At 42.1% G+C, this 57,414-nt stretch overlaps 1 protein-coding gene and 9 non-coding genes across 12 annotated transcripts; 3 read left to right on the forward strand and 7 right to left on the reverse strand.

The window, feature by feature from the left end:
- Positions 1-2,840: 2,840 nt before the first annotated feature.
- On the reverse strand, positions 2,841-2,934 carry trnai-uau (transfer RNA isoleucine (anticodon UAU)). The gene is made up of 2 exons: positions 2,897-2,934; positions 2,841-2,876 (listed from the first exon to the last, which is right to left on the reverse strand). It is a non-coding gene; the product is annotated as a tRNA-Ile (tRNA).
- A 486-nt stretch (positions 2,935-3,420) lies between these two features.
- On the reverse strand, positions 3,421-3,514 carry trnai-uau (transfer RNA isoleucine (anticodon UAU)). The gene is made up of 2 exons: positions 3,477-3,514; positions 3,421-3,456 (listed from the first exon to the last, which is right to left on the reverse strand). It is a non-coding gene; the product is annotated as a tRNA-Ile (tRNA).
- A 625-nt stretch (positions 3,515-4,139) lies between these two features.
- rhbdf1b (rhomboid 5 homolog 1b (Drosophila)) lies at positions 4,140-22,332 on the reverse strand. Of its 3 annotated transcripts, none has more exons than XM_069664138.1 (18): positions 22,219-22,332; positions 21,928-22,061; positions 13,941-14,049; positions 12,634-12,840; positions 11,636-11,758; positions 11,260-11,402; positions 10,891-11,145; positions 10,675-10,786; positions 10,507-10,581; positions 9,289-9,450; positions 8,953-9,053; positions 8,739-8,802; positions 8,555-8,649; positions 8,292-8,367; positions 6,766-6,866; positions 6,527-6,680; positions 6,185-6,408; positions 4,140-5,086 (listed from the first exon to the last, which is right to left on the reverse strand). In XM_069664138.1, exons 1-18 carry the CDS (start codon positions 22,330-22,332, stop codon positions 4,891-4,893), a joined length of 2,445 nt encoding a protein of 814 aa, XP_069520239.1. In that variant the 3' UTR covers positions 4,140-4,890. The 3 variants fall into 3 exon arrangements, with proteins under 3 accessions (XP_069520239.1, XP_069520241.1, XP_069520240.1); XM_069664140.1 differs by having other exon boundaries at positions 13,821-14,049; XM_069664139.1 differs by lacking the exons at positions 21,928-22,061; positions 22,219-22,332 and adding an exon at positions 18,280-18,448.
- On the forward strand, positions 6,986-7,079 carry trnai-uau (transfer RNA isoleucine (anticodon UAU)). The gene is made up of 2 exons: positions 6,986-7,023; positions 7,044-7,079. It is a non-coding gene; the product is annotated as a tRNA-Ile (tRNA).
- Positions 7,605-7,698, forward strand: trnai-uau (transfer RNA isoleucine (anticodon UAU)). Its single transcript has 2 exons — positions 7,605-7,642; positions 7,663-7,698. It is a non-coding gene; the product is annotated as a tRNA-Ile (tRNA).
- trnai-uau (transfer RNA isoleucine (anticodon UAU)) lies at positions 8,064-8,157 on the forward strand. Its single transcript has 2 exons — positions 8,064-8,101; positions 8,122-8,157. It is a non-coding gene; the product is annotated as a tRNA-Ile (tRNA).
- A 417-nt stretch (positions 22,333-22,749) lies between the features above and the next one.
- On the reverse strand, positions 22,750-22,843 carry trnai-uau (transfer RNA isoleucine (anticodon UAU)). The gene is made up of 2 exons: positions 22,806-22,843; positions 22,750-22,785 (listed from the first exon to the last, which is right to left on the reverse strand). It is a non-coding gene; the product is annotated as a tRNA-Ile (tRNA).
- A 527-nt stretch (positions 22,844-23,370) lies between these two features.
- Positions 23,371-23,464, reverse strand: trnai-uau (transfer RNA isoleucine (anticodon UAU)). The gene is made up of 2 exons: positions 23,427-23,464; positions 23,371-23,406 (listed from the first exon to the last, which is right to left on the reverse strand). It is a non-coding gene; the product is annotated as a tRNA-Ile (tRNA).
- An 839-nt stretch (positions 23,465-24,303) lies between these two features.
- trnai-uau (transfer RNA isoleucine (anticodon UAU)) lies at positions 24,304-24,397 on the reverse strand. Its single transcript has 2 exons — positions 24,360-24,397; positions 24,304-24,339 (listed from the first exon to the last, which is right to left on the reverse strand). It is a non-coding gene; the product is annotated as a tRNA-Ile (tRNA).
- A 631-nt stretch (positions 24,398-25,028) lies between these two features.
- trnai-uau (transfer RNA isoleucine (anticodon UAU)) lies at positions 25,029-25,122 on the reverse strand. Its single transcript has 2 exons — positions 25,085-25,122; positions 25,029-25,064 (listed from the first exon to the last, which is right to left on the reverse strand). It is a non-coding gene; the product is annotated as a tRNA-Ile (tRNA).
- Between the last annotated feature and the right edge of the window lie 32,292 nt (positions 25,123-57,414).

Here is a 57,414-nt window from a genome sequence, read left to right on the forward strand (position 1 = left end):
GCTAATAAGGTTTTCAGGGAGGAATATCAGTGATGTGTTTACAATGTGTTAGCTATGCAGGTTTAAGCTAGTATCAGGCAAATCAATGATAATCGCATTTTGTTTAATGCTACTTTGGGATGTATTTAATGCTGTATTGATTGAAAAGAGTTTTATATTACGAATAAACAGCCTCATTTTGCATTTTACAGAAACTTAAGGAACAAAAGCTCTTTCTGCCAGTCGTCATGGTTCTGTGAAAAGCAACGCACAAACACAACAGCAATCTGTACCATCCTAGTTCAAAAATGTCGTTTACTTATTTGCTATCGTGTAGAGCGTGAGGAGAACAAAGATACACTCATGTCTTAATACTTAACATGCAGCAATAGCAAGCAGCTGTTTAGCTTAGCTTAGCTTAGCTTAGCATGAACAGGAAGGAGGGATAATAGTTGTCCTGTCTACGTCCAAAGGGAACAAAATCCACCTAGCAGCATCTTTCAAGCAGATACCACTCTCATATCGTAACATGCAGCTGTAGCAAGCAGCTATTTAGCTTAGCTTAGCATGAACAGGAAGCAGGGATAACTGTCTTCATAGCTCTGTCCAAAGGTAACAAAATCCACCTGGCTGCAGCTCTAAAGCAGATACCGCTCTCATATCTTAATGCTAAACATATAGCCAGCAGCCATTTAGCTTTGTTTAGCTTAGCATGAACAGGAAACAGGGATAACAGTTGTCATAGTTCTGTCCAAAGGTAACAGCAGCTCTAAATGAACAAATTATGTCAAAAGTGTTTTATTTATACGCAAACAGAAACATGAAACATGCTAAGCTAAGCTATTTTGTTCTGCCTGGCCTCATACAGACAAGAGAGTGGTTTTGATCCTCATATCCAACTCTTCCAATGTTCCAGTGCGAAAGGTCAGCGCTGTAGCCACATCTAGACTTCATGAAAAAGGCAACAGTTGGACAGGAATCCCATCTGCCCTCAGATAACCTGATGACCAAAATGTCAAACAATTGCTTGACAGTCGATAGCAGTGGCTAGCCATAGCAAAGGTCTCCATCACCGTCTCTCTATTTCGGTGTTTGTGTGGGCGAATGTGTGTGTTGCATTATCGGACAGTTAGTTTTTTCCTTGATGGCTGCACCACAATTATTTAAAATGTGTATTTCTTTGAATGCAAGATGGAAACTTGACCTCCCTTTGTAGGAGAAATTATGACACAGTTAAAATGAACTTAAAGCAGCAATAAGCGCAACAGAATAAGTTGTATTTTGTATGCAGGTCAGTGTTTGTGCTCTCAGAGCTCCTCTCTAACATAAGCACACTTATTTAGACTCAATTACAGACAAGACTTAATGAATGCCACAGTGATCATTTGTGTGTGTGTGTGTGTGTGTGTGTGTGCGTGTGTGTGTGTGTGCCCACTCTCAAAGGTAACAAACCCAGGGTGACAACACACCGGGAGGATCAGGGAGCATCAATAAGAGTTCTGCACGCTAATAAACCTTCTGCTTGAATTAATGAAATTCAAATCCCAAAGAACAACACATCAGTGTCGCAGTAATTCAAGCTTCACACCCTCAGCAGCAGTCAAGTTTTACTCTTGTTACACGTTTCAAAATGTAAGTTAATGGGCTCTGGCTGCCATCTAGCGGGCGTCTACAAAACACAGCCAACCTCCTTTCTTTTCTCTTTGTACTGAATCATGAGAAAATATACAATAAAGGGGAACATTTTCAAATCAGGCTCTGGTGTTTAACAAAACAATAAAATGACCATTTAAGACTCCTTTGAGAACGTCACTTAAGAGTTATGTAAGAAAAACAGGTGTCATGTGAACCTTTTTCTTCAAGAACCTGTGGATGCCCTAAAATATGTCTGTATTAAAAATCTGTATTATTTCAGGGTATGTAAGCTGAACAAGGTGAGGTTTTGATAAGACACAATTTGCGTGTTCAACTTTGACACTTTTATCCATTGTTGCTGCAGCAGTATGAAGTTTGAATAGTATCAATTCAGAGACAGAAATGATTTCAGGCACTGTTCTCAAACAATGTGATATTGTTCTCACTAACAAGCTGTTGATTAAAATCACAAGTAACTGTTCAGCCTTGGCCTGTTTGCATTACATAGACACAAAACCGTGTTGCTGCTTTTTAAAGTGATAATCTTGAAGATTTTCATTTAAATGAATGTCTGTTAAGTCTCTATCTATCGCTGAATGAGGTAACACAATGGTGATTGAGCCTATGGCCCACTGATCAATGGATCAGTGATGGACTGGGTGTCTGGTGCAACTTTCGCAGAAAAAATCACAAGCATCGCCCAGTTAGTGATGCGTTTTCCCTCACCCAGCAGTGGTTGGTCTGAAGGAGAGGGTAGGCGGAGCTAAGCCATCGTTTAGTGGCAACTTGGTGAAACTTAGCTAGCTTGAGATTTAGTAATTAGTAGTATTAATGTTAATGTAAAAATTCAGATGGCGGTTACAGCTGGCTCGCGCATCCCCGAAGTGGTTGCCATAGGTTGCACATAATGATATGCATATCGTCACTCCGTCCATTAACGGGATTGGCTCCTTAGGTTTGTGACGTCTCAAACCTGCCAATCTGAAAACATGTTGTTCAGCCTGTCCTTGGTACACTGCAGTTTAAAAGCAGACAGCTTTTCAAGAAAGAAAGGCCCTTCAGCATGAAGGCCAAAGATGTATCTATTGTTTGAGGAGTTTAGACTTTTGAATGAGCACTGTGACTGTTGGGCTTCACTAGTTTATGTCAATGTCAGTGTCAATGTGATTACATTGAGCTGTCACACTGGAAATGTCTTTTACTCGGCTGCAAGGTTAAAACTCAGCTGCTCCAGGTGAGGCTCGAACTCACAACCTCGGCATGTCTCTGCAGGTTACTGTCTTATAAGTACCGCGCGCTGACCGATTGCGCCACTGGAGCTTTTGCTAAAGTCATGTCTCTCTCTCTTTGTAAATATTTTTTGACAGAATACTTCTTTGTAATCATGCAACTTTATCGAAAAGCTAATAAATAAAGTCAGATAAACACACTGTGTTTACTTGATTCCAAATAACTGAACTCTTTGCATAAGAGATCGGTCAAGAGCTGCTCTTTTTGTAACATGTCTTGAGATAATTTTGGTTATGGTTTGGCGCTATATAAATAATAATTGATTTGCATCTAAAGTTTAAATTTAGTGTTAGTGGAAGACTGTAGAATTGACCTGTGATGTCAAAGTTGCAGATGCCATGAGCCCTTTTTTCCAACCCTTTCAAGCTATGAGGGGTTATTGACCAGGCTTTTGGGTGTATATCTTTATTATATCTATACCTATACTGTAAGTCTTGCGAGCACTGTGAGCTTTCTCAGACAACAGTGTATATTTCGTGGAAATGTTTTAATGCAACAACCAATCTAAAGGTCGGTTGCTCCAGGTGAGGCTCGAACTCACAACCTCGGCATGTCTCTGCAGGTTACTGTCTTATAAGTACCGCGCGCTGACCGATTGCGCCACTGGAGCCTGTGTAAAGCAGATTTGAGGGTTGACATTAACAGCTTACATTTACGCTTCCCTAAGCTTCATGACTGGAGCTCCCGATGACACTCACCACTGTATTTTGTTTAAGTCATGTAAGTAAGTTCACCACTCTAAATAAGAACCTATGCTGGACACAACCACTGGACCCCTGATGCTCCATGTCCTGCAGGTGTATCCTGATCTTGAAAAATCCCACCAAGACAAAACAATTATTTACAACTCACTCTCAAGATTTAAATTTTCATTTCCTAGGGCCAATTCAAGACGATGGTCTCAAACCGCTTCACTTCAGTATGCAATTATTTTCACTGAGTATTGTCCTTCTTTGGATTTGTTTGAACTGTGGATTTCACTGTATATCAGCATTATTCAAATGATTATAATGGCTTAAATAAAGATTTTAATGAAGGGATATGCTGGTTTTGTCGAAGTGACGTTAGTACACAGCAGGCTCCAGTGGTGCAGTCAGTCAGCGTGTGGTACCTATAAGACAGTAACCTGCAGAGTGATGCTAAGACTATTAGATCAAGGCTCACCTGGAGCAGCTGAGTATTAGATATCTGTCTGCATCATTTTCATCAGGTAACAAACAGACAGAAATATTCAATGTCACTTGTTGTGTTTATTGTCAGGTAGCTAAAACGCCACCAAATTGAATAAAAAAACACAGATTCACCTCAGTAACAGCCAATCACAATGGACCATATGAACATACAAGTGCACTGTGTAACACACGGTGAATATAAAAACAATCCATTTGTGATTTAAGTGCATTAGAAGGCTGTGTGGGAAACTACAGTTTCCAGTGATACAAAACAAAATGAAGTAAAAACTTTTCTACATGATTTTCTCTGATTGTGAAAAACAGTTTCTGCAGAGCAACCGGACCACAAATGTCAGAAACGTCCGACACAAACTGATACATGGCACGAAAAGACACGTGTATGTGGTGTGTCAATAAGGCACATTTAAGTCTAATTCTTGGTGACAAAACAGTTCGGACATCAGTAAAAAAGTAGAAAACAAAAATTCGCTGCAGCTGTTTCAGGCTGCTCCGTTCCTGTTGGCCACTGAGGGGTGCTGTTACGTCCATTTTACCACAGAAGAGAGGTGAATCATGTGGAAGGATTAGCCCAGCTATAGATCAGTCACATATATCAGTCAACTTTACATCATTAATTCTGTTCACATGTGTGTGAATCTTTTCCATCAAATGTCTGTATTTCTTTTCCAAACAGAAACACATAGAACGACGTGAAATCCTGAAATACTGCTCGATACGTCAGGACGAATGTTTGTTCTCAGACAAGATGCACCGCTGTAACACTTTTGCCTTTGAATATTCCAAAGGCTGCCGTTCAGAGGAGGTGCGCGTTCAGGTCGTACTTCTCGCAGAACTTGTCCGTGATGGGGATGCAGGTGAGGTACTCGCACCAGTCGCACTTCACAGGGTAGACGTAAAAGAGGACGGCCAGGGCGGAGAGCAGACCCAGGAAGACCAGAAGGAAGACGCAGATCTGGACCCGTTTCCGGTACATGTCAGAGCGCCCGAAGCTGAGGAGGAGAAACCAGCGTTACTCATTTCATGGTGGAGTTTGAAGGGCAAGACTTGGGGGTCTTAGGATCAATGTGGAAAGTTTCATTATGGAAATGTGTTTCACCAAACTACCTAGCTAAAACTCACAACCTCGGCATGACTCCGCAGGTTACTGTCTTATAAGTACCGCGCGCTGACCGATTGCGCCACTGGAGCCTACACTGCTAATATTAATGCTATTATACTCGTTACCTTCCCTTAGATTCATAATAACTAGCTCAGCTGCTTTTTACTTGGTTTTATTTGTTTTATCCTTGTACACATTGTGGCTTCCTCCTGAAGAGGTGCAGTCTTGAGCCAGGCTAAATGCTAAGCTAAGATAACTGTCGCTAACATCAATTTTGACATGAGTGGCACAATGTGTGTAATGTAACCTCTGTCCTTTTAAAGTACATTTTAAACTGTTCAGTTAAGTTTTGTTCATGATACTGCCCCCTTCTGGTTTTTTATTAGCATTAGCTTTAAGTGTGTTCGCGGACAGTCTGCTTCTGCTTCTCCTGCTGCACAATTATCTCACTACATTGTTTCCTTGTGCGCTATTTGTCTGTAAGTACTGTGTTTTGACTTCTGTGATGTTGGAGGTAGACATGATTCAGTTTTTTTTTTTTTAGAAGATTTAAAAGTAGTCAACTGGTAGCTAGCAGAGCTGTAAGCTAGCAGTATGACTCAGCATTTTCAGTTATGTAGATTTGTGGCCTTACGTTCTGCCTTATTGTGTGTAGTTGTTATTTTCTAATTAAGTATACAATTTGTGCTTTGTAGCAGCTTTACAAATTGTAAAATTAATATCATGAAAGTTACATCTTGTTCTTAATGAAGGACTTAAAACTGTTAGCTTACTGCCTAGCTTTAAATATCAGCAACTCAAAGCAAGGACAGTTAACTCCAGCAACAATTCCTATAACTCCAGCTATATTACTTCACTCTTTAGCTAAAGAGAGTGACTGGCTATTTTTACTGTAAAACTATACACGGACATAGAAAGCACAAATACATCCTCTCTGTGAGCAGATCACAGAGCACACAAGAAACACAAATATCCCTTCCTTGCCTACCTGATGTATGGCAGGAAGGCGAAGGAAAGGAAGAATCCTGATATGAATCCGCAGACGTGGGCAAAGTTGTCGATCCAAGGAAGCAAACCGAAGGAGAAGAAGAAGACTGAGATGGCCAGGAGCTTTGCAAAGGCCCGCCATGGTCGCTCCAGGATCTGCCAGCTCTGAAACAGCTCCACGAACAGGCAGGCCAGGATGCCGAACTGACTGCCTGCAGGACCCACCTGAGACAGAGGAAAGAAAAAGAGGAGACGGTTTCTTAAAGACAAAAGTTTGGGGTTTTTATCACACACAACAGAAACAGTTTCTTGAGTATAGTTGGCTGTGAGGGTGACACTGTACCTCGGCTCTGTAGGGCAGAAATATGGCTGAGGCCAGGTTGCCTGTGACGCCGCTCAGCATGTAGATGATGGAGATTCTCAGCCAGCCAGCCAGCTTCTCTATGTCTCTCAGCACTGTCATCTGGAAAAACACAGACACCAGGCAGTGCAGGATCCTACAGACACAGACAATAACATTATTATTAATGTTGACCAGAATCCACCTGATATCTTAAAATATACAGCTTTAATTTAACCCACCCCGCATGGAGAAAGAGAGACAGCCAGAGTCGAGAGAACTGGTCCGGGATCTCCGGGTTAAGGAAAGGCAGCAAACCGCACACGTCGTCCATGCAGGCCACCTGGAAGAGAGATACAGAACAGTCAGAACCAGCCTGCAGATCCACTGCTGCCATCTGGTGGAGGAAAACAAGAGTGTTGGAGTAGGTCCAAAGTCCTGTCAATTCATAGCTGAACACAGGCTCCAGTGGCGCAATCGGTCAGCGCGCGGTACTTATAAGACAGTAGCCTGCAGAGTGATGCCGAGGTTGTGAGTTCGAGCCTCACCTGGAGCAGCAGAGTTTTAGCATGGGTGCTGAATTAAAATGACTCTCTGAAAAAGCTCACAATGGTTGCAAGGCTTATAGAAAAGATAGGCCCAAGCCACATCTCCACCTGTGTGGGCCATTGACATAAACTGGTAAGTCCAGATAATCACACTGCTTCTTGAAAAAGGTTCTGAAACTTCTCAAACAACAACAAAGGCTGCAGCCTCTGCTTTGATGCTTTCTGCTTTTTAGTGCAGAGAAAAACAACAACATGTTGATGTTTCATCTAAAAGCAATGTTAAAGTTATTCCAGATCAAGTTATACAACTTCCAGTCTTCCACTAAAACTTGCTGATATAAGCTTTTAATGCAAGTTCAGTTATCTGGAATCAAGAAATCCCAGTGTGTTCATCCGACGTTATTTATTAGCTTTTGAAAAGGTTGCATTGTCAAAATGAAACATTCTGTACAGCATGACCAAATGAGAGACTTATATTAGAAATAGAGAGTAGAAATAAATCCAAAGTCCTGTCTATTCTCAGCTGTTAACAGGCTCCAGTGGCGCAATCGGTCAGCGCGCGGTACTTATAAGACAGTAACCTGCGGAGTGATGCCGAGGTTGTGAGTTCGAGCCTCACCTGGAGCAGCACCTGAAGTAAGATGATTCACTAAAAACCAAGATATGGGCCCAAGCCACATTTCAACCCTCCAACAATACAACCATCCAATATAAAGATAAACGGGACGCTTTATCATCACACAATGCACAACAGATATGCAGGTAGACAGCCCTGAGCCCTCACACACTTAGTGGGAACATGGAGAATGGGAGCCATTCACATAAACTGGTAAATCCAGATAATCACACTGCTTGTTGAAAAAAGTGAATTCCTAGTGTTTATCTGACATGATTCATTAACTTTTGAAGATGTTTAATTATCAAAATAGAACATTCTGTAAAACCTCATCTACTAAGAGAGACTCATTTTATGAATTCCTATCAGATGTCAGGCTCCAGTGGTGCAATCGGTCAGCGCGCGGTACTTATAAGACCGTAACCTGCGGAGTGATGCCGAGGTTGTGAGTTCGAGCCTCACCTGGAACAGCAGAGCTTTAACTTCAGTTGCCCATATGCATCACCGATCAGGTAAGAATGCAACTGTAGTATAAGGTTTGTGAATGTTAGATTGGTCTCAGGAAAAGTAAAGTGTTAGTGTGCGAGCACTCTGTTTGTCCTACCTGTGAGCAGAGAGTCGCCTCCTCGTGGAAGTAGCCGTGCATGAAGTCACAGTACTCTCTAGAAGTGATTTCACACCTAGAACATGAAACACATCATTACCTTGCAGAAAAAGTGATTGAAGTTTTGCTGACTGTTTAAAAGGCCCGTCAGTTTCACTTGTGATGTTAAACATTTTGTATATACCAGCTCGGCTTTTGTCGTTTCGTGGTAAAAGTCAAACATGTCTCCTGACTCCTGTTGCGTTCAGGGTCATTGATCTTACCGTCCTTTGGTTCCGATGCAGCAGGGCCGGCCTGTGATGGTGCAGTCGATGTGGGGGAGGTTGGTGTGATTCCCAGAGTTGTACCTTGTGCAAACCTGCAGATCAGAAGCAGAGGAAAAGGTTTTGTCTTTGGTTATCGTTAATAATATATCAGCTTAAAAGCTTAACGTGTGCGTTTACTTACTGGCCACTTGGTAATGTCATTGGGCCACTCGTGAGGAGAAACTGAGGCTGGCTCCAGACAGATTCTACAAAAATGAAAGGAAACACTTAAAATGTATGTATGTAAAATTTTAATTAATGAGAGCGACTGAGCTGCAACAATAACATGATAACTATGAAACATTTACACTGAGTCATCACGATTAAAACACAAGCATAATGATCATCTATGTTACCTGGGGTCCTGATGGCAGACTGCCCCGTGTTGGCGGAGCGTACCATTCAGATAGGGAGCACTGGGGTGCTGAGGCCACTTCACCCACACAGCCAGAGTACTCTGCAGGAAAACACAGACAGATGGAGGGAAAGAAAGCATGTTATTCTGTATTCATTGTGCTTGTGCTGTTACTACAACATAATGTTGCTGCTTAAAGATGCTCCATGTACAATTTTTATCCCATTTATTGCTGTTAAATGAAATAGAAGTCAGAGAAGAAGTTATCTCCAATATAATATGGTCGAACGGGCCAGGTCCAAATGAGCATTTGAAGTCTTGAGCTAGTTTCACTCACCGAACACTCCTCCTGTACAGTCTGCAGGCAGCCCGAGCGATCGTTCCTCACACAACAGCCGGACTCTCTCTCTCTCGCTCTCTTCTCCTGGATCAGTTTGTGGATCTCTTGATCTTGACGCATGCACGGGGAGAACTTGGCTCCCAGGTGGATCAGTGCCTCCTGCAGGACAGCGGGGATGATGTCAGAGCATGGTGAGGGTGTGGATCTAGAGTAAGTGGTTCTCAAGCAATCACCGAAACAGCCCTCAAATCACCTGTCATGTTCCAAATACGTTCAATTTAGTAGTTTTTTAACTGGTTAGCAATTAAAACCACTGCCATTAGATATTTTCATTAACAAATTGCAGCTCTTTTAACTTATTCTGCTTTTTGCTAACTATTCCAACCATTTATCCATCATTTTAGCTGTTGCAAATCTTGCCTTTATCCATCCATTTATTTCAACCTTTTATCCATTTAGCTATGTCAACAAAAATGTATTAGCACTGTAGGCTAATTATGCTAGCTTTTAAGCTCATGTTAGCTATTTCATCCATTTAAAACCAATACATTTTCTAACATTTACTATTACTTACGCTTAGCAACTTATCAATAAATCCATTACTTATTGCTAAGTATCTATTTTTTAACCGTCTACTTAAAGCTCATGTGAGGAACTTTTGGTTTGTGTTGATTTTGGCGCCCCCTGTGGATAAAGCTGTACCTCTTATCTCTTACATGCCTATATGGTGTTTTTTCACAAAAAAATCTCCCCCTGCTTCCTTTAACAGTCATGTGTGTCACTCATTTTAAATGTTTGCCTTGGAAAATGTAAACAAAGTCAGCGTGCAGTTAATCGCTTCATCTGACACCCACCCCCCGGCAGCGGTTTCAGCATTAAAAATAACTATATAGAAATAATCAATCTTGTCGCTGATGGTCTGGTTTGCTTCTGTAGGTCTTATTGTGTAACCAGAATTAATTTCAGTCTGTTTCATAAGCAGCGAAAAACACCTCACAGGAGCTTTAAGTGATATTTCCATTACTTTTAGCTAACTGCTAAGACCTCTCTGCTTCACATTAACAGTGTGAGTTAATTTTTTCAGGTAACTTCCCAGGTAAATTACCACTGATTGAGGTTTACAAATCTATTGAATAGAATTGAAGGCATTGAATTGGAGCTATTCCCATTTCGACCATTGCCCTTAGCTGATAGAAGACAGAAGATAATACTTACTGAGCTTGGACCCACCCAGAAGTTTTGTTGTTGCACAAACTTGACGTTTTCATAAACTCCCTTGTTCCTCAACACCTAAAAAAAAATACAAAGTAGGATTATTAATATTAATCAGTTCCCCAACAACGTGCAATTGTTATCATAATAAATGTTGTAAAATACACTCACAGAGTCGACAGTTTCATGTTGTGAGAAACCCACAGGTGCAATGCCGTAGATGGTGACTGCCAGAATGGTGATGAGCAAATGGACGAATGTGATCCAGTAAGTAAAAAAAGGCCTGCAGAGAACAGAAGGAGATGTTCATGATCAATTTGTTGGAAGAAAACTCTATTTAATTTGAAATCAGAGGAAAGTCGTGCTCCAATTAAAATCAAATCTAACCTGTGATCGTCCATGTCCTCGATCTGCCTTTTGACAAAGCTGTCGATGCGCTTGCGGTACGATCTGTTTGTGAGACGACCGACCATGCCGAGCCCGTAAGGCCTCTTCTCTTTGGCAAACAGTCTCTTTACAGGAACCACAATCCTCTGACCCCGCTGCTGATGGTTGTTGGCGCTCACCACTTCCTGTTTCAGACGCACCCTCGGTTGGACAAGGGAGCCATCTTTTGCCTTTCGCCATCCTCGCTCTAAGGGCCTGGATGGAGGAGGTCATTGTGGAACGTGTCAGTCATGGCATGATATCATAGCCCTGCAGTATGTCAGAAGTTCATACATGCATGTAAATATCAATCAAAAAATATGAACACACAGCATGAGGTGACTCCTCTCCAGTTCGTTCTTGTCGAGCGCACTTCCTGTGAGCTCCCTCTCGTCCGGCTGTTTGAGGTCAGCCTCCGAGGGTGTCTCGAAAACTTCATCAGCGTAGCTGGACAACTCATCCTGCAGGCCGTCCTATAGAGATAAAAACTAAGTAGGTAGGAATTCAAAGCCGAACCACTTGGTTTGTAATAGGGCACAAAAGGTCCTGACATGGCAAGAGCCAATATATACCTAGAACTACAGCCTTTTGATTGCATGCCTTTGCCTACCAGTCAGCCATTAGTGGTCTATCTCAGAATGACAGGGTAACTATGACCAGGACAGGGAATATGTTTGCAGTGTATGGAAGTGCATCCCCTGCTCACTCTGGTGAAGAAGGAAGTGTCGAGATCATCGGGGAAGTCCGCAGTGTCGTCTTCAAAGAAACTAGGAGGCATGAAACTCCGTCTGCGACATCGCCCGGGGGTGCTCTCGCCTAACGTCCGACCCTGACACACAGGATCACACAAACAACATCTTTATTTTCAACATTAACTGTAATGCCAAAAAGGGTAGACGCTGCAGAATCTGCCAGGATGGAGAAATCCTGGGCCTGACAGTTTATCTGGGGGAATCCCCAACTGTGCTTTTACTTTCTCAATAATCTGAGTGTTACGCAGCAGCACAGGCCTCTGTGTGGATTAGCTGTACTCGTACGGTATATCCAATCCAGCAGATAGCCGAGCGCTGTGTGTGTTATCAAGGACCATCTGCCAGTGAAACGCCCCCAGTAACCCCCGCTCATCAACACACTAGCAGATACTCTCACTGAGCAACCATTCATCCCTTTACATATGTGAAAGCAGCAAATGGGCTACATTGGCAGAGGCATCAGCGCTCTACTGTAAGACATTTCCCATTGGTTTAATCTGCAGTAAAACCAGCTGATCTCATGTTTTATATAACATACACACACATAGCTGCACCTACATGAATGCAGGTACACACATACAACACATCTTGTCATATATGTGGAGGACAGGGATACATCAGAGTTTAACAGATGTCGTTTTTCTAGGAATACCTCCACAAAAACATACGTGACAGAGCTTATAAAAGAGCAAAGCATTAATTCATCCTGAGCTCAATCACCATTTATCTGCAATAAAGACTGATAATGATCTACAGCTGTAGTCTGAACTGTTGCATTCACATTGTGCAGAACACATAAGTATTCAAAGCTCTCGGCGGCTGGCAGGAGCTTTAAAGTTTAAAAAAGCAGACAAAGAGTTCAAAGCACAGATTATGCTAAACACTGAATATTTGGTGACTAAAGTTTTTTCAAACAAAAAAACGACTGCGTAAAGTTTAAACAATCAAACACCTTCATTAGCGCTGCTGCAGCCTTGAGACTCATGACTGCGACAGACTCCCGTTTGCGTCGTCTTGGCAACCGGTTGAGGCCGGAGCGGGAGCTGGAAAAGGAGCAGAGGGAGGCGGTGCCGGGCGTGAGGGGAGTTTGCGGGACGCTCAAGCCATCTGCTTCTTCCGCCATGCGGAAGGCACGACCACGTGCCAGCGGGTCTACGATCTGCGCACACACACGTGAACAAACACACACACACACACAGACACACACACACACACTGAGCAGGTATGCGCTGGTTTATCAAAATTTTTTTCATACTCAATTGTCAAGCTACAAACAACAGTAAACACACAGCGGCAGAATAAGCACACATCTAAGCTAGGGTTAAATTGATTTTTTAAAGACAAAGGTGCCTAATCAATAACTCTTATTGGCAGAGAATTGATTTGAAGAATATTAGAGTTAGCAATAAACTTTTTTTTGTTATTTAAGGGGATAGTTTGGATATTTGGACACTAAGTTGTCAGTAGTCTGTTTTTTATGGTGGTGATAAAAACATTAAAGTCAAAAGATAAGATGTGAGCCAAACACAGCACATAAGGGCACTTGCTAGAATGATATGAGCTAAAAGCATAATTTATGGAGAAAAAATAGCTTTTATTAACTTATTTCTTAGGATGTATATACACATTTGTAAACTAACATTTCAGAATTCCATTTAGATTTTTTTTGTTTTCGTTTTTATTACATGCTATTTCATAGTTTTCAGACCGCAAACAAAAAACACTACAAAGCTAACCAAGTAAGCTAGCTTGCGGGCTATCTTAAGTTAAATAACAATGTCTTATGGGTTAAATTAATGATAGTTATTTATTGAGTTATTGCTGTTAGATAATTATTTTCTACACCACCACCAGATTAATGCTAATAGTGCTATGGTAGTTCTTATGCCTGTGTACACTTTTGACATTCAAAGCCAACTTCACAAGAAAATTGTTTTGCTTAGTAGTTCAATAATACATCAATTCAACCCTAGGAAAGATGACAAAGCACTTTGGCAAAGCAAGCACTGAAAATGTAATGTAAAACACAGAAAATCAGGTGAAAGAGTGAGGGAGAAAATGTGATGAAGGAAGAGGTGATTATAAAGGTTATTCCATTTAATCCTCCATCCATCTATGGTGCCCCAGGCGCTGGCCTACCCTCTGCATGCCATAGTGGTGGTGACTGGGGTGGTGGGGTGGGAGGTAAAGGGGAGGAGGGGTCTCAGTGCTGGCCAGGGAGAGGTTGTCTTGGCTGTGGAGCTCCATCTCCCTCATCACCTGCGGCTTTAGACCCCCATAAAGATGGCTGCAGTGCTGCAGGCTCTTCCTCCTCCATCGCTGCGTGCTGTCGCTGTCTTTGCTCACCCCAAACCAGTCGGCCGTACCCCTGAGGAGAGGACGGACTCTGGTTAGTACAAAAAAACTGAATATGTTTGTCTGGTTAAGAAGCGCTACATGACAAATTCTGAATGACCAGCATCATAGACTGTATAAAAAGACAGTGAAGTGAAGCCAAAACATCTCTGTAGCCCCCTGCTGACTGGCTGCAGTATAGGTCATCAATCCCGCCTCCTCCATGTTATCAAATAGGACATGAGTCAAACTATAAAATCAAAATACACGCCAAATACATTTTTCTCAAACATGGTTTCTGTCATTATAATTAGTTCTTATCATGCTGATTTATGTCCAAGTGTTCATATTTAATTGTAATTAGTTATTTGATGCTGTAAAAAGGATGATTGACGGCTCTGTTGACAAATACGGCTCCTGCAGCCGATCTGTTCCGGATTAGCATCTGTGAACGTCTGCTTCAGACCAACACAAAGAAGCTGTTCTGCTGTTGAATACGCGGACGTTCCGAAATCTTTGCTGGGTTTTTTTCGGTCATTCAAGTCTCCACCCGCCGATCTCTACTGTGCAGCTCTGGCTCCAGAAACGTTACCAATGCAAGATGGCAGCGCTTATCACAGCGGCTATTTTGTTTTCAATTTCGTACAATGAGAGCAGATGGAGACGCATGTTTGGTACATGACTAAGAGTCTACCGCCATGCTAATGCTAGCATGCTAAAATAATCTCAATGCCAATGCTAACACTCTGATACTGAGCTAGTATACCATTTGCCATGTTCATCATCTTAGATTAGTGTTTTTAGCATGCTAACATTTGCTAATTAGCACTTAAAAATAGAGCTGAGGCTGATGGGAAAGCTACTCCTGCTTTAAATGTCTGACTTTGCCGAGAGCCCTTTTGTACAATTTAGGTAGCTATTAAAGAATATAAAACACAATATAAGTAGAATCATCTAGACAAACTTTCTTATCAACTACCAAAGAAAATAAAACAACAATCATCACAGACTTCTTTTCCAAGTTTTAGCCTTCATAAAATCACATTGAGTATCTTTTGGATGATTGAGCTGTACCTCCCTCCTGATTAGCAGAACAATGCACTGATTAGTTGATTGATTGCAGCTGCTTGTTTAGGATTAGTTGACGATTTAATTGGTTCATTTGTTGATTGCTTTCTTGTCTCGACTGATGCAGAAACCTAAAAATGTAAAAAGACATCTGGTTTCACAGTCTTTAAATACGGAACATTTCGCTAATGTACCGTCAACAAAATCCAAAATACCATTATAAAAAACAATTTAATATACACAACAAGACAGGAAGTTAAGACAGAAAAGGACTGCGTAGGGCAGGCAGGGTATATGAAACTCATGCAATATCTTCAGCTATTAGGTTTACTTCAATACACAAATCAGCTTAAACTTTATTCTGGATTAAGGTTAAGTGATGGATGATGAAAACACGATCACATGTTGGCTGGCTTCAGCTGTAGTACACAGCGACTCTTATATAACAACATATCAGACTTAGCCATCCTCATAAACTCAGCTCACTCTTTCTACTCCATCTTTTTCTTTCTCTGTTAATGTGTACATGTTTGATTACATGGACACGACTAATCCAGGCTGAACCTAAAACACTGTCTAGATCCTTACACAACCTCCTGGCCTCGGCTCTGTGAGCAATAAAGAAGCAGATGTTGCCTGACAGTCCTGCAGCTGACATGACTGTGTTTGTTTCTCATTTAAACTCAATAAATGTGCATTCAATGTGCGCACCCAGGTCTCTGTTTTTTTCCATGTCTGCGTGTCAGGCAGCGTGTTCATGAGGGGGAGACCAAACTGGGGGAACTGTTTGGAGAGCAGAACACTCAGTAATAAACACTCGAGCCTTATCATCAAGGACGCCAGCTGGGGAAGCCTTTTAAGGCTGCACAGGGGCAAGGAGGGGGGCGGCGCGGCGCTGATTGTTGTCCCTCCTGACAGGAATGTCTGAGAAAGGAGACGTGTTTGGGAAAGCAGGAGGTGTATTTAGAGAAACTAGAGAGGAGGAGGACAGGAGGTCAGAATATGTAAATAATTGAATGATAACTCATTAACAGAACATTCCAGAAAACATGATTCAAACGCTCGCCCTTGTTGTGAAACAAAGCCGGCTTTAAGATTGTTTGTGTGTGTTTGTTTATAAGCGTGCTCCAACAAGAACACATTTCATGTTGCCCACACGAAACCATAAATTAAATATTTCACGTCTTATTGACGACAGTGCAAATCCATTGCCAATCAAAGATTAAAGCCACGTTAAGCCGCATGAATGAGCTCGTATCCTCAAGGTAAGGCTGGTGCACTTGAAGCCGTAATCTGATGTTCTGTAATTACAGGCTTTGGCTGCATTTATTTCATCAGGGGGGAAAGGTGGAGGGACAAATCTTAGAACAATCACTGAATGAGCAGAAACAGAACAAACAGATGATTATGAATATTAATGAAAGGTACTGAATTTTCTGACTAACAACAGGGTTTTAATAACCAAAAATCGTTGTTTATTAACGGGAAAATTATTATACACTGCCATGTGTCCATGGCTGAAATGATCATCTTTTATTCTTTCATCATTTGACTTGTTTAATTTGTATATTAGGGCTGCACAGTGGTGCAGTGGTTAGTGCTGTTGCCCCACAGCTAGAAGGTCACTGGTTAGAATCCCAGGTCAGACAAAGTGGGCTTTTCTGTGTGGAGTTTGCATGTTCTCCCCGTGCATGCGTGGATTCCCTCCTGGCTTCCTCCCACAATCCAAAAACATGCTTGTTAAGCTAATTGGGGAATCTAAAATCGCCCGTAGGGACTCTTGACAGCTGGGATTGACTCCAGCGCCCACTGCAATCTGAACAGGATAAGCGGTATAAATAATGGATGGATGGATGGAATATATTTATATAATAATATTATACTAATCCGTGTACTCAAAGTTACAGTTTTAGATAGATATCCATTCAGATATACAAGAAAACGCAAATACATTCATATCCGTTACAGTAATTAAATTATAATGACATGTGGTTATGCTGTATTCACTTTTGATACTTTTCATATATTTTGCTGCGATTAGAGTTAATTTCATAATTTTATTTTGATAAAATCATACAAGCATTTAAAGACATAATCTCGAAGATTTTCTTTTAAATAAATCGGGTAAGTCACTATCTATCGCCGAATGAGATAACACAACAGTGATTGAGCCAATGGCCCACTGATGAAAGTCTTGTTTTCCATCATCCAGCAGTGGTTGGTCTGCCAGAGAGGGTAGGCGGAGCTAAGCGGCTGCTTCTCCGGTCCCTGCAAGTGTTGCGAGTAAACAGTAATCTACTATGGCTGAACAAACAAAGAAAAGATGGATGACTACAAATATAACTTCAAAAAGAAGTGAAAATCCAAAGAAAAAGAAACAAACTCGACGCTCAGATGAAGGCAAACAGTCTAAAAAGGAAAGCGACCGTCAGCGAGGAAAATCAAGAGTTACAATGAGAGCCAACAGTGGACGTCACACATGTGCCGCCAAAAAAGAACGAAACTGAGATTTTTGGGATTATATTTTTAAAAGAGCAGCTACACATTTTGGGAATTACGCTTGTCAACAAGCAAAGACCTAAATGATATACATTGATGCTACTCTCAAAAAGATGGTTAGCTTAGCTAAGCACAAAAACTGAAAACAGCGAGCTTCAGACAAAGGTAACAAATGCTGGTTACCAAGCGTTTACACTGTTTGCAATGATTAATCCAATGAGTTGTAACATGTTAATGAGGCACTGGAAGGCAGATTTCTTCACCATTGGAAAGAGGCAGGAAAGCTGTTCCTTTTAAGCTAAGCTAAGCTAAGTTAAGCAACAGACACGAGGGTAGTATTAGTTATCTTATCTAAGTCTATTCCAAAAATCTCAAACTATTCCTTTAAATGTCTAAAAACTGCCCCCCCTCTGCTAATGTGGGCAACATTAGGACATGTTTTACATAAGTATGTTAGCAATCATAAAAACATCTGCAAAACCACAAACATAAGACTTAAAGCTTTTAAAATAAGAGCTGCAAGTCTGAGCTAAATCTTTATCTTTATCTATTTTATTTCTAAAAATCCCAAATCCTCGACAATAAACATCAACAAAGGATTTGCTCAACATTTCCACCCGCTGGCCAAAGTGCTCCAAGCTGACTCACATCAACATCAAGCATCATCTGCCAGTAATTCACGCCACAGCACACTGACCTGTCCAGTGAGCTCCACGAGGGGCTCAGGGTCTGGGTCATACCTGAGGGGGGCAGGGACTGTGTGGCCGAATCTCCTCCATCATCCCCATCACTACCACACTGTCCCCGCTTACCCCCGGAGCAGGATTAAACCCCCATCGGCTGAATTGATCCTCGGCAGTCACACATACAACGTTCCATGAGGGGATTTCCCTGATATCCAGGCCAGTGTTACCTTGTACAACTCGCTGTTATGCAAAGAGAGGATGATCACCACATGTCCGGACTTTGTGTAACATCCCCGCGGTGCTCAGCGAGCAGGGAAAGCTGGCGTTTATCTCCACGGTCGGAAGGGAATCTGATCCAAGGAGGGCTTCCAGTCTTCCACCAGCTGGACTCGGTCATACAGAGCACTGATGAGCGGGAAGATCTTAAATTTTCTGACCTTCTGTCACCAGAACAAGTATGACTGTGTGTGTTTGAGGGGGAGTGTGTGTCAGCTGCTGGCCAGCCTCCCAGGATCCCTCCTCGAGCGTAAAAGGATGTGACCTACTGGGCGAGGAAGACAGCAGCTCTGGTCCTTGTCAAACTAAATATCCCCCCCTATCCAGAGCCCCAGAGATCTCCATCAATGAGGTCCTCCTCCCCTCTCTCTTTCTCTCTCTTCCTGGTCTTACACTGAGTACTTGTAAACACCAGCTCTCCCCCTAACACACCAGCACTCGACAGGAAACAGGAGATTAGAAGGAGGCAGAGAAGAAAGATGGTACACCGTACACATTAGGAGGGAGGAGAGAGGGGAGGGAAGGCCGCCGGGACATGCCTGAACATGACCCACACACATACACACTCATACAGAGGTGGAGCACTGCCACAAAGGTTCAGCTCAAACCCCACCTTGCTTTGCAGCGATTTACTCCTGTCAGAGCTTAAAAGAAGTCCAATAGAGCGTGCGAAGTTCAGCTCAAACACCTATCATTACAAGCATCTCTGTGACAGAGATAAATTCTTCTTCTTGATCTTTCAAAATAAAAGACTCCTTAACGTGAGAAATGACTCACAGAGGATTTTTGTGTCCTTAAAAGCCAAAAGTCTAGAGGGAAATCACATCCTGACATACGCTTTGTTTGAAAAGTAAACATTTATACTGTATTTATGCTCTCTTTTCAGGAGGAGCGACCTCAGCTAACCTCTAAAAAGTCCCACACACACAAACTCCGTCTCCATCCTATTTATGTTCTAATAAACATCAAACGCATTAATTCTGTTTTCTGTCTCGCACACACACACGGCTAGTAAACCTCGGCTTGACAAAGTTAAGACATTAAGACGCTCCTTTGAACGCGGCGTCTCTGGGTTTTAGTCGCGACACCGTGTTCAAACATTTACATTCAGTTTGGCGCTTTGAGAGGAGCCGCTTTGATGTGGCCCACATGCTGTGTGAGGCACATAGATAGTCAGTGTGAGTAATTGTATTATTTTGTCTGCCTCAAACCATGTGGCACCTGGACGGATACACTGAGCGTGTGTGGGAAAGCAAATGTGCAGCGTTCATGTGTCATAGACATTCTTTAAAGCCCCACATCTGCGGCACAAAGAGACTACGGTTGGTTTTTGTGTAAAACAAATTGAATACACACAAAGAGGTTAAAAAACTCTATCTTTTTTGAACCTGCCTTATGTACTATTAGATAGCCCCTTCCTCTGATCTGTTGCCTCTGCTCTCTTGAGGAAATGGGTCAGTCTTCCATTCAGGATTTTGTCTCGGTGCTAAATGTTGGCATGACAAATTCAGCCTTACCTCTACACCCAAAATGATATTTACTGCTTTAAAAAAAATACTGCAGTGAAGCTTTACTTTAATTGTGCTGAAAAGACACTTAGGGTGGTATTCATTAAAGGATTGTGCGGCTTTTGCACCCGCAAAACCTGTGCGAATGACACCAAAATTCTGCCCAAAGTGCGCTGCAGAGCAAACAACTTCTCTGTGCTGTTTGCACGTATTTAAATGACTTATTATGCAAATGAGCCTCGTGGCAAAAAGCGTCTAATTCACAAACACCAGCGCTAACGGCACCGCGCAGTTAGCGTGAAAATGTTACCGTCTGCAGAGAGCTGGTGGGAACTGCGGCGCATGATCTGCAATTCTCACTGATCATGACGACAATTCCACTTTTTCAATTTTCTGCCTTTTTTCAGTCTGTAAATAATTTTTTGTCTAGGGATAGACCGATTATCTGATGCATATGCTTAAAGGCATTTAAACAAAGTTAAGTGTTGGAGTTTGTATTATTAAAAATTTTGACGCCAATATTTTCACTTTTACTGCAAATGAATATCGGCTTCAAATATCGGTTATCTGCCTCCTTGACTACTAATAATCGGTATCGGTATCGGCCCTGAAAAAAACATATCGGTCTATCTCTAATTCTGTCATTATTATAATAATTCCACGTGTGTTGACGGTCTGGAGCCACGAGCTGCTGTTGCGAGCTCGCTCAAAGAATGAAGCTGCGTTACAGACAGTGAAACTAGTAAACACCTGTCGAGTCTGGGCTTTACATAAACTGTTAAAAGATCTGCCCCCTCCTCTCTCTGCCCATTATCAATCTGTGGAGTTGAGCTTCGTCAGTGCGGAGCTCGATTAATGTATGAGAGCAGAGAGCATACTGCACAGATGTGTCCTTCGTGTCCTTTTATACCTGCATTGATGTTCCTGGCCTCTTGGGAGCAGCAGAAACAAGCTTTTAACACAATGTACTATTTTAACTTGTTAAAATAATTACAGTCAGCTTCATGTTTGTCACGTCGCAGCATTGGCTGATGCTTTTTAAAGTTGGATAGTCCAGTGAAGAAAGGCAGATAATGAGGGGAGGAGAGAGTGAGGTGGACATGCATCAGAGTTCCCCATTTACACAGCAAAGTACTGCACACGGGAGCATTTAAGTCAGATGTTCACTCTCTGCTCTGCTGTGTTTTGGTCCCCAGGTTTTAGCCCATGAATGTGCACCTAACCTTTTGATCCATTGCTTTAACGGAAAAACAAAACATATAGCTGCTACAATACAAAGGGTAATGGAGTAGAAGGTAAAAGAAACTGTGACAGCTCCAGGTTAGGCCAAAAGCCTATTCAGCTTCTCTTTAAATTTAAATTTAAATTTAAAATAGATAATTCAGCACCTTCAAACTGCTGTTATCACTCCCCTCCCTCCCTCCCTCCTCCACCTCTGCTGTACCTGATGATCTGTTTGGGAATGGACGAACGCCGTCGGGTCAGTATTTTGGGGATGCAGGAGCGCCTCCGGACAGTCGACACCCTCCTCGGGCCCCTCTGACCCTTTGGGGGAACAGTGTTGACCCGCTCAAAGCGCACTCTTTTCTCACTTAACACCCAAAGCAGCATGCAGAGAAGAGGACAGGGAGGCAGCGAGGGAAGAGTGGGTTGTCAATAAGGCAGAAGGAAAGAAAAGGGAGGAGAAAGGAGAGTAAGATTAATTAGTGTTAAATCAGAAAAGCTGCAGATCAATTAGTTTTGTAGATTTATTAGTGAGAATGAATTATTAAAATTAGAGAATATGCAGAAGAGGATTAGCAGCTGGAGAAAATCAGCAGAGAGGAAGGGATAGAACGACTTATAAAGGTGTGCTCGCGTGCGTGCGTGTCTAACCTCTTGATGGATTGGGTAAAGGAGGGTAATCTCTCCAAGGGGGGTCTGAGGTAGTTGTTGGAAGTTTCCAAGGCAGCGATGCGGGTCTGGGGGTTTTCACCTGGCATGCTCACACTGCGCAGGCGCTTCAGCGGCTGCAACACACGCATAAAACACACATAAATATGGACCACAGGTTAAGAGAACAAACCAATCATTTTCACATACATGTTAAAGTTTACATTTATAGTAGTACTTTGATTGTGAGAACAGGTGCACTATTCTGTTTGTAGTTGATTCTTGGGTTGTTACCTGGGTGAGTGTGGGCGTCTCGTCCGGTGTCAGCTGGATGGTCGGAATGTCCAGTTTGAGCCATGGCGGCTTCTTCCTCTGCAGGCTGCTGTTCCTGCTGCCCGGCTCATCCATGCTCGCTAGCTCCCCCTACGCCTGCCAGCTGCACGACACAAGCAAAGGAAATGGACTTACTTTACTAGCCCTCGGGTGCAGACTCACACAGATACAGAGAGGTACAAGCCATGCTATGTCAGAATAATAGAGCTTATGTAGTGATTGACAGACGAAGTTAAATGTCTGCTGCTCCAGGTGAGGCTCAAACTCACAACCTTGGCATGTCTCTGACCGCGCTGACCAATTGCGCCACTGGAGCCTCTGAAAAACAAATAACTATATAAAGATTTAAAAGGGCAGAAACATGCGTTCTGTCTGTTAGCTATAAACAATGTCAAGCGCTGTCTTCTCTAATTTATGTAGAATTACTATCTCTTTGCCGCCTCCAATATCAGCATGATTTTTCCCAGAATGACAGCCAAGGTTAAACTCAGCTGCTCCAGGTGAGGCTCGAACTCACAACCTCAGCATCACTCTGCAGGTCACTGTCTTATAAGTACCTCGCGCTGACCGATTGCGCCACTGGAGCCTGTGTATTGCAGATAATTTAGTGGTGTTTTGGAAGTAAAGCAAGAGTTTCCTCTCACAACTAACTTAAACTACTCTAATTGCAGATGCTAGCAGATGTGCATTTGAATATACAGTATTAAATAAAGACCTTATTGTAAACCTGACCAGTAAAATTAATAGTTGATGCTTTGACATGCCAACAGGAAGATGTCACGTCAGCATGGCGTCAGCTTATATATTGAATGAAAACAACCAGATGTTGTGTCTGCTCAAAAATCACTTTGATTTGATACAAAGAATAAATGACTAAAGGAGCAGCAGAGACACACTGCGGCCTGTAGTTGTGCTTCAACAAGCTCTCATTCATGTCAGATACGATCATGAACCAACTCTACTGCACCACTTCCCCTGCTGTTAGGATGTTCCAGGGTTTGACAGCCAGATTAACACAGACCAGGCTTAGGATAACTATCTTTTCGCCTGTGCCGCTCACACTGACTCAATCTATTTGGGATTTTTCAAGCGATTGACAGGTTAAAACTCAGCTGCTCCAGGTGAGGCTCGAACTCACAACCTCGGCATCACTCTGCAGGTTACTGTCTTATAAGTACCGCGCGCTGACCGATTGCGCCACTGGAGCTTGTGCAAGGGAGCTAATATAGAAGTGTTCTTAAAGGGCTCCATGCTCAATGGGAATCAATGCCCAAACACTTCAGCTTTCCTCTTTTACTTTCTCTTTTAGCTTTGAAAAACAAATGCATGGCATATTTATCACATCGAAAGTGTCACACAGACATTGATGTAAACTCTAGTTTATATTAGATCACATCTCTGTGAAGGTCATCCAGGTCACGGTGATTCTGGACTTGGTTGAAGTTCAAAGACGTATCACCTCTCAAAGGCTTCTTCAGTTCAATCTTTTGCTTTGGGTCCGCTAGTCTCAGCAAATCAATACATAATTGTTCTGATTGATGACCTTTATCCTGTTATGAAACACTTCTACTGTGACAGTAGCGGTCTATCCAGGGTGACAATGCTCTTATCCATAGGGTACGAGGGCCACTGAATGGTTTGACAGGATTAAACAGTAATGTGAATCACTCATCTGATCACTATAGGAGACTTTGAAACAACATTAAAGACAGTGTTCTCTACAACCATCATCTAAACACCAAATGAGGGATGATCTCTTTGAACACGTTCCAACCCTCCTTTACAGTTCCTCCTCACACTCGTGCCAAATGGATCTTCGGTTAGAGCTGAAAGGTCCCTGCAACTGTGTGATGCATGCATCACTTTTACGCACGTCACACAGCTGTTTGAATTAAATGCTTGTAAACTCCAGACCACCACCACAGAGGCAGTGTATTTGTTTTTTTCTGACTGAAGAAGAACTCTGCTTCAGGTGTTTATCTCACAGGTGCATTACCTCAAATGACGTGCTGCTAAAATGATTGACAGACCAAGCTAAAACTCTGCTGCTCCAGGTGAGGCTCGAACTCACAACCTCGGCATGTCTCTGCAGGTTACTGTCTTATAAGTACCGCGCGCTGACCGATTGCGCCACTGGAGCCTGTAGGTATCTTAGAAATGACAGTAGTTTGTGCTTAACTCTACTCTGTTCTATTCCCCAAATATGTTTCTTTTAGTCCATGATGTTCTGTCTAATCAATATTTCCAAAAGCTCATGAAGAATGTCCTATAAACACACTGGGATTTCTTGAATCCCAATAACTAAAGTCTTTGCATCAGGAAGTTGACCTGGAATAACTTTGCTTCTTCATAACGCACCAAGACTTGTATGTTGTTTGTCTCTGTTTTGAAAAGCAGATAGCAGCTTTATGAGGGCCAAGGCCTTAGACCCCCAAATATTAACAAAGCAAGCACTTGGAAGTTTATCTGAAGAGTTCTTTGTATTCTCAGTCACACATCTTATTAGGATTTACATTTATGGCTCTTGTGACTTTTTGTAGTCTGATAAAAATGTGTGAACACTGTCATGTCTTGACACTAGTACAGACCAGAGGGCCCTGTGGCTTTCTTTCTTTTAATTTAATGGCAGTTTGCTGTGTTCAGTGCATCACATGATGTCCCTTTAATGTGTTCCAGTGATAACACTTCTGGCTTATACCATCGAGACGTCAGGCTTTCAATCTCAGTGTGCTTTTCAGAGTCATCTTTATTCACTCATGCTAAAACTCTGCTGCTCCAGGTGAGGCTCGAACTCACAACCTCGGCATCACTCTGCTGGTTACTGTCTTATAAGTACCGCGCGCTGACCGATTGCGCCACTGGAGCCTCTGCTGAGTGGACAATACATTAGTGATTTGAAAGGGCAGCAGTGCAGCGATACTTCAACACCACAAGATGGTGCTGGAAGTCTCATAGGTTAGACTTCCTTCATGTACTCAGACAGGAATTCTCAATGAACAGAGCAGACGGACCAGGAGGAAATTATTCCGTTGCGTTCTGCAGGCCATTTAACAGCAACTAGCCCGACAGAGAGACCATGATAGATCGAACAAACACGAACAGAGGGAAGCCGCAGATTTTCCACTCATCCTGTCCGGGGAAAGGAAGGAATTTGGAGAGTGAGAGTGAGAGTTTCCTGCTTCAATTTTCAGAGGAAGTTTTAGGGGATTAAATGAGACATCCCTCCATCACTATGAACTCCAGTGAGCAGACCAGTAGCCACCGTGGCTGTAAGCGGTGATACTCTTTAATATGAGTCAACATAAACAACCATCTTTTCCTCTTGACTTTTGCATTTTAAAGCTGCAGGTGAGGCCTGGACTCAGAGACTCAGCACGTTTGACTGCTGCCTCACTGTACCAATACTGTTTTATAATGCACTGAATAACTCCTCAATAAACTGTATAAAGTGCTGAGACTGGAATTCCACCATAACAATATATGTATATTTGAATATAAATCCTCCTTGACAGCCAACACAAAGTCCAACTGACTGTTCTCTCCAGCTAGCACAGCACAAAGTCATAATGCAGCTAACAATGAAAACGTTAGCATATTCAACACTCTCACACTCATGGGTCATCCATTAGTTTTCATAAACAATGGCTCATTCATGTTAGACAGACTACAGACAAAGAAGCAGACACTTTTTGAGAGCTTAAATGACGACTGTAGCTAGCATATTTATCAGCTTTGGCTAGGTAGCTAATTAAGCTAATGTTAGTTTCATGATATTCTTCCAAATGTTTCCTCCCACAGACTTATTTGAATCAAGAACCCTGTAAAAGAGTCTTCAACAGATACATGATGGCTGTATGTAGGATAGCATGCTAACATATTGAGGCTAAAGCTGAGTGTCCTATTGAAGACATGGAAATAAAGAGGAGCATTGTTTTTGTATTGCATTAAAGGGCCTAGCTTAGCTGCTTAGCTTCCTTTTTTTGTCCATAGTTTGAAGCATGTACGTCCTTTTTAACCATAAAGATAAGGTCTGTTATCATATTTTGTGTACTACAGTCCCTCTTAATAAGAGCCGACATTTACGATGATGCCAATATCGTAAACTGATGGTAAATTATACTGTTGAAGGCATTTTAAATGGTGAATGAACTGCAATTATATACCTCTTTTTTAGTCTTCCAACCACTTAAAGCGCTCTTACATTACATATCACATTCACCCTTTAAAGTCGAGCTGAAACGGCATTTCGAGAGTATCTAGCTTCCGTATTGTGACGCATTTCGAGTGAAACAGGACGTGCAGGCGGGACATATCATTAGAGGGATTTGATTTGATCGTTGAGAAGTGGGCGTAGACAGACGTTCTCCACAGCGCAGTAGCTAGCTAACTGACCGAGCGTTCTTGGTGCTTTGTGGCTAAATGTTGCGGATTGATTGGTTGAAATTGTTTGGTGTTAACTTACGTAAGCACGCGTGAAATTAATTTTTACCGGAAGAAAAAATTATCGGATTTTGATATAAGAATACGAAGAAATTGTATTTTTTTGGCCTATATTGTCAAATAGATGCACAATATTACCTGGGATGTGATCTAAAAGGATTAAAATGGCATTTTTCATTTCACCTCGACTTTAAGACATTCACATACTAATGACCAATCTCCAATCAGGACAGAGCAAATGCTTCACGCACCAATGGCTATGCCATCAGGAGCAATTTAGGGCTCAGTGTCTTGCCCAAGGACACTTTGACTTGTTGACTGCAACAATCAGGAAATTAACTACCAACCTCAAGATTAAAAGACGACCGACTAGAGCCACAGCTGTCCATTATTTCAGGTGTTATGGGCCAAGGCAAATAGGATAAAAGCATATCTCTTAAGGCCCTTGTTGAGGTGAATAAACCAAGTTTTATAGCCTGTCTGCTTCTTCCTATCATCCATCCACACACTCAGTCCTTTCCAAATGTATTTCCTCCGACCACTTCAGAAATGTCTCTCTCTGTGCAGCAACTCATTTGCGAAAAACGTCAGTATGTCGGATTGCAGCTTGAGCCAAGAGGAAGTCGTTGAGCAGGAGTGGGGGGGGGGATTATTACTGGATAATGGGACATCTGCATGAGGCTTTGGCGAGATGTAACGAGCGACCACCAGAGAGGAGCTCCTGTAGATCTCAGCTGTGAATCATTCTGTGATTCACGGCTGTGAGCGAAATTACAGGCTCCCGTCTCTCGCCACAAAGCCATCAGCCGAACAATGACCTCGTCAATCAAACGCCGTGCTGGAGCCGATATCCAAACTTCTTGCCAAAGCTGAGTCTAACGAGCTGAAAGAAAGTCTTCCAGACGGTGATGCATCACAGTAGCACTACTGCCTTTCAGGAAAATCCCCCTTTGTATTCTTTTACTCATCATATACAATCAGTTTGGATGCCTCATTTATAGTACATAATGGCCTTTTCCGTTTATAAAGCCTACATTTCCCAGGATGCTGTGCAGCAGAGCCTACAGAACAAGGGTGAACATGTATCTCAGTAAAAAGGTGGGTGATGGACAAATAATAATTAGTCAGCGATAGATGGTAGAAGTAGAGCATGAGCTGAGCACGTGTCTCCCAGCACCTCAACAAGCTGTCAAACACATCACAGCTTGTTCATCACATACTGATCCACTGAGGTTAGCGGGGGTGTGGATGTTTGCACTTCTCTGTTACACAGTGGATTTGACTGTGATTCTTTGATGTCAGAGGAAAATGGGGAATTTAGAGTTCATATCGGATTACTTCTACTTCTTTCAACTTCCTACACCTCATCATTTTCTGTTTAAAAAGCGTAATTCCCGAATACAGGAAGTAGCTTTAGAGAAAGCTATGGATTATAGCTGATATATTCAATAGTAATAAGTTAATGTAAATTCTTATTTTAATACTAAACTTTAAGTTCCGACTTAAGACAAGGAAAAAGGTTAGGTAGGTAGAGGCTAATCTACAACACATAGGCTGGCCTTATATTCAACAGTTTGAGCCATGAGATAGGACAATTGTTTGTCCATCGCCAAAATTGGTCCAGACTGAAATTAATCAGATGAACACATAAATGATTTGTACAGACATTCATGCTCCCCAGAGGAAGATGCCTACTGCCTTTGATGACCCCTTGACTTTCCTCTCATTGGCATTATTATTGTGTTTGTCAAAATCTCTGTTGCACGGATTGCCATAACATTTGTTTAAGGTATTTATGTTCCCCAGAGGATGAACCCAAATAACTTGGGTTAGTGCCACATCCATCCACACCGCTTATCCTGTTCAAGGTCGGGGGTAGGGGCTAGGGATGGAACCAATCCCTGCTGCCATTGGGCAAGGGTGGGGTACACCCTGGACTGATCCCCAGTCAATCACAGGGCTGACACACAGAGACAGACACCAATGAACCTAACAAGCATGTCTTTGGACTGCAGGAGGAAGCCAGAGTACCCGGAGGGAACCCACGCATGCACTGGGAGAACATCCAAACTCCACACCCAAGGGCTACACCGGGATTCTTTAGCTAAGAAGCGACAGCGCTAACCACTGCTCCACCGTGCAGCCCTTTAGCTGCTACGTAGCTTTTGGATGGATTTAGTAACAACACAGATATCCATGGTTCTCGGAGGATGAACTCTTTCCATATTTCTAAAAGTATTGTTGTTCCCATCAGCCTCAGCTGTACTTTGAGTGCCGTTTTAGTGCCGCATATCAAATGGTAGCATGTTAACACGTAGACAGCCGCTGACATGACTGTAGGTTGTTAAAGATGAGGACGTACACCATCAGGCAACCGTCTTCAGCAACTTACAGTCATGTTAGTGGCTGTCTTTGGTTGCATTCAGGTATTTCATAGATGCAATAATGACATTAAAATGATTAAATATATACCAGGTAGCAAATCTGAGACCTTGCAAAGACAAGTCACACTAAATCACTGTCCTCAATTTGCATTTCTGGGATTCACATATGTTAATAAACTGTCTTTTTTTTAAATATACAAACACATACCGGCCAAATGAAAAGCTACACAGAGTTGACTTTAATTCCTTTTGCCTGTCAGCGGGCCGTGTCAGTGTTTTGGTCTCTCGGTGGTCACACGTGGAAGCCTGTGTGCTCTCTTACGGTCACAGAGGATAAACACACCCCTGCAAATAGAAACCTTCAGCAGAACTATCCAGAACCACATCCTTTGCTTATTCTGCGGTGGTTAAACTCAGTGTGTGTGTGTGTGTGTGTCGACAGGAGCACAGGCACTCAGATGTACTTACTTAGTAAAGCATGAATATCCACATGCAAAACCTGAACACACATGCCTGGAGGTTTTTTTTCCTAACAGCAAAAGAAAAGATGCCGTGCGGTCCAAAATCAATCTCCTCCTCTTTCATCTTGTTTCCAACATCCGCCGTTTGTTCCATTTGTTATTCCATGATCATGATCTCTCTTGTTTTTTCTCTAGTTGGGTTTTCATGAGAGGCAGATTAGGGGCTGTAATCCCTGCGCTGTACACCAGATGACATCGCCCTGCTGTCAGTACACAGAGGCTCCTGCTGACCACTGATTGGACTGTGATATTGCGATGACGTCATCTGCACCCAGAAGGAATGGCCGTCTAAGGTAGAAAGGTATTCATTCTCTAAGCCTAAGACGTGGACGTAACTGTCATTACAAAATCGTCTTATTGGGAGTCAACTACAAGGGTTTAACATCCAACCACGTCTTCTTTTTTTATTCCATGTGGGCTGTGATTCATCAGGCAAAGATGAAAAAATTGTCATGAGCATGTAAAGCTCCCAATCGGTTCAAAAGGTTCTTTGTAACATCGAAGGAAATTGCCATTTTGATGGGAATTTCTCCGAAGCGGAGAAAGCGCTCTCTCTCAATCACACCAACAACAATATCAAGTGAGAGCTGTTGTGTCATGCTTCCCAGAAAACGTGGCTCTTCTGGGTCTATAGTGACATTTCCTGACATGCCGAGACAAATTATAACAAAGGCGTCCAATTGGCACTGAGGCGAGACTTGTCCTGACACTGCTCCCTCGTTCTGGTCTTTGAGGCTGGGGAGCCCAGTCATTTGAAACCCAATATGACTGCATGTCAATAAGCTTCACTGGATCTTTATGTAAAGCAGGGAAACATCTAATCTCTAGCCTGGCTTCCTTTTTTCTCTTAACCTCTTCCCCTCCCCTGTTCTTCCTTTCTTCTTTCTCTTTCGGTTTTCTTTCTTGTTTATACACTTTCTTTTAAGCTTTTGCCAGAATTATGATTGACACATCTGAGCTTTTGCAGCGCAGCATCAATATTTTGGATGCAACCTGTTACATAGCTTTAGTATTCTGCGATGTATAAATAACTCTAATAAACCATTTAAGCAAAAAAGTCCTCTAAAGGCTTGGTGAACTGCTGTAGCTGTTGAGCTAAGCTAGCCTGGCTGATGAGCTTCGCCAGAGGTATTGTGACTAACTACTAACTACTAACTACTTTCTTAGGGTTTTGGACTTTACTCCGAAAGTCTGGTTCGTTTGGACAGGTGAGAATTCTGGAGCTGACCAAACCACCAGACCATGGTCCGCCAGAAAAAACGGGTATCAGTCTATTTCCAAATAGAAAACAAAAACCTACAAAACATTCAAGTCTGCTTTACCTCTTGTTTTGTTCTCTCTCTGTGTTTACTTCAGGGAGTTTCCCCACATGGAGATTCTGACCAATCAGACAGCAGTTTCCACGCACTTCAAAACTTTTGGTCTGCTGGATAAAAGCTGCCGTGTGAACACAAACCAAACTCGAGGCACAATGCAACATTGTAACAACTTAGGTGGGTTGAGGTGACTTCAGGTGTGAAAGCAGCCTTAGTGTCTTTTCTGTTGTCCCTTTTTTGCTCCGCTTGTTAAGCTTGTTAGCTTAGCTTGGTAGCTAAAAAGTTTAGACATTAATTTAAATGATGCATTTAACCCTAACCATATCCTTGGGTGATGGAAAACACATCACTAACTAGGCACGAATGTCGCCACAGACACCTCATCTGTAATAATACTACAACTGTAAATGCAAAGGCTTTCATCAGTGGGCCATAAGCTCAATCACCATTGTGTTACCTCATTACGATAGATAGTGACTTAACAGACATTTATTTAAATAAAAATCTTTGAGATTATTTCTTTAATAAAAGCCAATTTTGCCAAATAGACAATAGGCTAAAGCAGCTCCCTCTATTTTGTACTGTCCAGCTCTCCATCAGGGTCAGATCTGTTAAGGAAGATTTCTATTGGTCTGTGGGGGGATATTAGGGGTCAAAGTTCACCAAAGTTAATATTGCAGAATTACTGTGTCACAGGAAACAAATAGACAGTGCTGAGATTTTTAGGGAGTTTACTGAATTCCCAGTGAAACCTTTTAAATACTGCTGCGGCCTGGCCTTAATCCCAAAATGACGTACTTGTACGATGGGAAAGCCTGATGACAAAATTCTTGTGATGGCCTTGCCTGGGTTCATTGGAGCTTTAACAGACTGCTCTGTCTAATGCTACTTAGTATAAACCACGTCCTCATCTGCATTGTGTTGGTGTTGTGCTGGTGAAAAGCTGATCTTGGCTCTATATAAACCAGACTATCCTTGGCTACTTTGGCTGAATTTCTGTTCCATTCAGATACTTTTATTTGGCAGGTCAATGGTATATTGGGGTGAGTCATTCTCTTGACTCTCCAAGTGAAAGTGCCGTAAAAGTGACAATTACCAGTGTACTTCCTGGGTAATTGGTTTGAGACTCAGCAGCAGATTAAAGCTCAGACAGTCCGGGTGGATTTGAACTTTATTAAGCTTACATTGCTCTGCTCTAATAGGCACTACAGCCTACTCAACTGCACCTCTGGGTCCATTTTAACTGTAAGGTTATTTGGGTTTTTCAAGACAGTGCATTTGTGAGTTGTAGTCATGGGAACTGACCACATGCAACCTCAAGAAAATTGCCTGTTTCAGGTGAAGGCCGAGGTCCTGTATTTGACATTGGTAAGTACTACTCAATACTAGGGAGTTATATCTAGAGGAATATACTTATGAAAAATAGTTTCAGACAGTACTCTGGTCATTTTCTCTGCGTTGTTAATAACATCTTTCTGCGCAATGCATGGCGGTATGCACCAATGTCAAATGAAGCGAATAACATTGATTATCTCGTTACAATGGCACCTGTCAGTGGGTGGGAAATGTTACGCTGCAAGTGAATTGTCATCAAAGCAGAAAAAATGGGCAGGTGTGAGGATGTGAGCGACTTCGACAAGGGCTCAATTGTGATGGCTAGACAACTGGGTCAAAGCATCTCCAAAACTGCAGCTCTTGTGGGGTGTTCCCGGTCTGCAGTACCAAAAGTGGTCCAAGGAAGGAAAACCAGTGAACCGCCGACAGGGTCATGGGATGCCAAGGCTCACTGACGCACTTGGGGAGCGATCGCTTGCCGTCCGGTCCAATCCAAAAGAAGAGATACTGTAGCTCAAATTGCTAAAAAGGTCATGCTGGTTCTGAGAGAAAGGTAAATGGTAAATGGTAAATGGACTGTACTTCTATAGCGCTTTTCTAGTCTTTGCGACCACTCAAAGGTGTCAGAACACACAAAGCATCGCAGTTTGTTGTGTATGAGGCTGCATAGCCGCAGACCGGTCATGGTGCCCATGCTGACCCCTGTCCACCGCCGAAAGCGCCTACAATGGGCATGTGAGTGTCAGAACTGGACCACTGAGCAATGGAAGAAGGTGGGCCTGGTCTGATGAATCATGTTTTCTTTTACATAATGTGGATGGCCGGGTGTGTGTGCGTCGGTTACTTGGAGACATGGCACCAGGATGCACTATGGGAAGAAGGCAAGCAGTGTGATGCTTTGGGCAATGTTCTGCTGGGAAACCTTGGGTCCTGCCATTCATGTGGATGTTACCACCTACCTAAACATCGTTGCAGACCAAGTACACCCCTTCATGGAAACGGTATTCCCTTATGGCAGTGGCCTCTTTCAGCAGGATAATGCGCCCTGCCACACTGCAAACATGCTTCAGGAATGGTTTGAGGAACACGATTACGAGTTCAAGGTGTTGACTTGGCATCCAAATTCCCCAGATTTTAATCCAATTGAGCATCTGTGGGATATGCTGGACAAACAGGTCTGATCCATGGAGGCCCCACCTCGCAACTTACAGGCAGGTGGTCTTTATGTTTTTATTGCTGATTGGTGTATAGTGCTAGGTTAGTGACCATCTGTTGTACACTTCTTTTCATTATGCATTGTGGGATACTTTCAGATTCAGACAGCACTATAAAATGGCAAAGTTACTAAATAGTGTGCTACTGTCCGCAACTTAATATTTTCACACTTCAGATTTATGTGTATAAAATAAATACAAATAAAATGTTTTCAGTAGTGAGCTAAAGAGTTGCTGCTAGGCAGATTTTCTTGGACAGAGCAAGAGCAAGCTAGCAGCCCTAATCTGATCTTTTTTTCATACATAAATCCTCTAGAAGCTGTACATCTGCATTTTCCCTCCATCCTGCTCTGATGTAACAAAGCATGAATAGGTCACATAGATTAAGAGTGAGTTATGCTGTGTGCTTTTACCCCCCCATGAGCATGTATGCTCTGGGCTCTCATCCTTGCCAGATGTTACAGTCATAGCACAGTAGGTCATTTCCTTTCTGTTTGCACAGTCCTCCTGCAGTGTGAGCGTGTGTTTATACGTGTGTGTAATCTGCTGCTAAATACACAAACACAGTGATAAATGATCAAACATCTGCCACAACAGGAGTTATGAAAATCATCTCAGACAGCGAAACAATAAATGATGGATGGCATCAACAATGAAAAAAAGAGGAACATTGATCTTTTAATATAAATTCTGCTTGACTTTTTGACTTTTGCGGCTTTTGTGAGTCCAAATCATCATCGTTATATAACATCATCGACTGTTTCCTGAAATCATTCAATCATCAACAGAAAAAAACTAATTCAATCAGACATCTGAAGTTTTAATTCTCTGTACCTGGACCCGTACCAGGAGTTTGGGATAAAAGATTGAAGCTTATTTTAACTACAAACAACAAGAGATGTTGAAACATAACCACTGACTGTACACGACACAACTCTGGTTCCTTATTCAAACATTATTCCATCATTTAAAAGGGTTTGATTATTGTTATAAACCCTCTGCACTGGCGATCATGACGGCGCATGGTCGCACTGGTATACAGGACGCAGCCCACCTTTTAGATTTAATAATAATAACACTAACTTAATTTATATAGCACCTTTAAAAACAAGAGTTTACCACGTGCTTTGACAGCCAAGCAAAGCAAAGCAGAAAACAAGCAAATCACACAAAACCAGCAAGAAGGTTCCTGGTTCGGACGTAGGATGCATGTGCGGGTTCTCTCTAAGGCCCTGTTCACATTTGGTATTACGCATCTGTCCTGGGTGATCCGATCACAAGTGGTCAGCTTTAAGCACAACAGGCCACACCTAGCATTAACGAGCCCCTCGAATGCGTCCTCAGTGACCACCTGTGATCGGAACTCACTTTCCCGCTCTGTATGCAAATAAACGCGGAGGCTCAGTCTCCTTCATTAGGCTTATCATATAATGTAAAACATCATATGAAAGAAAGTGTAATGCAGACTCGCAGCACAGAGAGGGGGAGAGCTGCTGCGCACGAGCACAGAGGGAGGGAGCGGGTGATCGCGGACAAGAGTGACGACGTGATATAAAACTTAGTTCGATCATGAAGCCTGAGACTTCACAGCGGACAAATATTAAATCAGACAGGAGTGAGAGGCGAGGTCTCCCCGTGATGTCGCCGTGGATACGGGGAGAGTGGGCGGTGCTTAATGTGGCCCAGGACACATGTACGTTCACACTGCCAGACGTACTGTATGTGGATAAATGCGTCCCAGACCACCTCCGTATGTGGCATGAGTGATCGGATCTGAATGTGTCTTCAATCCGTCCTGGGAGCGTTCAGATCTGGAGTTAAGGCTGTCCACTTGTGATCCGATCAGGAAAACCACATGTTGATACCAGGTCTGAACGGTCCCTAAGTACTCTGGCTTCCTCCCTAAGTCCAAAGACATGCTCGTTAGGTTCACTGGTGACTCTGAATTGCCCGTAGGTGTGAATGTGAGCGTGAAAGGTTGTCTGTCTGTCTATGTGTCAGCCCTGTGATTGACTGTAGATCAGTCCAGGTTGTACCAGGCCTCTCGTCCAATGACAGCTGGGATCGGCTCCAGGCCCTCCGTGACCCTGAACAGGTATAGATATGCACATGTTGGCTTATGATTCTACTTATTCCAAAAGCAAATGATGCTATGTTCAACTGCTGTTATTGTTACTGATATAATGTTGCAATACTTCATTTGTCTTGTTACACAGTTTACACGAGAGTGAGAGTGAGTGAGAATTTATTAGTCATTCAGCCACTGGGCTATAACACCGCGACTCACATGAGTGCAAAAGGGTCCAGACGCAAGTATCATCCGCCCTCACACAAAACCACACAGGAAAGGCTACTTAAATCTATTGTTTATTTAGTCTTTCATATATAAATAAGTGTTTAATGTGACACCTTGGTATCATCAAGGTGATTTGTAGCTTCACACAGGTCAAACTCTCTCTCCCTGCTTGTGTTTCTTAAAATAAGGGCCATATTTCTCCAGGACCCCTCTTCCCTCCTGTCACAAAAGGGCCTTTGAAGCCTTGTATCCCCTTTCCCCACTCCCTGGTGATGCTTGGTTTTCTCATTCCCTTTCCTGAAGAGGATGAACCCTTGAAAAGTCGTCTTCCCCGGCTTCTTTTCAATCCCTCTAACATCTGCCATTGTGAGGAACTCTAAATCAACGTTAGTAGAAAACCAGTGCCCTCAGCTCTGTCCTGTAAAGTAATCTCCTGTGCCTTTCAAGCGTTTCAATTCAAATGCAATCTGGTCTTTTCATCGGTGGTATCATGAATGAAATGATTAAATGTTGCTTCTAAGCTGTAAGCTAAATGCCGTCTGCTTAGGTGCTGCTTAGCCACATTTGGTCAGCATGCAGTAAGATCAAATCTCACCATTAGGGCACTTATCAATTATGCAGTTATCAGTAATGATCCTGCAATATTATGCAATGATCCGATGTTCCCTGCTTTCTTACTAAAGCACTAGAATTAAGAAATTAGCTCTTAAATGATTATGGTTATTAAGGTATTATCTACGGTTTATTTATCCATGTCAGTGAGTCCATCCCAAGACCCTGAGAGGGCTCACTTTGGTTCTTATTTAGCCTTAACTGTACCGTTAAGGTTGTTTATGGAGGCACGCAGCGGTGTAACATATGGGGTCCATCTGCATCTCTTGCCAGTGAACAATGAATGATGAAAAGATCATGAAATATTCACACTATGAGGAGTAAATCACATGTAAAATCTAACTATAATAAACGATGTATAAATATTTGCAAAGGGCTGCTGCTGCATAATTCAGTGTACAAATGTGGTTCACAGCAGCTTAAACATCATTCAAACAGGCAGCAGTGAAATGTAAGCGAGGAGTGCTGTCGTAGGACAGCAGTTTAAGTATCTGAAATAAAGCTTTTATTATTCATTTCCTGTATTGTATCTTGGGGTCACTTTTAGAAAAAAAAGTGGTTTGAAGTAATTAGAAATAACAGTGGAGATGTTCGAATTAATTTTAATGCAACCCACCTCGCTAGTTGCAGCGCTGCCTCTGCCTCACTTTTGCCACAAGCTAACGTAACAAGTTGCAGTTTACAAATCCAAAAGCAGCCAAAACTTATCCCAATATGTGGTGTTGAATCTAAAGGATTCCACATGTAATTGTATTAATTATGATTTGTTTGTTGTTCAACACTCCTCTGTATTTTTTCATTATTACATGAGCAAAAGGAAAACAACAATAGTCTAGTTTACTGAGGGCTAAAGGGTTCTGAAGGTAAAACTTTGTGTGGTGGAATAAAAACATTAATTATTAAAAGAACATTTCTGTAGCATTCCTTTATTTGCAGCAGCAGTGTTGGTTTTTTAACTGTAATAACTTTTATATACTCATCATCACTTCTCATTTAATCATCTTACTGAAGCAGACAGCCGAATATCGCTCTGTCATATGACGTGTAAAACGCCTCTTTGTCTGTGAGCGCGCTCGGAGCCTGAAGCAGAAAGTTCAGAACCACCGTCATGATACCTGTTATATACGTTGAACTTGTTTGTATTCATTCGTTCATCATCATTAGCTTGTTATGGGGCTGGGTTTAAAAAATCGATTTTTCCAATTCGAATCGATTCTCATTTGAATGACCCAATATTGATTAATAAATCCCGAGATCGATCTTTAAAAATATGTGTAAAAACGTGCCTGAACTCTCAAGTTTCTTAGCGCTCCTGAACGCAGCACAACTTAGCGCATCCCCCACGAAACACGGCAGTGAGGGAGACATGCCCGGACTTGTTTACTTTACTATGGAGAGATCAGTGATTGCCGACGGACTCTTTTTATCCTGTGTGCGTCCATGAATATGTAAGTTAGTTTTGCACTGATGTTTATGTTACTCTCTGTTAGCGTCAGCTTTGGTTATTAAAAATGTGTGTTACTTTTTGCCCTGGGATTCTGCTCTTTAAAATGTGGGAGAACTCGGATGTTAAGCTCATTGGCTGGAGAACGATGTTTTTACCTCTGCTTGAATGTCCTTTGACCTTTATAAATAAGGGAACAGCATAAAAAAAAGCTGCTTAAGTATACAGAGATAAACAGCAGCAGAGACAATCAGAGCAGATCAGAGGTCAGGCTGGCATGCTTTGTCTGCCTCTATCCTCAATCAACTCTTCACTCTACTACTCAGCTGTTTCAGCAGGAGAGGTTTAATTGGCAGGTTGAAACTGGGGCAAAAGCTAAAATCTACGGCTAAACTTCCTTCGCTCCTGGTTTTGCATAGTGTTAAAGTCTCAAATCTTTGTCATAGTTCGAAATGTCTTCCATGAATGTCATTAAAAGGTGATAAAAGGATTGGCATTAGGCTATCAATGTGACCTGTGGCCTGTGAGAAAGCAGCTCTTCAATCCCCTATCATTTAAACCCCGCCCAAAACTTACTTTTTGACAATCTTTAATCATTAAATATTGACAAATGTTATGTTAAAAAAGTATTCTAAAGTTCTGTACGCACTCATTACGGCTGTAATTGTTGTACAAGTGTGTTAACATGGCAATAAATCTGTGGCATCAGGCTGTGTGCCTGCAGATGGGAGGAAAAATCCAACAACAGATGGAGAGATGAAAAAATTAAAGACAGGCCTCAATGTCATGTTGGGAGAAGATGAAAGGAGCAGAAAAAACATCCTGCACCAAGTGAAAGAGCAGAGAAACAAAAGGACACCCATTGCAGCAAAGCAGAAAACAAACAACACGACTCTGAGAGGAGCGAAAAGAGATATGTGAATTAGACACATATTGTCAATTGTCTTTCTTGTATGCATGTCAACACAACGCGTGACACTCATTTGCGTAGTGACACTGTGTGGGCTTGCTGCGTGGTTAGAAATGCAACACTGCATGCGCATTAGCGAGTCATACATAGATGTTTGTGCTTGCTAATTCTAACCTCAATGCATGTGGTGAGTGTGTATGTCTGTCTGTCTGCCTCGACGAACATCCGCATTAGTTTACATTGAGCAGCCTCTGAATCACTGAGTGAAGTTTTGGTGGAGCAGAAAAAACAATAAGTGTATCACTACCCTGATGAGTGATGACACTGACGCTGTAAAGCCTGATTGAACTGACCTTTTTGTCCCATGAGGGCCTCAGATACAAGCTGTAAACAAGAAGTAACCTCCAGTTTAGAAAAAATGAAGCTAATGCGAAAGTGCCAAAAAACTGTAGTTCCTTGAATGGCCACTTGAGGCTGGCTCCAAACAGGAGTCAACTTTAGCAGAAATAAACATGCTAACAGCATGATACAAAAACATTTAGTGTCTCTATAGCTAATTTTGTTTGTTTATGACAACTTTACCAGGGATTCATTCTGATAAAGTTACGTTTAAGGTTTAAATTTGTGCATAATTATGACCACAGCCACTTTAAGTAAGAGATGGGTTCTGCTAGCGTTCTGCTAGTTACCTCAGCTAATTCCAGTCACTGAACCTGACATCTTTATATCATATAAATGATACGGCTTGCTGTGCGGTTAATCGTACTAACTGACCCTCTGAGAAATCTGTGCTCCAGTTGTTTTGGTGAGTGAAACTTGTTAATATGTTAGCACTAGATAGTCTTATAAACGAACAACTCTGCTCAGCTATCACCTCATTCTGTGGGAAATACTGCAGTTAGCTATCTAATTAGCCAGCTAATGAATTAGCTTTGGGCATGCATTGTTAGGCTTTGATAGCTTAGCTTTTGCCAATTCTTTGCTACTCTTCACCTCTCTACCAAATATGGTTGTAATAATCCTAAATTCAAGGCTTCAAATGTGCAGTCTACAAGTGGTTGAATTCTCTATGGCTATATCCGCTTCTTAAATTTGGTCGATGATGTAAACCCATCACAGATGATTTAACTGGAAAAATAACTATTATTCTCTCACTTTCAAACTCTATTTTGGTCTCCACCAACCCTTGCGGGACAGCTTCCTGCTTTGTCTAAAATGTACAGAAATCAGAGCAGTAAAGTTGTGGCCAGTAAACCAAAACAGAGAGCTGAAAGATAACTTAACTGCACCCAAGACCTGAAGAGAACTGCTGAGACTTTCACAATTATCAATGTGTTTGTAGGTACAACGACCAGTTTCACATTATATTAGTGATTAGATCCATTTCTAACATAATAATGTTGATTAAAGCAGCTTTTAAGTTTCCACTTCTGCGTCTAAAAATGTCCTTTGACTCAACAAAGTTTTTACAGTATTTTAAACAACTTCAGGTTTAATCAGGTTTAACAGTAACAAGAAGAAATCAATGGCAGCTACAGCAAAAATGACTAAGTGGAAAAATGACATAATGAAAAAGTCGGGATTGCCATTCATCACCTGAAATGTTCCAGCACCTCATGGCGTATTCAACTGCCAACGGTGCCACATGGGAGAGCATAATGGTTTCTCCGCTCTTGTGTCAGGTGTTGAGAGGATCAAGCTGAGTTTTCTCAGCAGAGAGTCTCTTATGAAGCAGAAGCTGGCGACAGAAGTCACTAGAGACTGCAGGGTGATGTAAGGTAGAAGAGAGAAAAAGCGGTAGAAGAACCTGGGATAAAAACACAAGAGACTTATGAAATGCAGCATCTATCATGTAGCATTATCTATGAGCTCATTATTTATAAATCCATAAGAATGAGGCACAAGAGACCTAAAAACATTCATGGGATGGAAGCAGTGGTTCCTTCAGTAATAGCTTTGTTTCTAAACCGCTTTTTACACTGTAACAGAACCTAAAATCCCTTTGGTATTCCACTATTTGTACTCTTTGTTGGCTGCAGCGTGAGAGCAGTTAGCTTAACCGATATAAAGCATTTTTAGCTTGCTAATTAGCTAAACAGCTGCTAGCTAAAAAAAACAACAACAGACTGCTAACACTGAGCACATCAAACAGACAACAACTGTGCTACCAGAGCAAAGAGTTAAAGCAAGTTGATACACGTGTGCTATTTTTTACTTCAGAGAGGCCACTGAACAAAACTAATTCTCTCCTTTCCTCTGCCCTTTTTTCAAATAGCTGACGCCTTCAATAGAAATCGAGGTAATTGGGATTAAAGTGTTCTTAAATTGCGTTGGGAATGTTTTGCTGCCACAACTTAACTCGGTATTTTGGTCTTTAATCTTAGCAATAAGTACCCTCCAATTTTGTAGAGTAATTGAGGCCGAAGGTGCCACGTTTCCAGTGTCTTAAAGAGGGATTACCAGGCATTTAGATTGGTGCTAACCTAATGCCACTAGAGCTATGTCTGTACAATATGGCAAGTTTAATTGACCTTACAGATATATATGGTAAACTTCTACATCTGGGATGTAACCCTCACCTAACACTCCATGAGGAACTCCTTCCATGAGGAAGACTGATTGCAGGACAGATGAACTAACCTTATAATTATGAGATTACATGATTGAGGTTAGGCCTTTAAAAGTCAGTATGATTACTAACATGTTTCACTGAAGTTATTTTATGTTTATTGACTAGTTATTATCTACCCCCCAAACTCCAGAAAAGATAGATAGTAGAGGAGGTGATTGACCACATGTTGACCACATCTGTAGAATAAAGATCATTGGAGCCACTAAAGTCAAAGGAAACAATGTTTCAGGCTAAACCACATGCTTTCAAAATCCACTTGGAATTGCATCCAGACAAAAAATTTTAATGTCATTTTGCAAGAGAAAAATCTTCCTCAGTGATCCCATTTTCTAGAACCATGGTTCTCAACTGGTGGGTCAGGAACCAAAAATGGGTCGCGGATGTGTAATTGAAAAAGAAAAGTTTATGCTGCGCTTTTATTTTGAAGGACACAGGTTTTTACACACCATGAATCCACTGATTGGGAAATCCCAGCTACAGTTCCATTCTTGAAACTTGATGAGCCCAACAGTCAGAGCATTTATGTTGCACTTTTTTATTTCCCCTTTAAGAACGGTGGCCTTATGTGTGACGTATGCATGTGACGTCTGGCCGGTTTGTTATGGGAAGTGAGTGTAGACTGTGTAGAGAAAGTACCTGCAGCAGACTCTGTGAAGCACATGCTTGAAGCCAGCCACGCAGACGAGGCTGCCTGTGTATGCAGACATATTTTGTTTAATCGGCCTTGTGAGCGCAGACATCGGCCGACGCCGATTATGTCAAAATGTCATTAATCAGTTGATTAATCAGCCAACCGATAATTCGCTCTATCACTACTCCTAATAGGTTTAAACATAGTGCTTTTGTTACCCAAACTGAACCTTACATGGGACTCAGGGAAGCACTGGCCTCCTGTATCATAGTGCCACATTGGCACAACCACAATCCACCCCAAGTTCAATAATGTAGCCACTCTCTGGCAAAGGATTAAAACCAGGAAAGTTCTGCTTTCAGAGGCTAAAGATATAAACAAGCGAGCACATCCAGTAACTCTTTGAATCTCTTTGCGATGGCCAGCACAGCATCTACTACAGCCTCAATAAACAGGTCTGCCAGCTCTGTGTGTGTCTTGGTCCGGAGGGAGGTATGCGCTCGGTTGATAATGGGCTTTTTCTGTACAAATCAATGTAAGTCCTCTTCACAGGAATTGTCAATCAGACTGGAACAGACGTGGTGCAGTGTCCTCGGAAGACCCATTTAAAGTCTGTGCTCAACATGGAGGATTACTTCAATGATATTCTCAAGCTTTTATTTTGGCGTTATGACTTTTCCAAGACTTTTCCAAGAATGGATGAACCATTCCTACAAACAGTTATACACAAAGAGACTCGTAGAATCTGTAAAGGGGAGCTTTAGATTAGGGATGGGCATTTCAAGCAAAAATTGATTTTACAATTGAATAAAGATTTAAACGCAAAGTGCACACTGGACTTTAATCTGCAGTGGTCGACTGTTGCACTTCAACTGGATAAGACAGGACATCCTCTGATTATCATGTATAAGGTTAAAGATCACGCATCTACTCCTTTTATTATAGTGCAAGTCTACATATAAAAACATAAGCCCTAAAATCACTTCACTTATATTTAACTATATATTTAAACTTTGAAACAAAGTCAAAGCCCATGATTATTCAGTTTGGCTCTATTGAATGGACGGTGGTATGACAGATGATATTTAGATTTAATTCAATATGTATATAAATAATAATGAGATCCTTTGTAAAAAGCACCAGGCATGACTGGAGAGACAGACGACAGCGTTGACAGGCGGGATAAGAAACAAAGAGAGCAGCTCAGCTGACCCTCATATGAAGCTGCATTGTGTTAGCTGCATGGTGACAGGAAGGTCACCGCCACAATAAGTGTCTACTCAAGTATGGCTTCGCCTGGAGACATGAATAGACCTCCTCAGAAGCCATCCATCCCTCCTGCCATCCCTCCTTCCTGCCGTCCCTCCACGCAGCCAGAAAACACATGCTGCGAGCGCCAATACAACAGCTTCCTCTGTTGGCTGGCCTTGTATGAAAACATAATGGTAATTGCCCACAGATGCCACATTAGGGTGAGATAGCAGGGGGACAGAGAATTGGCTCTGAAAAGAATATTTAAAGGGAAAAATGGAGGTCATAATTGTGGTTTCAAAGAAACAGAGAGGAGTTATTCAGGACATCACAGAGACGTCTGGAGTCCTTCAGGAGAACTCTGGCTGGGGGACAGCGTTGTCATCGAGTGGACATTGAGGAGGAGTTTGGAGTCCAGTACTTGCCACAAAATCTGCAGATTAAAATTCCTTCATGACTGACAGTTTGCTATTCACTCAGCCTCTTTGTTATAAGTTCAAGAAGAATAAGATGGGTTTCTGTTGAGGAATTTTTATGCAAAATGTCAAACTAGAAGGCTTAAAGGACAGAGTCTGCAATTGATACAACTGGAACTATTCTTCAGTGGTCTTATTGAAAACACATACTGTGAACACGCTAGGGTTTTGAGACACTGAGTAGACTATGGTTTTTCCTGTCCGCTTGAAGTAGCTTGCCATATTTTAAGCAAGTGTTATAAATCAAGTAAACAGGGGGTTTCATGGGAACTATTCACAATATTCACATGGCTGCCATTTTTCTCTGATGTCACGCTGAGGGTGTAGAAGCTCTTTGTAGTGTTGTACTGCTTAGTAGCTTCCTACTCAAAAGATGATGCATGGTGAAAATGTGGAGGGATATGGGACCATAGTTTAAAGTAAAACATATCCTTTTTTTGGAGCCGATAGCTACAGTTAGACAACAGCTAATGTTAGCATTCAACTTCCTAGCTAACATTAACATTTGATATTGTTATAGGCAAAAGTTCTGTGACATTAGTTGTGGAGTAGAGTGACTTATTATACTTAAACAATGTTGGGATTGGAATATGAACAGTATAAATAACGTCGGGATTGAAAGTATATTAAAACTACTTGGCAAAAAAGCAGAAATGTGTAAACACAACTTTAAATAATGGATGATTGAAAAAGAGTATTATATAGCTAGCTTGTTGAAGTAAACTGCCACAAGTAATACTTAAAAAACAGTTAGCTTAGAGTTGTGGATAAATAGTTTTATGATAGTAGCTAAAAGGGACACACTGTTGTAATAGTTAGCTAAAACTTATGTATTGAAATACATAAAAAATAATAGTTAAACAACATGGTTAGGTAGAACTACTGAATAGTTAAAAAGTAATGAATAAAAGGTTGAAACAGTTGAGATGTTTACCTGGAAGTAATAAATATTGGCTATATAAGGGATAAACTCTTAAAATCGTTAGCTAAAATAAATGTATAAACAGTTGAAATTGTTAGCTTAAAGTAGTGGATAAATGACTAAAATATTTAGCCTTAAAGTAATGGACAAAAGGTTGAAACAGTAAGCTAAAGGTAATAGATAAATGGTTGAAAAAGTTAGCTAGAAGAACTGAATAAACGTAAGGGTTAAATTTGTTAGCTAATAATGTAAACAGTTGAAATAGTTAGCTTAAAGTAGTGGATAAATGGCTAAAATAATTAGCTAAAAGTAATAGTTGAGATAGTTCCATACAACTTGTAATCACTTTGCAGTAGTTAGCACATGTCACTTTCAGAGGTTCTGTGAAGCCCAATAACCAGCTGTGCTAACCAATATCCTCAGGGGAAATGTTGAAATAGTTCAATATTATTACAGATAAAAAGGTGTGCGCGTGTGAAGCTGAATCTTTTTTATTTCATATAATCCCTCCAGTACCAGCTGACACATTCAGAAGAAGAGCTCCCAGAGCGAGTTAACTCTTCAAAGACTCCTCATCTTTCTTTCATGTTCCTCACACTGATAGATAATATGATTATGCAGCTTCGACCCAGCAGATAGAAACAGTAAAGATTGACGGTACAAAGAAACTGCAAGACATTCATCCACCCTGTTATCCATTCATGACCTGTCATTGACCCACTATACAGTCGCTGATCCTTCACTTTAACCCTCGACAATCTGTTTGATGTACTCTTGAATTCATGGCCGCACAATCCGTACAACCTTCATATTTTCATTTCTCTCTCTCAAGGCTGGAAAGTGAAAATGAAATCAACCAACAACATTAAACACAGAGGTTGGATTCAAATAATCAACAAGAGTCACACACTTGATTACAAAGTAAAGACTGTAAAAATGATAAATATTGATCAATCGTTTGGTTTTCCATTCATCTTGTTCTGTTAAAAAAAAAAAGCTCGCATGAATTTAATTTCCTCGCGATCACACCTGTCAGCTGATGAGGCCTTTGTGGTTTTGATTCGGTGTGATTATGTGTGGGAAAATGAGGCAAACAAGAGCAAGCGTGACACAGCGGCAGGAAGAAAAAAAACCTGTAAGAGACATGATGAGAGAGACAGAGAGCTGTAGAGAGAGAATTAGAGAAATCCCTGCCCAGATTGCTGGGGATCAGCTCCAATCTTGATCATTTGCTCTACTGGGGCACTGGAGGTAAAACAAACTGCACGGCAGCCTCTCTTACTCCTGCCATCACCTGTCAGTGAGCACTGCCACAAAAACATGTGACACATGCGGGCAGTGAATAGTCTTAATGCTGTTTTTAAGTCTGATTTGATGTAGGCCTCAACTAATATATAACACAGAAATCTGTGCTACGAGGTACGTAAGGATTCTGACCCGCATCTGACCTCTGCAGCAGCTATTTTTTAATCCTGACAGCTGTTATTTAACACTGATGGCTCTCTGAAGGCAGCAGGTATCTGTATCCATGGTTGCTCTCTAACTGAAGCAGCCGAGTCACTATAAAACCATAAATAAACATCAGCAGATCCATTGGTTTAAACATTGTGCCCAGACTGTTGCAAAATAACCACTGAAACCTCTGTGTTTATGTGCACAACAAACTTGTGGGTTATGATGAATTATTCTGTAAAGTTTCTGCTGCAGTGACACGAGCAAAGGACTGTGCACATCATCTTTTTAACCTGCCTGGAGCTCTGCATGAAGCCTAAAGCCTAAAGGGAAGCTAAGTGGTATCGGGTGCGTTTGTATCGGTGTAGTTTTACAAGTACAAGTACTTAAGCTCCGACACCACCCCATACCCGATACTTGTATCGGTGCATCCCTATTTTATGGCAATCCAAACAATATCTTTCACAAAAAACTAAAATATGAAGTCAGTAGGATTCAACATCTGGGAGGCAGAATATAACTGCAGTTCAGTCCATACAGTTGTTTAAACTGACCGACCGACCAACCAACCAGGCACAAGGTCCCAAGCTTGCTAAGTTTCGACTTGCAAAAAATATTTTGCTTTTCTGATAACTCACAGTTTTGTTCTGTTAGTGACAAAACTTGAAATATCTAGACTCTTTCTTTGATCTTCAAAGGTTGGGCTTTTTAGTGTTTTTAATTAACGAAAAAAAAAACCCACCAAAAAAGTCCCAACCTATACTTTTGATATGGAACGCCCAATATAGAAGTAGGCTTCAAAGCTTAATCCAAAAGGCCTAATGACCCAATGACCTAGATGACTGACAGCCTTGATAGACATAGAAGTAGGATCCAATATAAAACCCAATATAACCTGCAGTTAAAGTAAGATACTGAGTGTCTAGCCTGTGACTTAACCTGCCTAACACGACCTGGCAGTTTAAGTCACAATACTGGTAATGCTGCTTTTCCCAAAGAACCTTTTAGTGAAATCTCTTCTCAGTTGTCTTGACATGCAGATCCCAGATGAAAGAACTACATGTGCAGTGACAAGTAGCAGCATAAAACCCAGCATGTATAAACAGTGCAGCTTGTAGGCACTGGAGAAGATCCACTCATGGGGCAAAATGCCATGAAATATTGAAGCATTGTGAGAACGCTGGAGGGCTTCTGTAAAACCAAACCAGTTTTCCTCTGCGAAGCGCCCGACGGAGGACTATACGTCTCCTATAAACAGGAAGCTACATTTCACTTCTGAGGGCAGCTGCCCAGAAATAAGCCTGATATTGTCACTGGTGCTTTTTTTCATATCCAACCTGTTCAAACAGGCGTAAGACGGCACTTTCAGTGAGCCAGAGGAAAGAGACAAAGAAGAAAACACGACTGCAAAATGCCACAGTGCACTCACACCAACATGTTCACACTTAGTGACGGTTCACACCAGATAACAATCTTCCAGTCGCTGTCACTTTCATGTTTAGAGCTGTGTGTGATTCTGTGTGATTAGTTGTAAGTTTGAGCGTCAAAGTTTTATTGCAAAGGGTGTTTGTTTTTTTTAACATTCAGTTTAAAGTAACAGTCTCAAACTTTATCATTTAAATAAATGTCTTGTAAGTCACTATCACCGAATGAAATAACACAATGGTGATTGAGCCTATGGCCCACTGATGAAAGCCTTTGCATTTGCAGTATTACAGACTGGGTGTCTGTGGCGACTTTCGCGGAAAAAAACACAAGTGGCGCCCAGTTAGTGACGCGTTTTCCACCAGCCAGCAGTGGTTGGTCTGCCAGAGAGGGTAGGCGGAGCTAAGCGGCTGCTTTTCCGGTCTCTGCAAGTGTTAAACAGTAAACAGTAATCTACTATGGCTGAACAAACAAAGAAAAGATGGATGACTACAGATACAACTTCAAAAATAAGTGAAAATCCAAAGAAAAAGAAACAAATTTTACGCTCAGATGAAGCAAACAGTCTAAAAAGGAAAGCGAGGAAAATCAAGAGACAAAGGAAGCCAGCCGTAGACGTCTGGTTAAATTGGTAAGAGTGCTCTAGTATTTTCCGATTATTGCCAGTGGAGGCGCTCAAGAGCCTGAAAATGAATATCTTCAAGATTGTATCTTTAAACTAAGGATGGTTAAAGCATCATTTTGACCTTCAGTGTGTGCATGAAATTGAAAATGAATCAGTTGCAGGTCTGCAAAAATTGGCATTGCATTATCTCTTTTTCCTGCAATAATTGTGTTATGAAATGAAAATATACAGGACATTTCCCCTGGTTTATGCAGTGTTATACATGTATAGATATACAATTAAAAATCATATTTTTACTTTTACACTGTTGACTGTTGACTGTTACTGTTACTATGTGGTGGCAGGAAGTACAGACAGATATGAACACTGCAGATTTAGTGTCACGTTATGGCCCAGGAAACCCCCTTGAACATCACTTTGGTTAAATGAAAGCTCTGAGACTCAACCATATGCTGCATGTGTGCTGCAAGTGTAGCTCACTCATCAGTATGCCTTTAATAAGTAGGATAACTTTCTAAACCTATTAAGGACCATTTAATCCTTAATCCTGCAAAATTCAAATTCAAAATCACCACCTTTTGAGACACTGGGTTTTCACTGAACAGGAAGTAAAGGAGGAGATGTGCAAATTAGGATAGAAGGGTCACATTTAAATTAAGTTAAGTACTTCAAATTAATACAGACATAATAAATAAGTACAGCACTTTCTGCAGCTGTACATAAGCTACATTTCACTTTCATTGAAATCCTATCCACCAACTACAGTACGGTGTAAACTGAAACAGAAAGAAGGAAGGCTGGTGGTTCGATCACCAGCTGCCTTACTCTACATGTAGAAGTGTCCTTGGGCAAGACACTGAAATGTGCATGTGATGAATGATTGACAGTTTGGCACTTTATGCAGCTGCCTCTGCAATCAGTGTGTGAATGGAAGTGCTTTGAGTGGTCTCAAGACTAGAAAAGCGCTATATATATATACAGTGCATTTACCATTTTATTCGTTATGGAAGACGAACGTCTCATAATTGAGATAAAAGCACTGGAAAATAATCTGCAGATACTAAAAAGGGGGAAAATAGTGGCAGAAGAACAGACTCTTGAATGTCTCGCGTATTAAACTGATGTATTAGCGAGAGCTCAGACTTGAAACTTATCTGCAGGTCACAGGTTCAAACCCGGGCTACTAATCCCGTCTTCCTCAGTAGGAACATTGACTGGCTGTTCCAGGTGTGTGTGTGTGTGTGTGTGTGTGTGTGCGCTCACTCCTGCCATCTGGCCCCAAAGTCTGCTTCCTACCTTCTTTCCAACAGGAAGCCAAAACAAATCCTTGATGACACGGGTCACTAGTTTAATTGTCTCTGTGGGATTTCTGTGCAGCCAGCAACCAAACTGCCCCCTCTTTCATCTCAACAGCGCTGCAGCCTGAAGTTCTCTTCAATGGATTTTTCACTCTTACAAACCTAGCGAGGGTGCGTGTGCATGTGTATGCAGCTTTGACATGATTTACTACTGCATTTTATTCTGTAAAATGATAAGAGGACATTTTGCCAGCAGGATACAAGGTATTGAATGCCTTAAGCTGCCATTCTCTCCTCTCTTTCTCTCTCTCTCTCACACACACACCTCCAATTACATCCAAATTATTGATACAGCTTCCATTCATTGACCTATTAAAGTAAATCAATAACACAAGGTTAATCATATGATATCACCTTAGTCTACCCCTGGGAGTGAGGCTATGCGTCCTCAAACAGGAAGAGAGAGTAAAACCTAACAGACACACAAGCACACTTGTGACTTTTACTTCCAGCCATTTGCCTCCTGTCATCACAACCTGACTTGAGGCTTCACCAGAACATTACATTTTAATTTGAAAGGAAGCCAGTCCAGATGTGTAAAACTCCTCCTGTAACTACACAACAAGCATTAACAGACAGTCACCCGTGGGTCTTCCCCTTTTAGCCTCGGGAGACCCCACCCAGAGACCCCCGTGTGCTGCAGAGCCGTTACAAATACTAGCAAACCTGCACGGTGAACGAACTGCTGCCAGCTCGGTGCTCCAACAGCGAGGTGTGCTGAGACTGACAGCCGGTGTGTGAAGCGACAAGGCTCGGTACGACACACAATGTTCCCTTGCTTACCTTCAAACAGAGACCGGTTCCCGCAGCCCTCCGCAGCTCTAACGGCTCCGCCGGTGAGATGCAAAAGCCGGTCACTTCATAAGTTATCCATCACGCGGGCAAGGGGGAGGGTAGTTTCAGTATCAAGCGCGAGCTCCAGATGTGAGTGAGGGCGGTGTTCGAGTCGTATAAAGATGTTAAATCTCTGCTTCTGTCTACCACCGCACCAGCTGACAGTTTCGATGTGAATGTAGTGAATACCGGTCCGCCCACGCTGCTGCTGCTGCTGCTGCTGCCACCGCTGGATGACAGGACACCGACCGACCGACCGACAAACTGATGCTACCCGGGCTGACCTCACTGCGTCCCCTACCGGTAATACCAAAAAACAGCATGTAGTTATAAGTAAGGGCGAGCTGTTATGAATCTGCAGGCATGTTGTAATTATGACGGTTTTACATAAGACAAACATCCCATCTGGTCAAACTGTTATATAATATGTTTGCTCTGTTGTTTCATTATTAAATACACTGACAGCTTTTAAAAAACTAATGCTAATTGCATTTATTAGGTCCACTCCAAACACTCCAAAGCAAAGCTCCATTTGTGCCTATATTTCTGCTATTGCTGCAGTCAAATGAGGTTTATTTGGTTGCATTAGTTCAAACATTTTGAGTCTGCATGGACTTTTTAGAATCATCAATTAAAAACCTAAGTGGCCGTTGAGTTTCAACAGCTTTTGCCTGAAATGTCAATGATTTCATCTCCAAATGGCTGAATAAATCTTGTCAGGAACGTGAAGGAGCAGCACGAAGATGCCCTTGAGTGAGGTACTTAATCCCCACCTGCTGTATCAACTGCTTCCAGGTGTGATATGTTAATCAGAGAGCACAGCCTGATTTTATAGGTTAAAATGAGCTAAATTTAAGCATTTTATTGTGTTTTGAAAGATGTCAAAAAACTACAGCGAAGATGATGTCTTGTTAAAGACTTTGTGGACAAGGAGAGCCAGATACAGTTATCATTTGTCATCTGGTGTTCATTTATTTCCAGCATCCCATTATTCCCATTCAACAGGGCTAACACAGACAAACATGTTCAGATTAATGAGTAATTTAAGTTCCATTTTATCAGAAATATTCATATGTTATGGTTCATTTTTGCTTCTAAGACTAAGTGTCCTTTCTTGTCATACAGAGCAGATGAGCATGGGCAGATAAAAGTAAGGTACTTGCAGGCGGAGACCTGAGGAAATCAAAATTCTGCACACACATATTTAGACACATTGACACGTAAACACGTCTGTCTCAAGGACACTTCAGCTGGGAAAACCTGTTTATAAAACCTAGCGGGGCTCTCAATATGCTGCAGAGAAAAATGCTGCAAATGTCTGATGCGTTTCGTGCACATAATCTTCACTTCTGGAGACTCCATCCCTCCCTGCAGTTGTAGATTACCCCCTATTATCTGTTCTCCCCTGCAGGGTCGGTGTCCTGTTCCTTCAGCACCCTGGATCTTCCAACTGTCCTCAACCACAACCCAGGCAACAACCTTTGAAGGGTTCATCTGAGTACCATCTCTCATCACCCCAGTGTTCAGTCACTGCAACAATATGGTTGTCAGATATGAAAGGATACGGCACACATGATAAGGCTCAGTACAAAGGATGGTTATTGTGATTATAAATGATGCTCTATACAAGTCTGTCCAGGTGTTTTGTCTGGGTGTGGTCGGGATGAATTCTTGCTTTAGATTGGTTAAATCCTGGTGAATGTGTCTGTGTTATATTTATGTTTATTTGTAACTTTGCTGAGCATAAAAAATATAGCATAAAAACCCCTTTTTGGACAAAGCACAGGTCTCCTGAGCGATATAAATGCTCAGCGTGTTGTCACAGACTTGTCGTTGAAGTTCCTGTTTAAAAGAGTTACTTTAAAAAACATCTGTGCACTAGCTCAACCACAAGCAGCAAGGCAGATTTTTGTGTGCACACATGTAAAAGAGATATGTTTTCGCCTGCTTTGATTTTATCTCCGTTCTCTGCAGGCTCCGAGGAGCATCACTAAGTCTTGCTGCTTTTTAGGGAGGGGGGGGGGGTTGAACTTAAGAACGATGGAGCTCCGCAGGCTCATGGGAGCTTTGCGATGGCTCCTTAAAGTTTGATTCAAGTGCCAAAGGAGTGGATTCTTAGATCCAGATGTCTCTGCAGAACAAAGCAGTATGCAGATGACAGACCACACTACAACATAGACCATCGACTTCAGGGACATCGTACTCTTATTTTATGTTTTGCAGATGTTCATATAGTTTCAGTTTTTAACACAGTTTTAGTTTAAGGTAAATTGATATGACTGGGTTATACTGAGCTAAAAATATGTCAGTAAAATGTTATCAATGTAAAGTTAATAAAGTTGTAATATTATGAGAATAAGGTAATTTTACTGGATTAAACACTGTTAAATAGTCAAGTTAGCTGGAGCTGCATGATAATCCAGGGGCTCGCTGGCATGGCTTCCCTGTGCTGGCTGGTATGTTGGTCTCCACATGCCACTATTAACCAACCTATTATCTAATGCATGACAGCACAACAATTGATTGGCAGCAACAGTGGATATAGCTGCAGCAACACTACACATGTGATTTGGCCTTTAACATATTTTGCTGATACAACATTTGAGCTGAGCTGGGCTGCGCTGTCGCCTCACAGCTAGAAGGTTCCTGGTTTGAAACACCGGTTCGGACAAAGCTGGCCTTTCCTTGTGCATACTCACCCCGTGCATGCGTGTGTTCCCATCCGGTTACTCCCGCTTCCTCCCACAGTCCATAGACATGCTCGTTTGGCTCATTGGTGACTCTAAAATTACCCAGTGTGAATGTGAGAGTGAAAGGTCGACCGTCTCTGTGTGTCAGCCCTGTGATTGACAGGCGATCAGTCCAGGTGTAACCTCTCGCCCAATGACAGCCGGGATCGTCTCCAGCCCCCCTGCAACCCCGAACAGGATAAGTGGTATAGATAATGGATGGATGGATGGAAAATTTGAGCTGTGAAATTAACTGTGAGAGTGTTGCAATCCCCCCCCTTAAATAGAATCCTAACCAAACATCAATAATAGTCAAATATCAGAAAACATAATTATAAAATCAAATAAAATGTAGGCCTTTCCCCCGCCGCAAACCCATTACAACTTTCTAAGTATCCTTGTTTATGTTACTTATACTCTATTTATCTATCTATCTAGTAACGTATTCGAATGAGTGTAGAAGTTATGCGTGTACACAGGTGCATGTTTGTGTGTTATGTGTGTGAACTATTTTCTGCAGAGAGGCCACGTTTCCTGCCTGTTGGGTTGCAGGTTATATTCTGTTATATACTGTGAACAGTTTCACTTTAAAGCCCACGTCATCCTGCTGTAGGCCAGGACAGGAAGCAGTGCAAGCAAACTGTCTGACACGTGGGTCAGTGCATCGTGGGAAGGACTGGGCCTGAGCTGTTATACATGTTGGTTAACTGATTTTATGATTGGTGTCTTTATTTCAATCACGTTAATATAAGAAGAAGAAAAAAAGAAAAATGGAAAGAAAAGTTATCTACCTTTAACTTTGACATAACCAAGTTTTATGGACAATTTCAGTTGTTTTTAAAACCCAAATACACCCAGTGTCAATAGCAACGGGTGTTTGAGTTTCAGTTTCAAGCTGTTCTATGAACCAAAGGTCAAAGGTTGCACATAGAGGTGGGAGACGAGTGCCTCTGCTTAGATCTAATGAATTTATTTTAGATTACATTACTAAGTTTTAGTTGTATTTTCAGTATGTTTGGCAGGTTGCTAAATTACATTGCAATTCACACAGTCACTTCAAACAGGTGCACACAAATGCCTGCCTCCATGCATCCAATGCAGTGAAGACTTGTGCCTAAACACTGTTTACCGCAGCACTCTTTGCTCTTTGTTAAGCTGCTTGCTGAGTGAGAGTCACATTACGTGCAGGACATACAGAGACCTGCTTCCCTTTTCTAAAGACCGATTACAATGCGTAGCAGTAGGAGACGAGCTTTACAGATAATCAGCAGCGGCAGGAAACTGGAGAGGTGTGTTCATGCTTCATTTGGAAGCTTTTATAGACGACATGTGGAGTTGATTCACCTTTTCAGCCCGCTGTCTTAGATTGTTACTTGCCTTCTTAACATAAAAGTTGTTTTAGGTTTTAAACAGAGGATTAACCACAATGAAAAAACAGGAGCTAATGCCTTCCAGTCATACATGGTTGGTTACATGAAAAGGACCATTACACTTTATTTTTTTAAAACATGTTTTCAGCAAACCCTGTTAATTTTACTGCTGACCAATTAACAAAACAAACTGTATCCAGTGTTTCAAGTCATGGACATCCAACAGCCTGAAGCTGTTTATAATTGTTTTTCACTAGAATGGAAACTGCTGGATTACATGATTTTTGCATGCTATTGTGGTGCAGACTTTTTAACTTGTAAGAGCATTTGTTATACTCGAATCTAGCAAATTAACTAAACTAAACTGAATTAACCTTCTGATAACTATGTATATTGTTCTAACAGGATGTCCAATCCAAAGCACATATTCACCGCATACTGCTTTGATAAAATATTGTAATCGTAATCATTATCTGTACATACACAATCTCGGATCCCATCGGCTATAGTGAGGAGTGCTTGGTGTGTTTTTGTCTCCCCCTCCCCCTTGCGCTCTGTCTCTGTCACTCTCCACACACCTGCTGTGGATCTCCAATCAGCACTCCTGCCAGCCATCAAGCAATCACCACCTCTTACCAGGACCCACCGTCGGTCCCTGCCGGATCGTTGTCCAGCTCAAGTTTAGCCTTTAGCCTGTCTGCGTATCTTTCCTGTTTGTTTGCCCGCCTGCCGTCTTTACTGACATCTGCTCTCCCTGTCTCCAGGACCTCCATTTTTCCAACCAGCCCAGCCAACCTCCTTCTGGATCACTCCTCGTATCCCCAGCCCAGGACCCCCACCTGCTACCCCTTCAGCATCCTCTGCCAGCTTCCTACATAAATCACCTTTTGAAACTTCACCTGTTGTCAGTCTGCATCTGGGTTCGGCCTAAATTTGTGACGGAAAATGTAAATAAATAAATAAATAAAGGGGTGTTTTGGCAGCATGCAGTTAATCGCCTCGTCCAACATCTGCCTGGTTACAGGCATTAAAAATGACTTAATAGAAATAATCAGTCTTGTTGCTTTTGTAGCTCATATAGAGGCGGCATTTGTGCAGCTTTGTTTTTCATATCAGAAAAATATCTGACACACAATCTGAATATCCATAATGTTTCTTTAACATTGTTCACCCATCATTTCATACTTCATAGCTCCACCTTGTGGAGTGTTAAAGGAATGATAATGCAAAGCAGCCTGAAACTCAACCTCCCCCTTCATGTACACATCAGTAGTTGCCTCCTCTACCTGCAGCCTCTCTCAACAACCTTTTAATTTTGTCTGAAAGCTGTTGTCTGAGCCTCCGCCCCCTGTCAGCTGACTGCTCCACCTGCAGATTATGGCTCACATTTGCAGCCGTAACCTCCTTTTCCAGCCTTCGCAACCAACCTGCCATTTCTGCCTCCATGTGCAGATTGGAAAAACCATCTGCTGCCCAAGACTCTACCTCCAGCTTCTTTTTACAACTGCATATCATTGCTGATAGCGCCATCATTTGTCTCCACCTCAGACTCCAAACACCAGACATCATCTTCACCTTCAGCTTCTGTCGGCAACCCTCTGCCACTGATACGTCCACCTTAAGCCTTTGTTAGCAACCTGCACATTCTGCCCCTATCTACATATTTTGGCTTACAGCTGCAGCCTTGACCTCAACCTCCTTTTGGTACAACTCTGCGTCTCTCAGGAACCTTTACATTTTGGCTGAAAGTTCTCTTCTGATCCTTAACCGCTTCCCTCTGTCAGCTGCCTCCCCCACCTGTAGCTTTGGGCTGACAGCTGTAACCCCAACCTCAACCTGCAACTTGTGCCTCAATCTGCTGGTTGTTACTGATAGCTTTATCCCAAACCTTCGTCTGCATCCTCTGCCAGCAGCTTGACGACGCTGACTCAACCTTCAGAATGTGAAAGACAGTTGCAGGATAAACTTCCACTATACTGCAGCTGCCACCTACACCTGCAGATTGTTGTTGAAAGCTGCAGCCCATGCCTCCACCCTCAGCCTTTCCTAACGACCTACCATCAGTTGACAACACAACATGATGCCTCTGCCTGTGGCCAACCCCTCTATCTAAAGCCCAGCCACCTTCAACTTCCTCTTCCAACAGCAATGTTTGCCTAGCAGCTCCAGCAGGTTGGTGGTGACCTGCAGAGGCTGGAGGTTGAGACAGTAGGTGCCTGACAAACGGCCACTGCTTGTGGTAGGGTGGTCCTGGTGTGTCCCAGAGGTGGGGGATATGTTGTGGCAGCTGCGTTCAACAATCTGCATTCAGAGGCAGAAGTTGCAGGTTCCTGGCAGAGGCTGGAGGTGGAGGCCAAGGGGTAGCTGTGTACAACGTTCTGAGGATGGAGGTGGCAGGTTGCTGGCAGGTGGTGGCAGCAGCTGTTGTCAACAATCTGCAGCTGGATTTATGTTGAAGGGTTGCTGAAAGAGGGTAGAGGTTGGTGTACAGCTTTCAGCCAAACTCTGCAGGTGGAGGCTTTGGCTGCAGGTTGCTGACAGCGCAAATGTAGGAGGCACTTGCAGGTTAAGGGTGGAAGTAGTGGATGGAAGACGGGGTGGCAGATGTCTTCCACAATCTGTATTTGAAGAGAAAGAAGCTGGAAGAAGCCTCCACCTGGATTACAGTTGCATCCATCTCCATCCTCTGCCAGAACCAAGCAATTGGCCCCTCTCTTGCAGCCTTACCTCCAGTAACCTGGAGCTGATGCCTCCACCTGCAGATTTTGGAAGACATCTGCAGCCCAAACCTACACCAACTGCCTGTGAAGGTATGTGGAGGTTTGGGTTGCAGCTCTATGACTCCATTTGCTGGTGGAGGGGGCAGCTGCGGGTGTGTGGAAGAGGCTTAAGGTGGAGGCAATCGGTTGATGAAGACAGAGTCTGCAGTTAGGTGGTAGACATTGTAGGTGCAAGTTCAAGCTGTGGAGGCAGAGGCTGA

The sequence above is a fragment of the Semicossyphus pulcher genome, unplaced genomic scaffold (assembly GCF_022749685.1).
Source record: "Semicossyphus pulcher isolate SPU_LCO1_2020_fin unplaced genomic scaffold, fSemPul1.0.p SCAF_16, whole genome shotgun sequence".
Lineage (NCBI taxonomy): Eukaryota > Metazoa > Chordata > Actinopteri > Labriformes > Labridae > Semicossyphus > Semicossyphus pulcher.

Bases quoted from the DNA above. Each gene is read 5' to 3' on its own strand.
- rhbdf1b (XM_069664140.1), bottom strand. From the start codon at position 22,332: ATGGATGAGCCGGGCAGCAGGAACAGCAGCCTGCAGAGGAAGAAGCCG. The intron at 14,050-21,927 runs GTTAGACACGCA...TCCTCTCCTCAG, and splicing joins TTTACCCAATCCATCAAGAG to GGGTACGGCCGACTGGTTTG. The intron at 11,403-11,635 runs GTGAGCAGGGGA...TTATCTCTATAG, and splicing joins ACACTTCCTTCTTCACCAGA to GACGGCCTGCAGGATGAGTT.